At 39.6% G+C, this 72,089-nt stretch overlaps 1 protein-coding gene across 1 annotated transcript; it reads left to right on the top strand.

The window, feature by feature from the left end:
* The first annotated feature begins 17,329 nt into the window (after window positions 1-17,329).
* Window positions 17,330-43,163, top strand: FEM1C (fem-1 homolog C). Its single transcript, XM_081513675.1, has 3 exons — window positions 17,330-17,657; window positions 18,519-19,251; window positions 40,322-43,163. Exons 2-3 carry the CDS (start codon window positions 18,708-18,710, stop codon window positions 41,629-41,631), a joined length of 1,854 nt encoding a protein of 617 aa, XP_081369801.1. The 5' UTR covers window positions 17,330-17,657; window positions 18,519-18,707; the 3' UTR covers window positions 41,632-43,163.
* The last annotated feature ends 28,926 nt before the right edge of the window (window positions 43,164-72,089 follow it).

Here is a 72,089-nt window from a genome sequence, read left to right as displayed (position 1 = left end):
ATAACGTGGGATATTATATTTGATATCTTATAATAACCTATGAGATAGTATATTTAATATCTTAATATATATATCATATAATTATAATTATATAATAAAGACAATCACTATAATTACTAATTATAGTATAATTATGTTATAATATATAGTAGTATATATAGTATATTAGTGTATATAGTATATATACTACATATAATTATGTAAGAATTACATAATTACTATATAACTAATAAAAATTATAATTAAAATATATATTATTTATTATATAATTAATAATTGTTAATAATTGCATATAATTATATACAATTATCTAGTGCTTATATTATGTAATATATTGAGATATTAAATATACTGTCTTATATATTATTACAAGATACTAAATATAATTTCCCATGCTATACAGTAGGTCCTTGTTGCTTATCTATTTTATGTATAGTAGTGTGTATCTATTAACCCCAAACTCTCAATTTGTGCCTCCATTCCCCCTCCTTTGGCAACCATAAGTTTGTTTTCTTTGTCTGTGCATCTGTTTCTATTTTGTAAAAAAGTTTATTTGTATCATTTTTAGATTCTACATACAAGTGATATCACATGATACTTGTCTTTCTCTAATTTATTTCACTTAGTATGATAAAAAGATATGGTATCTTGATGATAAAGATCTCTGATGTGTGTCTTCCTGTCTAGCACTATCTGATGCCAAAGAGGAACATGGGTACCATTCTGGGAGCTTTTAACAAAAAATGTCAAGCTCTTGAATGCATTATGTGCCAAGGATTTAAAGTGGGCCTTGTGTAAGTGCAACGGTAATTTCTACTTTAGGACTTGGACAGACATCTTGATTCTCTGTGTTATGTTTATGTCTCTAAAATTAACAGTAAGGATTTTAAATTTAAATACATATAAAGAACCTTAAAAATTCATGTTCTAGTAATGTTCAAAAACAAGAATATAATTAGAGATATGTAGAAATATTATGTATAAGAATGCTTAGTATAGTATTTTTCATAACAACAAAAATTGGAAATAATGTTAATGCATACCAGTGGAGGCTTGATTAAATTATGGTAATCTTTATCTTAAAATACCATTCAGTGAGTCAAAATTTTTCTTTTCACAAACATTCATTACCATAAATATTCTAGTTACAATTCTAAATGTATAGGCAAAAGTTTGATTAGTATGTTTCTAATTTGTTTAGAAGGCAGTGGCACCCCACTCCAGTACTCTTGCCTGGAAAATCCCATGGACGGAGGAGCCTGGTAGGCTACAGTCCATGGGGTCGCTGAGAGTTAGACACGACTGAGCGACTTCACTTTCACTTTTCCCTTTCATGCACTGGAGAAGGAAATGGCAATACACTCCAGTGTTCTTGCCTGGAGAATCCCAGGGACGGGGGAGCCTGGTGGGCTGCCGTCTATGGGGCCGTACAGAGTCGGACACGACTGAAGCGACTTAGCAGCAATTTGTTTTTAAAAGTTGAATGTGTATATATTATGTATTCTTTGAAAAAAGACAAGAAGTCAGTAAACCAAAATGTTAGCATTAGCCATCTACACAGTTGGATTGTGCTTAATTTTATTTTTTCGATGTGTTTTGTTGTATTTCCCCCTTTTCTATAAGAAGCAGGATTTTTTTTTTTTTTTTTGAAGACGGAAGAGGTTTTATTAGTCTGGGACTCGAATGCAAGAACCCCCACGATCATCTCACCATGACAACTATTACACATACACACATCTTTTCTCATTGACTGAGAATATCAGTCCTCGATTATTAGATAAAAGAAATACATTGTTTTTTGCTTAAGTGTTTAACATTTTGTATATATTTGTTACTGCAGCTTATCCTACCCTACCTTGCACACAATCTGTAAGTTCTCATTCTATTTTTATCAAATGTATATATTACAGGTAAACAGCCTTTAAATGTTAATATGATTCACTTTTTGATCACATAAACACATTTGATAAGATCAAAAATTAACCAACTGTGTATTTATTTTTGCTTTATAGTTAATAATATTTTACACTTTGCAAACAACCTAAAAGTACTAGTAGCACCATTATTAACCCAGGAAAAATGTTCTATTTTAATGGAGAGTTCTTTTAAAGTACCAATTTTTGGTTAAAGTGCCCTAATATTCTTAATCATGTATTTTAAATATGTGAAAATCAAGTTCTTATAATACTTCTCTATAACTCTTACAATAATGGTTCAAAATGATAATACCCTAATTTGGACCTGAACTTTTCTCTATTTCAACACATATATGTATGGATTATTTTATAATAATTAATTCTTAATGAAATCCTTAACAATGAGCTTTCATAACAAGGCTGTGGTGAAGAGCAGACATAAGAGGTGTATCAGTAGTTGAAAAATAGTTTCTGAAATCAGAACAGCGTATAAATGCTGAGTGGTCTTCCACTTTATTTATGGCATATTTGCCTTTCTGAAGGGCACTGCGAGTTTATAAAGTCCTGGAATCATGGTTCCATTATTGAACAGCTGATATATAAAAACATAGCTTCAAAAATGGTGGCTTATAGGAAAAAACATGAAAGAAACACAATAGTAAAATTAGATGTGCAATATTAGAAAAAAAGGAATCATTGGATAATTTTATTATTTGCCAGTGACTTGACTGCACACATTTTGTAAAACAAAACAACAATGATAGAGAAATCAACTATTGTTACGGTTTTACTGTCCAAAAAAACCAGTCTTAACCATCTGTAAGTTAGTATAAAGGAAAAGAGGCTAATTACATGATTGTGATATGGATCAAGAGCAGATGAGGATGCCAATATTTCTGCTCTGTTTTTACTGCTGCCAAAATACCTGCTTCCCACTGTGTGTTTATATGCTCTCAGGATGAATGTTGTCAACTGTCTGTTGCTATTCCTGTGCTGTGTTTACTGCCCTCAGACACAAGGAAACAACATGAAAACTTGAACTCAATCTTAAGAAGTGAAGATTTCTCTTTTGTTAGGTTCTATCTGAGATATTTATGGAAATGTATTTTCCTTTTATCCCCAAATTCTTTTATTGCTGAGTTTTTAAATGTTTTTTCCTGAATTTTGTAAGAAATTAAATTTATAAGACACATGGATTTTTTCTGAAGACTTCAATAACTAACTACTGTGGGCTGAAATTTTGTTGACAGATGAGTGTAACTTTTAATCAATGAAAGATCATCACGGTTTAAAATGAAAGAAGATTTACAATGGCAACCCTTTGTTTGTGGGGGTGGGGGGACAAATGTGGACAAGAAAATTTTTCCTTCAAAATGTGTGGTTTTTATTCACTGTTGACCCTTGACCTTCCAACATGAGATATTTATAATCAAATGTTCTTCTAGGAGATGGTGATTTTTCTCAGGTTGAGAAATAGGACTCAGAGTTCTCAAACTGTTGCAGTATAGAATTATTTCTACCCTCACCTACAGCTTCATTCAAAATCTGTCATTGAACACATACCATGTGCAAGAGCCTGAAGATGTAAAGATAAATAAGACATGGTTGATGCTCCCAAGAAGAGTTAAGATGAGTGAAAGGCACAAACCAGGTAAGAATATAGTCATAGTATAAACTCCATTTACCTGGTATTGTGAAAGATGAAAGAGGAGCACTTGGACTCTGACCTTATATAGAAATTTCATCCAGTGGATGGCATCCTCAGTGGAATGGAGTAATAATGCTAATTATGATTGACGGCAAAGACAACAGTGATAACAGGGCCAGACATTGTGCTCAATACTTTACATATATTAATATATTATCTGTTTAGGCTTTGCCATAGTTCAGTGAAGTAGAGGGTACAGTAATTTCTTTTTACAAATGATGAAACAAGAGGCACAGCTAAGATGCAAACCTGGGTCCATTTTATTCGGAGTCCAAACCCTTAAAAAGTTCGTACTTTGAAATTCCACACACTAAATCTTCTCGCTGAATACCTACTGGTAAGTTACTTCACCTCTTTAAGCTTTGGTTTCCTGCTTTGTAAAATGGTGATGTTATAACACCTGAGAACTCTGTCTGCCTCCTACCTGATAGCTACCTCTCCTTCCTTCTTCCATGCCAATAGAGCTCACCTCCAATCACTAAAGCTGAACACTCCAGAGGCTCATGTTCTCAGCTGCCCTTATAGCAAGGGCCTGGACACATGACCAAGTCCTGGCCCATGGAACCTGAGAGGGAAATCAAGGGGAGGAACAGTTCATCTCTATTAAAAATTAATGCTAGGAATCTACTTTCACTTCCTGTGGTGAAGCCCAATACTACTGTAGCCAACCTGCAATCCTAAAGAGCCGCTGTGGACACACCAAGGAGAGCTCCCAGAAGGCAGTGAGCAGAGGAGTCCGTGCATCATGGAGTGATGTGGACAGTACATTTTCTTCCTTATTTAAACCTCTTTTAATTGGATATTCTGTGACTCAAAGGTATTCCAAATTAATTGAGTTTTAGATGCACTAAAGAGTGTACAAAGCACTTAGTATAATACTTGCATACAGTAAGTGCTCAAGAATAGAGAGTCTTATCATCTGCTTCGTCAAAGTTATCTAAGTATGATTTTTGTTTTATAGCTTTTGGTCATTAGTAAGATAGAGAGTTTTCTTTTCTCTTTTTAAATAACCATTTCTAAATTGACCAAATCTAGACTTATAACTAATATGTAAACCAAATCACTGATACTCTTTGACTTCTCAAGGTATTAAGCATAGTAAAAAGTAACAACTGGGGGCTTCACAGGTGGTGCAGAGGTAAAGAATCCGCCTGCCAATACAGGAGACTCAGGAGATCTGTGTTCGATCCCTGGGTTGGGAAGATCCTCTGGCGTAGGAAATGGCAACCCATTCTAGTGTTCTTGCCTGGAAAATCCCATGGACAGAGGAACCTGTTGGGCTATAGTCCATGGGGTCACAAAGAATCGGACACAACTGAGCACACAGACAGAAATTAACAAATTAGTTGGCCCAGAGCATTGAGCTATCAGATACGCTGCTGGATCAATCATTAAATCCAGATCCATTCCAGAACTTGTATTAAAGGATTATAGGCATCCTCGTGCATGCATGCTAAGTTGCTTCAATCATGTCTGACTCTGTGTGACTCTGTGGACTCTAGCCTGCCAGGCTCCCCTATCCATGGCGATTCTCCAGGCAAGAATACTGGAGTGGGCTGCCATGACCTCCTCCAGGGGATCTTTCTGACACAGGGATCGAACCTGAGTCTCTAATGTCTCCTGCATTGGCAAGTGTGTTCTTTACCACTAGTGCCACCTGGGAAGCCCAGGCATACTCATAAAGAGGTTTTTGTCTTTTTAAATTAAAATAACATACAACGGGCTGTCAGAACACACCGGGAACTCCCCTTTCCACCAGGTGAGCAGCCTGGAAGAGGGCCCTCACCTGAACCTGACCGTGCTGGCACCGAGGTCTCAGACTTCTGGCCTCCAAGATGGTGAGAAATACATTTCTGTTGTTTGTGAACAAAAATAAGGATGCACCTATAGTTAGACAAGATGGGTTTATTACTCGCCGCAGAGAGGGAGAACATACATCATGGGGAATGATGGAGCACCTCAGTGAATGGGTGTTAGGATAGTACTACAGGATTGGGACTTTGGTTAGGTAATTTGGAGACTCTAAGGAGATGGGGGTTTGTTACAGATCAGATGATGTAAGAAAGCAAGAGCAATTCTTTGGGCATCAACAAATCTTATCTATAGAGAGGGGAGATTAGACTGAGGATAGAGTTTTCACTGGAGTTGGCGATGGACAGGGAGGCCTGGCGTGCTGCGATTCATGGGGTCGCAAAGAGTCGGACACAACTGAGCGACTGAACTGAACTGAACTGCTCATGTTCCTGAGCCTTCATTTCTCTAATATCTTAGCTTGGATGCTGAATCACTGAAACATCTTCTCTTGGCCTTACCTCTAGTCTGTCTCCCATACCCATGTGACTTACAGTGCCTGTCAACCCATCTGTCTGTCTGCATCAATCATTTTTGGCCTGCCATGTAAATGGCAACCCACTCCAATATTCTTGCCTGGAAAATTCCATGGACAGGGAAGCCTGGCTGGCTACAGTCCATGGGTGGCAAAGAGTCAGACACAACTGAGCATGTGTTCACATGTTCTGTTATCATCTAAGTCTCTTGTGAAACTTACCACCTACAGAATTCTGATTTCATTCTGTTCCATTACCAAGATAAATCCAATGAATTAGAGTTCCTTGGGAACTCAAAGGAAACAGAAACATGTGATCTGATTGAGTCTGAAAGAAGCAATATGTGGTTGTTAGTTGTTGTCATCAGAGCTAATAAGACAATGAGAAATTGATATGAATAATAATTGACTTCAGTTATAGAAAGGCATATTTAACATTGTACATGGTCAACACATACTTAGAAACTGTATTCGTTTTCTCATGCTCTGTGATCAGTTCAGTTCAGTTCAGTTGCTCATTCATGTCCAACTCTTTGCGACCCTATAGACTGCAGCAGCCAGGCTTCCCTGTCCATCACCAACTCCCAGAGCTTGCTCAAACTCATGTCCATTGAGGCAGTGATGCCACTCAACCATCTCATCCTCTGCTGTCCCCTTCTCCTCCTGCCTTCAATCTTTCCCAGCATCAGGGTCTTTTCAAATGAGTCAGCTCTTCACATCAGGTAGCCAAAGTATTGGAGTTTCAGCTTCAGCATCAGTCCTTCCAATGAATATTCAGGACTAATTTCCTTTAGGATGGACTGGTTGGATCTCCTTGCAGTCCAAGGGACTCTCAAGAGTCTTCTACAACTGCTCTGTGATAAATCACCATAAACTCGGTGTCTTCAAGTAACACCCATTTATTAGCTCACAGTTTTGTCTGTCAAAAGTCTGGAAAGCAGAGCTGGGCCACTCCTGGGAACCACACAGAGGTGAAATAAAAATGTCGACCAGCGGCATGCTCTTCTGGAGACCTGACCAAGGAAGAATCTGCTTCCAAGCTCATTTGTGTCATTAGCAGAAGGCAGTTCCTTCTGGTTATAGGACAGAGGTCGGACAGAGGCCTTCCTTTTCCTGCTGACAATCAGCCAGGGACCACTCTCTGCTTGTACACAGCTCATGTAATTCCTTGATTAGGCCCAGCTGAACAATCTCCGTTTTGACATTTAACATAATCATGGGGATATAATCACATTCTTAGTTTCCACCAGCACTTAAAGGGGCAGATGATTTGATTATACAAGATTGAAAGACAATGGGGTAGAATTCTGACTACTGCAGTCCACTCTCTCCCCCACAACAATCCACATCTGTTTCACATGCAAAATACCTGTACCTGCTCCAAAGCTTCCCAAGGATCCTATCCCTTTCAGTATCAACTCAAAAGTCAAAAAAAAAAATCATCTAAATCAGGTTCTGATGAGGCTCCTAGGGGACAATCCCTCTCTAATTGTGGCCCTGTGGAACTATAGAGACAAGTAGTTTGCCCCCATACTCTCAAGATACAATGGTGGACAATGGGACAGGCACGAGATAACAGTTCAGGCATTTCAGCTCAAATGGGGTGAAAATGGAAAACACAAAGGAGTTATCAGTCCAAAGCAGTTTTGACATCCAGCTTGGCTAACTCATTAGGCTTGAAAGCAGAGAATAATTCTCCTTGACTTTTTGTTTTACTCTCGACTCTCAGTTCTGCCCTCTGAGTAAGGGTTACTAGAGGTCATTCTTAGACTAATGTTACTATAGTAATGATTTGATTTTTGGTGTAGACTGCATTTCAGGTATCTTGAGGAATTCATGGCAGATACATGGGAATGCATGATATTTATATTAGTAAGCATAATTCAAACATTTATAAAGCTAACAAAATGGCACCCCAATTTTTAAGCACAATGATATTACCACCTATGTCAGTCATTCCTCAAGCCATGAGCTCATAAGATGATGACTTCTAGGAGTAAAGAGCATCCATTAGGAATGGTCATCTGATAGATGACTATCTCAGTGAAGAAACAGGAGAAAATCAAAGAACTGAGAAAACAAGTTTACAATAATGCTTTAAATAAAGCCTACTAGCATGTCCTTAAGCCAGCTTTTCTCTAACATAGTCAAATGTCGTCAGGAAGAAAAAACCAACCAAAGGTCATGTTTTTGGGTACTTGTTAACATCACAAAAGAGACCCCTAAGACCTATTCTAGAACCAGTGTCCAGTACATGGATGACTCTTTGAAGTTATTTTGGCAGTGGCCTCTAAAGCATACAACCTTGGAGACCTCTTCTACATGACCCTGTCCTGTATGTGACCCTTAGACAAAGCCACAGAAAGGCTGATACAGACTAAAGAGAGAGAAGATCTTTAGTCTAATGATTTGCACCAGACAGGGGAAAGTTGAGGAAAAAGTTACAATGATAATGTAGACATTTCACACTTCACATATTAAACAGTGGCCCAGGCCCACTGTGAGCACAGAATGTTCTTTGAGATGTTTTTCAAGTTGCAATTGTGGATTTGTGCTAATACAGTCATCATTTCTTGTCCAGTCTCTCCCGTGAACAAGGGCAAGTATTACAGTGGGTTATTGTTAAAATTACTACAGTGATAGGGTCGTGTGAAAATTCAGTTTGTAGTGGGAGAACAAGACACGCTCAGCCAAGCACAGATAGAACAAGAACTCTGGGTTCTGGCCTTGTTCGATAGCCTAAAGGACACCATTTATGGCGTGCCCTCTGTGTGTAAAACGCTGTTATGTGTTTTACAAATGTTATCACGTTTAGTTCTCAAAACAATCCTTAGGCAATAGGAATTTGATTCAGTTTCATATTTGTAGACATTGGAGCTCTGAGAGAGGTTGCCTTTTGCCCAAGGACACACAGTTAGTAGGTGATGGTTGCCGCTGGAGCACTCTGCGTAGTTTCCTCATAGCTTGCCCATTATGTTGAAATTATCTGTTCGAGTGTTGCCCACGCCAGACTATAAGGTCACAAGGAGAGGGATTCTGTCTTATTTGGAACCTAGTGCAGGCAATATATGTGTGTTGAACTGAACTGTCAGCCCCTAAAGCCCGTGTTCTTATCATCTGTCAGGATGATAGGTCTAACTTTCTAACATGATAAAAATGTGGCAGAGACATAACCAGGGCTTGGAGACAAGGAGGGTGCAGAGTTTTGGTGTTAGAAGACCTTCTAGAAATGATCTACATCTGTCTCTTCAGAAGAATTCATTCTTGAAAGTCTTCATTGATGCAAATTCTTGTTCATGAAAAACTATCTCCATGAACAATACATAGAGAACCGTTGTAGAAATTCTCTCTTCCTCTAATTTCCTCCCCTACCCAGAGAACACGGAAAACAACAGAAACTGGACAAGCTATTTTTTGCATTTTTCCAATTTCCTGTTAATGCTGCTCAAGAGAGATTTGGTAAATGGGTAACAAGGCACAGAATAGGTCAAGTACCTCTACCATGTGTCTGCCATCTGGACCCTGGGGCTATAGCCACCCCTAGGCCCTTTTTACCTTGAGGGTGAAGTGACCTGGGCACAAAAATGTTCTGGATATACACTGACCACTGTCTGAAGCCTGATGTCCAGGCCATAAGCTAGTATGGATGCCCCATGGAAGCTTATAAGAGGGGGCATGTTTCAGAGAGTGGAATTTCCTGGGTGTGGTATTTACACAAAGAAGCCAGAAACAGCAAAATGAAAGGGGTCAGTGCAAACCATAATTCATATGAGCCATCCACTTGTGTTCTAGTGAGACACGGTCACATGTCAGGTCTGAAGGCAAATCTATCTGCAAATGGACAGTAAATCCAGTTCTGGGGCCAGGCCTGAAAATGCAGGTGGGAAGCAATTAATGGATACAAACCATGAGCAGGACCCAGGTGGAGGCCTGTTCTCATGGGTGTTTCTGCAGTGGTAGAGGGACAGGCCTGCTAGCTAAAGGCTGTGGGGCAGGCCCAAAGAGGCAGAGTCCTTGAAGGAACCAACTCTGTGTAGAAGCTCAGCCCCAGGACCCAGAGACCTAGGGGGCTGGGCAAGTGGCAACTTGAAAAGGAGACATGCATTACTGAGAAAGTACCTGGGGGAGGCATGTATTGAGCTGGACAAAAAGTTCACTGGACTTTTTCCATAAGATTGATTCTTTTAAAGTCTTTATTGAATATGTTGCAACATTATTTCTATTTTTTTAATTGGTGGATAATTGCTTTACAATGTTGTGTTGGTTTCTGCCATACAACATTAATCAGCCATAGGTCTACGTATGTCCTCTCCCTCTTGAACCTCCCTGCCACCCTCCTTCCTATCCCATCCCTTTAAGTGGTCACAGACCATGGGATGAGCTCCCTGTGTTATACAGCAACTTCCCAATAGCTGGTTGACTCATGGTAATGTATATGCTTCAATGCTACTCTCTCCATTCTTCTCCACGCTCTCCTCCCCTGGTTGTGTCCACAAAGAGGTTGTGTCCTCTTTGTCTGCGTCTCTGTTCTTACCCTGCAAATAGGTTCATCAGTACCATTTTTCTAGATTCTCTGTATATGTGTTAATGTCCAATATTAATGTATAATATGTTTTTCTCTTTCTGACTTACTTAACTCTGTATAACAGGCTCTAGTTTCATCCACCTCACTGGAAGTGACTGCTTCTATTTTTTAGTTTTGGTTTTTTTGGCCCTGAGACATATGGGATCTTATCTCCTTGACCAGGGATGGAACACACACTCCCTGCATTGGAAGACGAAGTCTTAAGCACTGGACCACCAGGGAAGTTCTGGGTGTTTCCATAATATCTTAACAAATGAACACTTTGGCCTGTCTGATATCAGTATGGGTGGTGACAGAGAATCAACACCGGGGTTCTTCACTTAGGGTGGGACTCATCGGGCTAATTCTCCAGTAAGCCATTCTGAGACATTGCTGGGATAATCCATCAGCCATAAAGACGTATGCTTGGGCCTGAGCTAAAGAATGCTATAGTGGTTTTAGGTTTTCTGCCCAGTGAGTCCTACTGAGAAGACACCGATGTGATTAGAGGAAGCATGGCTGGTACCCACACTTTTGATGTCATCTCTTTACAAAGTTGGAAGACAAGGACTTATAAGACCATGGTTCTCAAGCTTTGTGAGCATAAGAATGGTTTCTAAGATTTGCTTACAGTGCAGACTCTTGTGCTTCACTTTAACTCGTAGTGAATCTGAATTTCTGAGAGTGTGGCCCAGGAAGCCTCATTTTAAACAGCTTTCCTTGGTGATTCTTATTCCTGAGGTTTGTGGGCCATATTCTAAGAAACAATAATGTAGAGGCTCATTCTGCTACAGCAAGTGGAGACGGATTTTCCATCTTATGAAGACTGGATGAAATCCGGCCTGATTCTGTTCATCTATGATGGCTTAGATGTGGTTGTAAGGAGTTTGGAGGAGGTGTGGTCATCAGACTGCCATAACTGATAAAGATGAGATAAAATGGATAGATGTTGATGGTAAAATTTCTGGACTCATCAGGCCAACTGAGGACAAGGCCAAGGAATTACTGGTGAGGTGAGCTATTTCTGGTTAAATGGATAGACATCCACACAGGCATGGGCAGCCAGTCAGGGGAATGGACTCAGGAAGGACTCAGACTGAAGCTGCAGCCAACGTCATCAACACATGGGGCTCTTTTCCAGCTGCTCTTGATGTGCTGACAGGAGCGTGCAGCTGACATGGGCCTCGTATCTGGGATGACTCTGGCTTCCTTCATCTGTCCGACACCTGGGAGTCTATTTTTAAGCTATTAAAAAAAACCCCCAAATCCTCAGAACAGATTCCCAGCTCTGAGTTATCAACTGCATCCTCATCTCTTCAAGAAACTTGAGCTTCTATGCCAGAACTGCTAAACAATACTTAGGTGGGATGGGTTGGGATGTGAGTGGGGAGGCTACCAGGGCTGGAAGCTGATTCTTAAGAATCTTTGGCATCTTTCTCATCCATTGCTCCTGGAAAGCTAGAGCCCTGACAACTTCAGGAAGCGAAATGACAAAGAAACAGACAGTTTTACAACAACGCGAGACTTCTAGCTCGTGATAATGCGACCCAGAGAAAACTGTCAGAATATGGTGACCTAGTTGCTGCCTCCTCTTCTTACATTGTTCAAGGAAGTAAAGAGAAGCTTGACTGAAATACCCTGCGGGGGTGAGGGGGTCTGGAAATTTCTCAGCTAAAGAATTCTGCCCTGCACACTTGTACAATTTTAAGATTCATTTGAGCTTACAAGTTTCCTTTTTAAAATGCTAGTACCCCAAGGATGTCTTCTTGCTTGAAGCAGGTTACTTTCATCAGGCCGCACATCTCCTAAAACCTCTATGAGGACAACTGCATTGAGAGAAAGTGAATTCTAGTTGAGCTGCAGAAACAGGAAATTGTGGATTATAATGCATTTCAAGGGGGGCGGGTAGTGGAGGCTTTGTACATTCAGAAGGTTGCCTAGTTTTCCACTCCCCACCTGGGCAGGAAGTGGGAAGAAAGAAAGAAAGAAAGGGCCATCTCTTGTGTTTTTTCAGCTCCTTGTTTCTCAATGGGGTTTCTGGTCTTTCCCATTGCCTTTTATTGGAGAAGGAAATGGCAACCCACTCTGGTATTCTTGCCTGGAGAATCCCAGGGACAGAGGAGCCTGGTGGGCTACCGTCTGTGGGGTCACACAGAATCAGACATGACTGAAGCGACTTAGCATGCATGCATGCATGCATTGGAGAAGGAAATGGCAACCCATTCCAGTATTCTTGCCTGGAGAATCCCAGGGACAGTGAGCCTGGTGGGCTGCTGTCTGTGGGGTCGCACAGAGTTGGACACGACTGATGCGACTTAGCAGCAGCAGCAGCAGCAGCCATTGCCTTTTGACTGGGCTTCCTCCCACTAATCCTTGAAGATCCTGTTTAACCATTACCTCCTTTCAGATTTGCCCAAGGAGAATTAGTGGCTCTTTCCTTTGAGCTCTCACAGTTGTATACTCTCGTCTGTTTATTGCCACATTTCTCCCACCATGAATTCCTTGAAAGCAGGGATCATACTCATTAGCCCTTAACACACTATACAATAAGATTCAGTAACAAGTGACATGATGAATGAACTTACCACAAAATACTCTGGTAAAACAAATTATCAGTGTTAATAAAATAGATTTCTTTTATAAGACAGGCGTTTCTAAATAGTTTTGGGAGCATATACATTACTATACTATTCTTGTGTAACTTTTATATTCACTTAAGTAGGTTCCTTTCATACTTTTCTGAATTCAACTGATGTTCTGCTGCTGCTGCTAAGTCGCTTCAGTCGTGTCCGACTCTGTGCGACTCCATAGACGGCAGCCCACCAGGCTCCGCCGTCCCTGGGATTCTCCAGGCAAGAATACTGGAGTGGGGTGCCATTGCCTTCTCCAACTGATGTTCAGTTAGTTACTAAAAATAAGAAGTATTTTCTCATTCATTCTATCTTTTCCCTAAATTAGACCAAGTTAACAAAGTTTACCAAAACCATGCAAGCTGACTCTTTCACTGAGGCTTCTGGTTTAAGCAGAGAGCAGCAAGAATGAAATATTTGAAAAATCTTCAAAGGAAAACCTTGGAAGGAATACTTCACTAATTATAGGAGATTATATGGACCCCCTCCCACAAAATCACAAGGTGTCCAGGCCAGTTTGGGAAATTTTGATGTACTATTTTATACATACCAAGCTAGCAAGAACTTTAATAATTTAGCACACTCTCCTGCCACTAATATAGCAAGATTGGCCTAACACTTTGGGAAAATGATACAATATGTATCAGAAGCCAGAAAGATGTTCCATAATCCAACTCCTGGAAATTTATCCCGAAGCAATATATGAAAAGAACACAACTTAGACAACTTGAGCATGTTTGTTGTTCTAGTAGTAAGAACACTCCTTCTCTGCTAGTCCAGTTCCTTTCCATCACCCTTTCAGGGTGGGGCGGTGTCCCCTCTGGGCTTACAGTGTCTTGGGGGCTTTGCAAGGAGTTGCCTTCAGAGGCACTTGTAATGTCTTGGGTCTCAGGCAAGACCAGTGAGTCAGAGCTGTGGATGCAGGGACACAAGGCTTCCCCTCAGAGACAAACTGGGTGTTTGACTCTGCTCCTCCACGTGCTTCCTGTTTTGTCTGTCATCTCCTGGGCACTTGCCAGAATGGGTTTATTCAGAGGCTTCATCCGGTCCTTTCCCTCCTTCTACCTCTCTAGTTCTCACCTGTACCACCTGCAGGCTCCTTGACCATGAGTCCATGGTTCTCCTTGTTAAATCCCTAAAAGCATTCTGCAGTTTTCACAAAGAGAGTAATTGCTGGTTAAACCAGAGTCCAAAACCTCAGAGACCAAAAGCAGTCCAAATCAAACCAAGCAAACCAAACAAAAAAGTTTTTCTTCCCAGTCATAGAAGGTGCCCTAGGAGATAGGTGTTTAGGTGCACCACATAAGATCTTTCCACAAAAAAGAAAAAGGAATTTTAGTTATCTCTATTTAAGAAAACAAAAAACTAAAAACAAAGATTGGAAGAACAAATATGGCCAAAATCTTTAGAAAGGGAGACAACCTCCAATAGGAGGTTGATGAATAAATCAGATGTTTTTGTTCACATATATGAAATATTATTTACCCTTGTGCATATTTCTAGGTTAACATTTAAATTTTTTTGTCTTATGTTAAAGCAGTTCCAAAGGATAAAATTTCCTGCATATTGTAAAAATGACATTTTAAAGTACAAAAGAGTGACTTTAAAATGTCATTTTTACAATATGGAGGAAATTGCGGGCTTCCCTGGTGGCTCACTGGTAAAGAATCTGCCCACTAATGCAGGCCTCATGGTTCGATCCCTGTGTCAGGAAGATCCCCTGGATCTCGGCAACCTACTCCTGTATTCTTGCCTGGAAAAACCCATGGACAGAGGACCCTGGCAGGCTACAGTCCACAGGGTTGGAAACAAGTAGACACAACTTAGTGACTAAACAACACAGCAAGTAACTCTTTCAAATGAATCCAGTGAAATCTAGTATCATAGCAATTATGCCTGTTATCAGCCATTTACAAAATATATGACCAAGCTCTTCTTTACCTTCAGTACATCTTATTTTATTTAGTACAATTTATTTTTAAATTGTACAATTTCAGTACAATTTATTTTTCTTTTCACACTTATAACTCCATTCCACATCGCCATCCCTCAAGAGTTTACACTAATTTAATGTATTTTTATGTTTGTATTTTATTGATCATCCTATTATATTTCTCTACATTGAAAACATATTTTAATTTTAAATTTCCATTTTCTTCTAGGTTGAGAATTATTATATTTACTAGTAATGATGAGGTATCCCAATAATACAAATTATAAATGTTTATGATTGCTAAACATGTAACTTTTAACAATTAGTACACACAATTGTTGTTAAATACTGCATCTTACAAGAATGAGATAGAGTTTAGCATCAAATATTTTTCTCAAGTTTTAATTTTTACAAATCCTAAGAAAATGTTTTTACATTAATAAATATATACAGCTGTGAGAAGTGTTGCTATGTTGTCATATCAATGTCATCAATTCTTTGAACTACTTCTAATTTATAAACTCACTTAGTGATCTTAAGGTCATACTTTGCTATAAGCAATTACTTGCGCTGCAAATCAATCACCTGGCTTGCAAAAGAATTTGTTATCCTGTCATTAGAAGTATACTCTTAGTACAGTCCAGTGTTTTAAAATTGATAAAGAACTGACAGAGGTTGACTGAGGTTTTTACATTTTGGAACAATGCACCATTTTAAGATTCTCAGTGAGTGAAGGTTATGTCCTTTCTTTTTGAAATTTGGGAAATACAGGGCTATTGTGAAAGAGCTGGGAAATGAAACAGGGAGACACCTACTGCAATCCTTTACCAGCAGGTCAGTTGTAGGAAATCCTATAGATGCAAGTTGAAGATTTCAGAAACTGGTGGCCTTAAAACTAAGTGTACACCTATCCTTTGAACATCCCCTGGGGGATGCACATGTGAGACTGAAGACCACTGATGTCAGTTTTTACATCATCTTATTGAATTTGATAAGAGATAGGTCAGCTCAGGTTAGGCCTTGACTGGGAAGCTGTACTCGGGTGTTTCTTTACTCTTGGGGAGTATAGAACTGTGGCCTGTACCACTAGGGATAAAACAGCCCATCTCTTGGTTGTTTGAATTTTTATTGATAGCTGCTCTCATCCTTTCTACTCTGTCCTTCTGTATTTTTTTTCTCAGTGGTACTAACTTTTAACTTCAATTGTGGGGTAGTGATGTTGATTTTACATACTGACTGCCTGAGGCAAATACAATGCCCCACTTCAAAATGATTATTAAGATCATAAAAACTATAAATCTTTAGAGTGTATTACAAGGGAAAAAGCAAAATTTGTAGTTGTATGAAAATTATTATTTCAGTTCTATGAAGCTACATAAACTTCTGAATAAGGCAATATGCAAAAAGTTGTGATTTTTTTTTAAATAAAATGTCTTTAATGTTGCATTACTTTTAAAGTGATAATGCTGGTAACATTTATGATACTGAGGGGTCAGATAATCTAATACTCTTTTTCTCAGTGGTACCAAGAAACTGTGAGTATAAATTCCCCAGGAGATTAAAAACTACTGTTTTTTTCAAAACTATTTTCTCATCATGATTCACTATGGATGTTATTCTCCAAACATATTTAAACTCTTCCTCAACGGAGTTTAATACACCCCACATGTTAACCTCATGAATTCCACAAGTTTACTTCCTGCTGTACGAAGTAGTAATTCTTTTCATTCACATTTACTTTTTAGCCTCCTCTCATTTCCTGGTTTTATTGCTTCGAGTCAGAAAGAGAAGAACTCGACCATGTTGACTTACACTGGTCTCAAGTTTTATCATTCTTTGAATCTTTATAGTTTTTAAGAGTTTGTATTTTTAAAAAATAAGTTTGACACCCGCTAAAAGGAATGTTTTTCTCAAGTTTGTATCCTCCGTTGTTCTTGTTTGGCTTTTTCGAACCCTCCCAACAAGCTCGGTATATTCCAGGGCCCATCAAAGGAATAAGCCTTAGAAGAGGCTAGTTTGAGGCAGTTTATGTCTGTGAAACAAGAATATAACGGCTACCACCCCTCCAGGGGCTGCGGTCATGGGACTCCAAGGCTCTCGAAACTAGCACCCAGAAAGGTGGAGCGCGGAGAAGCCCGCGAGATCTCCGCGGCTTGTCCGCCAACCTCCGGCCGCCGCCGCCTCCGTGGCCACGCCCCTCTCGGACCGCCCCGCCCCGCCCCGCCTCTAGGCAGTTGCTCGCGGCGGCCGCCGCCTTTCTCCGGCCCAATGGCTAAGCTGCCGCGTCAGTGATGTGAAGCGGCGCTCTGGCTTGTCCGGCCCGCGGCCCTCAGCTCCATTACACCATCCGCCGCGGCAGCCGGTGCAGCAGCTGCCGCCCGCGCAGACTAGGAGGGCGGGAGGCAGCTCGGCGTGGCGGGGCGGGGCGAGCGGCGCGGCCGGCTTCATTCCTGTGGGGCGCGGGGCATGGCGGAGCTGTGCGGCCGCAGGCGGAGCGGGGCGGCCCTGACGGCGGCGCGGACGACGGTTTCGCTTTGAAGGGACGGCAGGCGGCTGCGGGGAGGACTAGCACCCCGGAAGGTAGTGGCGGCGGCGGCGGCGGCCCGGCGGAGCCCAGGCTGCGGCCTGAGGGGCCTGAGGGGAGGCCTGGGCGGGAAGGGGAAGGAGGGCGCCCCCAGGCGCGGAATGCGGGAGGCGGGCTGGAGGCCATGGGCTGGGCGGCCCGCCGAGAGCGGGTCGCGGCCGGTCTAGGAGCTTGCGGGGGTGGGGGGAGACTGCCCGTATCTGGAAATGGTACAGGTGAAGGTTATGTAGGGCCGATCGTGGTTTGGGGAACTTACGGATCCCTTGGCGGGGAGGATCAAAACGGGGCGGGTGAAGTTAGCTAAAAGGCAGCCGGATTTCCTGAGTCTCGAGTAGTTTTGAAGGGAGGAGAACCTTTCGGGTGAGGGTTTTGGCGTTAGCTGGCCGCAGTTTGTTGGGTCCGACCTGTTTTTGTTCCTCCTCGAAAGCCATCCAGGCGACAACAGGGCCTTCCAGCCTCGCGCCCTTGGCCCGCTCTCCTCTGCAGATGTGAGAGAGGGAAACATTTCTGCACCCGCGCCTCCTGCCTCTGTCGGTTGTACTCTCCCTGGGCGTGTGCAGAGCGAAAACTAGAACAAAGCTTGGCTGCTTAGGAGGCGAGAAAACCGGTTGCCTGTCGTGTTTAGATTTGCCGTATATAGAGAAGAGACTGCCTCCCACCAAAACATTTGGGTCTCTGTGTATATCTTTTTGTATTCTCCTTTCCCATCTTTTTCGGGGCCGGGGGCGGGGAGGGGTGCGGAGTAGTCCCTAAAGTATGGCTCCCTTCCTCAGAAGTAGAAATGAAGAAAACCTAGTGTTTCCGCCTTTACCTGTGGAAAATTCAAAACTGCTACTATTTTCTTTTTCTTTTTCTAGTTTGGTGCTCTGTCTGTCAGATGTTGGAAGGCAGTAGACAGAACGTACTCTCCGTGGTTTTATATCCATTCTGGGGTGCAGTGATTAACCCTGAACTTTGGCTCCTCTAACTCTTGTCTGGGTCGATAGAGTTAAGCTGGAGCTTTGCTTCGAAGGATAAATAAAGCACAGCCTCTCAACTGGACATAAATGGATCTAAAGACAGCGGTATTTAACGCAGCTCGAGATGGCAAACTCCGGCTTCTCACCAAATTGTTGGCAAGCAAATCCAAAGAGGAGGTTTCCTCCTTGATCTCTGAAAAAACAAATGGGGCCACGCCACTCTTGATGGCCGCCAGGTATGGGCACCTTGACATGGTGGAATTCCTCCTAGAGCAGTGCAGTGCCTCCATAGAAGTAGGGGGCTCTGTCAATTTTGATGGGGAAACCATTGAGGGGGCTCCGCCTTTGTGGGCCGCTTCTGCAGCAGGACATCTGAAGGTGGTTCAGTCTTTGTTAAATCACGGAGCGTCTGTCAACAACACGACTTTAACCAATTCGACGCCTCTTCGAGCTGCCTGTTTCGATGGCCATTTGGAAATCGTCAAGTACCTGGTAGAACACAAAGCTGATTTGGAAGTGTCAAACCGACATGGACATACGTGCTTGATGATCTCATGTTACAAAGGACACAAAGAGATTGCTCAGTATTTACTTGAAAAGGGGGCAGATGTCAATAGGAAGAGTGTTAAAGGTGAGTTCATCTTCTTCATTTTAATTTTTTTAAGTGTTTGCCACTTATTTTCAGGAAGTGTGATGCATAATTCTAAGCAGTGATGTTGAGTAAGCCAACATTGACACACCTGTTTTGATTAGGTGTCCCTTCCTAAAAAAGACCTCTATCACTGTTAAGCAGCATTTTCTCATTTTATTTGGAGTGACTTCCAATTCTTGGAAAGTGGGTTCCCTAAAGTTTAGAGCATGTTAGTGGCAGTTGATCTGAGACCTTAGACTTGTGTTTACTGAAGAATATACTTTGATGTGATACATTATTCTAGGTTTTATTTTTTTAGAACACTCTTGGAGTAGAAACTACTATGTTTAGTGAGTCATCGTTTTGTTTATCTTAGGTAGGCATTTCGTTTGTTATTCCATCAGGGAAGACCAGACCATACTGACTTGGAAGGATTAATATCACTGAAAAGGAGAAAATCTGTTTCCTTATTCCCTACTTATTGTGTGGCCAGTAGAAAATCCTTTCATTAAATATAGCAAGAGGGAAGGCAGATTTTTTTTAAACTGCTACAGTGTTGAGAGCAAAACAAGGACTAGGTTAAGCAAATGTGGATTTGTTGACTAGCAACAGTGTAAATATCTTTGTCCAGAAGAGGAGCTCGGGTTTATGGTTGTATATGCTTTTTTTAGGATATTTTTTTAACTGTTAAAAACAGCTGCTATGATAGTATAATATTGATACTTAACATTATTTTTCTTACACAAGTTGTTTATACAAAGGAAAGTAATTCACTGTCTAATATTAAAAAACTATATAATTTAAAGGAGCATACATACATGATAAAAGAGAATCATACAAATTGGTTTATAGTGTTTGCTATGGAAAATAAGTCTTACTACCTTTCATTTCTAGACCTCCAACCATTATTTACAGTGTTTTGTGTGTCCTCAAGATAGTCTATGCAAATACAAGTATATTTGTCTGTATATCTCTCCCTCTTCCTTCTTTGTTACTTGATATATACTGTTCTTTCTTTTCTTTTTTTAATTTATCTTGGATACCATTCAACTCCAACACACATAACTACCTCATTCTGTTTCATGGCTACACAGTATTTCATTGTATGAGTGTGCATAATTTATCTAGTCCCTGTTGATGGGCAGTTAGGTCACATCCAGAATAAACAGTGCTGCTATGAATATTCTTAAATGTGTGTCTTTGCACACTTCTGTGAAAACAGCTCTATTGTAAATACCTAGAAGTGGATTTGCTGAATTAAAGTGAATGCTTGTTTGTCATTGTGTTAGTGACTGCCTCTCAGAGCAGCTGAACTTCAAAATTACGGGGCTCTACAAAGTTACTGGACATATTTACTGAAGTTAGTATAATCTTTTAAAAAAAGATTTGTCGTAAAAATGATACAGCCTCATTGTAATTTTATAATAAAATTTTTTCCCAAGCAAGTATAAAAATCTCACAAAATTTCAGCACTTAGAAATAATCCTCCCAAAGATACTGAATTTTGCATTTAGATATATGTATGCAATTTTATTTTATATACTCTTCTGTACCTATTTTTTAGCCTAATAAATGTTATCCTTAATGTCATTAATTATAGCTCTTTAATTTCAATAGCTGCTTACTCTTCTGCTAATGGAGTTTTACATTGCTTTGCTTCTGGCTTCTCACTATAAGAAATGTTTCTGTAAACATTCTTTCTTGTAAATTCATTGTTCCTGATTATCTTTGAGGTAGGTATTGAGTCAAAGGACAGCATGACTTTTTTTTTCTTAAACAGTCACCATTCTTTTAAAGAATGATTGTTTTGAAAGAACAAATTACTGCTTAATTGGCCATGTTAGTATTGGGAATGCTTTGAAATTATACCTAGAAGAGAAAGGGTTAAAAGATATGACTGCATGTTAGGCTTGTTGAATTTTTAGTTTGTTTCGGTTTTTTATTCATCAACCTAATGATGTACAGATTGTTGGTAAACTCATGTATTTAAATCAATTTGGAGCATGTTTTAAACTCATGTCACTGGAGGGATGAGTACTGGTACTATTTCCCTTCTGTTTTTCGAAATTTTTTATACTTGTAAATGTTTGGGAGAACTGTACTGTAAATAGCCCATATTTTAGTGAGCATTTTTCCTTAGTAAACTGAACAACACTTAACTTGATTACCTTTGGTATTTAAGAAGACTGTTCTTTTAAACACAGTCATCATACAGTTTTGTACTTGAGGATGTATATGCTCCCTCTTTTGGCTAATTCTAGAGTGTTTTTTTTTAATATACTTTTTTTAAAAGTACATGTAATTTTTTAATACCAAAAATTGTTTTATATAGCTTCAATTTTATATGCACATATATACAAACAAACACATATGTATTATATGTATATATAATATATCACTTTGTGTGCAGTATTTGAATTTTTGTATGGTGCCTTTAAATTTGACAGTGAGTCTTAATTAATGAATGTTGGGAGCAGATTAAAATGCATTTGTACCTCCACCACTCTGATCCTGAAGCTTCCATTCTTTGATAATTACTCTCTCATCTACTATTTCAGATTTTTCCTTTTTTTAATTTTATAGGTTTGGGGTAATAGAAAAACAGGAACCAGTTGAAACTGAGGCAGGAACACTGGAGAAGGATCTGGTAGAGGATCAAGAAGGGATTTTTTTCCCCCCACATTTTTTATCCTCATCCAAAAAATGGGAAAAACTGATAAGACTAGGGGTAAAATGAAATAATTCTTAGGACATTTCATTTCATATGTTAGCTGTTGGAAATGGTTCTGAAGAAAGAAAATGCCAGTAGATTATGCTTGGTCTGCTAAAATGTAAATTTCATGTGACTTCTACCTTCCATTACTTTTTAACAGGCAGTTGGCATTTGAATATATTAGTTAACCTCTTTACATTACTTTTTAACAGGCTGTTGGCATTTTGAACATGTTTTAACCTAAGGTGGAATTCATTCATTAATTGAGAGCATTTATTGAGTTCCTTGAGTGTGCCAGGCTGTTAGGAAGGAAATGGCAACACACTCCAGTATTCTTACCTGGAAAATCCCATGGACAGAGGAGCCTGGTGGGCTATAGTCCGTGTGGTCACAAGAGTCGGACATGACTTAGCGACTAAACCACCAGCATACAAAGATGAGTAAGACAAGATTCAGTCCTTGATTCCCTGCTCTTGAGGAGCTCATGGTTTGATCGGAGAGACAGGTTCATAAGCAGATACTTAAACCACAATATGGTAAGTGCAACAGTAGTGTTTTCTTGTCTTAGATATTTGGAAAGACTTTATCCCCAACTAACTCATTACCTGAGGGGACAGTGGGTTCCCATGGCATTCAAAAAGAGGAGAAAAACTGAGATATTTTAAGTGCTTCTCCAGTTTAACACAGCAGTTGATTTTTGAGACAGGAAAGTTGGTTGCTATTTAAACAGAGTTCCTAAATGAGAACTGATTAGACAAGCCCATCTTAGAGCCACCCACATTTATCTCAGTACTTCATAGTTATAGCCATTTTTTACTTTAATTGGTCCTTTTTTATTTGAGTTTTTTTGTTGTTGTTCTGTTTTTATTTGAGGTTTTTTTTTGGTTTGTTTTCAAATGCCAAAAACAAACAAAAGGCTTAGAGTAGGACTTTGCAGATCTATGAAAAACTTAAGTCCTTAATTCAGCTGGAAATTGAGCAGCTGAAAGTGATTGTGTGCTAGAGCCCTATAGAATGGCTCTGAGTTGGAACTGGGGAGACTGGCCCCAGAGGACACTATCCTTAGGCATGGGTCGATCACTTTTAATTATCCAGGGTAATTAAATAAATTGGTAATCAGATAATTCCTATGCATTTTCTGTCGGCAAGGTATTGTGTCAAGACATTGTGGAGGCTTTGAAAAGACAGAGCACATCACATGTGTTTGCTGTTAAAGGAATAGTATAAATTCATTCTATAGGATTTTGGAAGAGTAAACTAACTGGAAAGACTTCATGGAGAAGTTAACTGGGCTTTAAAAGGATTGCTGGAGTTCAGATCTGCAGAAGGGATTTGATACAGTTTTTAAGCCTTAAGGAAAGGCACATTGAGAAATATGCTTGGAGGATACAGAAATTGGAAAGTAGGCATATTTGGACCAGTGGGCACTCAGGGCTAAACTTTATAGGACATTGACTTCCAGATAAAGGACTTTGATTTTATTCTTTATGCAGTGGTAAGCCGGTGAATGTTTTCAGTAAGAAATGACTGAGGGTTTTTTTTTTTTAAGAGAACCCTATCTTACAACATTCTAATTCTAGTACATTGTGAGCTCTTTGAGGTTAGAGACCTGGTGTTTGTATCCATGTGTTAGAAGGAGAAATCCCAACCACAGTGGGCATTTGGTCAATAAGCTTGTTGAATGAATGTGTTGCATTTAAGAGAGGAAGGAGTATAAGCTCTTTGATGGCAAGGACTGTGTTTTCTAGTCATTTTAGTACAGAAATACATACATGAAGACATTGAGACAGTGATTGTGAAAAATAAGTGGTGCAGGTGGAACTCTATAGCAGTTCAGAAAACAGAAATTCATGTAGGCTTGTAAGTATAGATATAGGTTGGTGAAAAAGTAATTTTCGCTTCAGACCATGAATTTTAAATCATTATAACTAGGCTCACGCACATCCTTATTAATCGAAACAGGAACCATTACAGTCAACACATTTTTGCAAACAAGTTTGTTTGTTCCTGTAGCATAAAAATTTGTGCTTCAGGGTTCAATGAACTCTTGGAAAGCATTTTCTGCCTCCTGCTTGTTATGGAAGCATTTTTCCTGCAAAAAGTTGTGGAGATGCTTGAAGACATGGTAGTCAGTTGGTGAGAGGTCAGGTGAATATGGCAGATGAGGCAAAACTTTGTAGCCTAGTTTGTTCAACTTTTGAAGTGTGGTTGCATGACATGCTATTGGGCGTTGTTGTGGAGAATTGGGCCCATTCTGTTGACCGATGCCAGCTGTAGGCATCACAATTTTCTGTGCATCTCCTCGATTTGCTGAGCATACTTCTCAGATGTAATGGTTGCGCCAGGATTCAGAAAGCTGTACAGATCAGATGGGCAGCAAGCCAGCAAACAGTAACCATGACTTTTTTTGGGTGCAAGTTTGGATTTGGGAAGTGCTTTGGAGCTTCTTGGTCTAGCCACGAGTCTGGCCCTCACTAGTTTTTTATAATATCCACTTTTAATTGCATGTCATGGTCCAATAGAGAAATGGTTTATTGTTATTGCATAGATTAAGACAAGACGACATTTGAAAATGCAGCGTTTGTGGTTTTTGGTCAGCTTATAAGATACCTACTTATCGAGATTTTTCACCTTTCCAATTTGCTTCTAATGCCGAATGACCACAGAAGGGCCAATGTCAAGTTCTTCGGAACTTCTCGTGTAGTTGTAAGAAGATCAGCTTTGATGATCCTCTCAGTTGGTCATTGTCAACTTCCAGTGGCCAGCAACTACGCTCCTCATCTTCAAGGCTCTTGTCTCCTTTGCAAAATTTCTTGAACCATCACTGCACTGTATGTTCAATAGCAGTTCCTGCGCCAAATGCATTGTTGATGTTGTGAGTTGTCCACGGCTTTATGACCCATATTGAACTCAAATAAGAAGATCGCTTGAAATTGCTTTTTGTCTAACATCACTTCCCTACTCTAAAATAAACAGCAAGTAATAAGTCATTAGAAAAAAACATAAAGTGAGAAATGCACATTAAAATAATGTATAACATAACCACATTTATTTAAGAATGTATTCCAGTACCAAATGGCAAAGTTCAACTGCAGTTATTTTTGCACCAACCTTAATAGCTTTAAAAGGATTTGAGAGAGAGCTAGTTCAGGCAGTTTATTTTCCTTTTTATTATGGACATTTTCTAACTTGGGTGCAAGTGGAGAAAGTAGAGAGAAGAATACTTTAAACTGCTGTGTACTTACATCTTGCTTCAATATTTATCCACATTTGCCAGTGTATGTTCAAAAATACATTTCCTTCATCCACTTATTTTGTTATCTGCAGTAGTTTAAAGCAAACCCCAGGCATTATTTCTCTCCCACAGTACAGGCAGTTTTAGGTATAGATGTATTTCAATCAAGATAATTTTTTTTTTTAAAGATCCTTTTTGTTGTTGTTACCCACTGTAAACCCAAAAATAATACATAAAAGAAAATCTCCACTGTAAATTAAGAATGGTTGGAAGTAAGGTAATGGACAAAGATAATGACTTGCCATATAAATAGGTTATTTGTATACTTCAGGACTTAAGCTCTGATAGCTCAGTTGGTAAAGAATCTGCCTGCAATGCCGGAGACCCCAGTTTGATTCCTGCGTCGGGAAGATCCACTGGAGAAGGGATAAGCTACCCACTCCAGTATTCTTGGGCTTCCCTCATGGCTCAGCTGGTAAAGAATCCGCCTACAATGCGGGAGACCTGGGTTCGATTCCTGGATTGGGAAGATCCTCTGGAGAAGGGAAAGGCTACCCACTCCACTATTCTGGCCTGGAGAAGTCCGTGGGGTCCCAAAGAGTCGGACATGACTAAGCGACTTTCACTCTACTCCACTCAGGACTTAAGAGTGTTGGAAGCTGAAATCCTCTTTCTCTGAGAACTCTAGCTCAGCTCTTGGTTACCTCAGAATACACCCACTAGCAGAGAAGAGTAAAAGATAGGGATTTAAAATTTTCTACTTGTAACATTTTGTATTTATTTTGATTTAATAATAATATTTAATAGTTGAACTCGTTAATTTTTTTTTTTTTGGCCACACCACATGGCCTGTGAGATCTTAGTTCCCCAACCAAGGATTGGACCCAAGGAGTCTTAACTACCAGACCACCAGGGAAGTCACAGATCAGGTTTTAATCACAGATCAGGTTACTCCTGCAAACTGTTTCTTGTTCATTCCTTTCCTTCCTGAATCCCCTGGCACACTTTACCTGTGTCTTCAGGAAGACTTGACATCCTAGTTGGGGAAGCTAAGCTGTAGATGGTGTGTCAGTTGAGTGCAGTAGGAAACTATCCATTGTGTTCCTCTATCCTTGGAGATTAGGTTGGGAGCTGTGCTCCTTTAATATCCTAAAGGGCTCCTCTCTACCCCTTCCCACGTGCTCCCTTAACACATGTTGCTATTGTTGATTAGTTGCTAAGTCATGTCTGACTCTTTTGTGACCCCATGAACTGTAGCCCACCAGGCTCCTCTGTCCATGGAATTTCCCAGGCAAGAATACTAAAGTGGGATGCCATTTCCTTCTCCAGGAGATTTTCCCAATCCAGGGATCAAATTCATGTCTCCTTACCAATTAGCTATTGGTATAAATAGCTAATACCAGGAATAAATACAGGAATAAAATGCTTGAAATCAGTATTTTTATGCAGTTGAACTGCACACCGCCCTCCCAGTCTTCATAGGTAGACCTCTCTTAAAGACTCAGCTTAGCCCCAGCTGCAGGGTTGAAAAATGGATGCCAAGCACAGTAGGCTAAAGAGGAGGGATGAGAACTGTTTATGTGCATTTCCAGATGAGTCTAGTACAATAGAAGACCTTTTAATTGCTGCTTTCATCAGTCAAAACTTATACTTTACTAAACACACTTTGGTTTTAAAACAGCTTTGGCACATAACTCACATACCATTCACCCATTTGAAGTGTGCATAGTTACTGATTTTCAGTGTGGTCATAGATTTGTGCAACTATCACCACAGTTAGTTTTTCAGCCCCCCTCCCCCCAAGACCCCTTACCCATTAATAATCACTCCCATTCTCCCCTTTACTCCATTTTCACCCCCGGTGCACTTCACTTTTCACTTTCATGCATTGGAGAAGGAAATGGCAACCCACTCCAGTGTTCTTGCCTGGAGAATCCCAGGGACGGGGGAGCCTGTTGGGCTGCCGTCTATGGGGTCACGCAGAGTCGGACACGACTGAAGCGACTTAGCAGCAGCAGCACTAGTCTTAGGCAACCACTAGTATTTCTGTCCTTGTAAATTTGCCTGCTCTGCACATTTCTGATAAGTGGAATCATACTATGTAGTCTTTTGCAACTTTCACTTAGCATAGTGTTTTCAAGACATCCATTTTGTAGCATCAGTGCTTTTTATTGCTGAATAATCCATTCTATGCATACACTGCATTTATCCTTTCATCACTTAATGGGCATTTGGGTTGTTTCTACTTTTTGGCTATTATGAATAATGCTGCTATGAATATTTGTGCACAAATTCTTCCGTGGATATATATTTTTCATTTCCCTCAGGGATATATGTAGGAATAGAATTTTGGGGTCATATGGTAACTATTTTTTTAAGGAACTGCCAAACTGGGTCTTTCAAAGTGGCTGCATTCCTATCAGCATTGAAGAAGGGTTCTAATTTTCCACACCTTTACAAACATGTTATTACTCTTTTTAAAAATACTAAGTTTTTATTTTTGGTTGCACTGGGTCTTTGTTGTTGCTCATGAGCTTGCTTTTGTTTTGGCAAGTATGGTCTACTCTGTAGTTGCTGTGCGAGGCCTTTTCACTGCAGCGGCTTCTCTTACTGCGGAGCTCAGGCTCTAGGGTGCACGGGCTTCAGTAGTTGCAGCTCATGGGATTAGTGGCTCTGCTGCGTGTGGAATCTTCGAAGCAGGGATCGAACCCATGTCCCCTGTGTTGACAGGCAGATTCTTAACCACTGGACAACTAGGGAAGTCCCCCTTCTTTTTTAACCTAGTTTTCTTAGTGGCTGTGAAATGGTGTCTCATTGTGGTTTTGATTTCTTTTACTCCAGTGGTTAATGATGTTGAGCATCTTCTCACGTGCTTATTGGTCATTTGTATATCTTCTTTAGAGAAATGTCTTATCTTTGGCAAGTTTTAAAATTGGATAATGTATCTTTTTATTACTGAGTTGTAAGAGTAATTTATAACTCTTGTTGGAGTTGTAACATCACCGACTCAATGGACGTGAGTTGGCATCATCAATTGGAGTTGGCATCACCAACTCGATGGACATGGGTTTGAGTAAGCTCGGGGAGTTGGTGATGGACAGGGAAGCCTGGTGTGCTGCAGTCCATGGGGTTGCAAAGAGTCGAACACAACTGAGCAACTGAAGAGTAATTTATATATTTTGAATACAAGTCTTTTACCAGATATATGATTTACAAATATTTTCTCCTATCCTGTGGATTTTTCCCTCTTTTGATGGTATTGTCTAGAGCAATTTGGATTTTCTGTTACAAATTAATTTTTTAAAAAATCTGACTTTGGATCACTTCGATTTGACTTAAGAAAATTATTAAAAATAGTCTAAAATAGTCTGCAGGGTTTACTCATGCCTTTTACTACATGGATAAAAACTTTCTGTGGATCGAAATATAATCTAGTTGTAGACCACCATATTTCTGCTATGGCATATAATGTTTAAATTTAGAATAAAGAGGAATGGAGAATTTTCATTTCTGTATGATATAAAACAGATCTGTGACTTAAGTTTCCTTTTAAACTTCTATTCTTAACACTTGATATAATTACTGGACAAGTTAGCTATATGGCAAATATCTATATAGCAAGCAAGAAAATAAGACTCTATTTCCTTTCTGCTTGAAGTAGCGAAGACCAGGAGTATAGTCATCACTTGGACCCATCTTGGCTTACCTGAATCAGAATCTGTATTTTGCTGGGATCCTCTGGTGTTTTTCACTTTAAAGTCTGAGAGGCACGGCATTATTTGACTTATACGAAAAACACACACAGAGTTTGAACTCTGTGAAGACTTTAAGAAAAGCGGCATCTGTTGAATTGATATTGTTAGAAAAAGCAGTAAATTTTAATGGACATTTTGCATTTGTTAAATATTTTACAGCTTTTATGAAGATTTTTTTGTTTCATTAAAAAGATAAATTCTGTTTGCTACTTGGGAGTACTTTAAAAACTGGCAATTCTGATCCTAGTGACTCTTAAGTAGTTTTACCCAAATTGAGATACTGATAATGCTATATTGAAGTTCTTGTATAATTTAAGTGGTTGGTGACAATCACTTATTTATTGTTTAGTCAGTCCCCAAACATCTGGTTTGGAGCAAGGGAACTCTTAGGGCTCAGGCTAATCCTTACTCAGAATACTAGTGTTTTGGGATTATTAATTTTAGAAAAATCTTGACTCCACTGTTAGGTACCTTTCACAATTGAGCATAAATTCCTATCTCTCTTGAGCCTGCTATCAAAAATTACAAGTCTCTTTAAAGGTAGCAGCACTTAGAATTGGCACTTCACACGAGTCTCCTTGAGGAATACCATCATACTTTAATGCGTGAGCAGTTCCCACAATCTCCTTCCCATAGTAGCCATCTCCAAAGTAGCACAGTGAACATGGCTAGGTTTTCTTCCTCCATGTTTTTTAAAGCACTGTTTCTGTGTTATCATATAGGTGAAAACTAGTGTATTTGGATGGTTACTATTTTAACTTTCTTTGGAGATAACTTTAACACTTATGTATCATCAGTTTGATTTTATAGAAATGTCCATATAATAGACACATCTTTTGAGAAATCATAAAAAATTTGCCATTATGAATTCAGTACCAGAAATTTTATTTTTTCTCCAGATAAATTTTTTCTTAATCAGGCACTGAGAATTGTATAATAAGGTACTGGTGACCCTTGGACAACATGGGTTCGAGCTGCAGGGGCCCATTTATATATGAATTGTTTTCAATAATAACTATAATACACACTGTCTGAGGATGAGGAACCATGGATACCAAGGGCTGACTCTAAGTTGTCTACACTTGAATTTTCCACTGCATGGAGTGTTGGTGTCCCTAATCCCTGAGTTATTCAAGGGTCAGCTGCTCTTAATCTTTTTTCTTTGGCTGAAGGTAAATTCATTAAATTTCAATGCTAAATATCCTTTATTTCACTTTTTTAAAAAGGTAGGTATTTTTAATTAATTAACTTTTGGCTGTGCTGGGTCTCATTGCTACCCACAAGCTTTCTCTGGCTGTGGCAGGTGAAGGCTCCTCCCTAGTTGTGCGTGGGCTTGTCTTGTTGCAGAACAGGGACTCTGGGGCTTGCAGCTTCCATAGTTGTGGTGCACGGGCTCAGCAGTTGTGGCTCATGGGATTAGTTGCCCTGCGGCATGTCGTGAGGGATCTTAGTTTCCAGACCAGGGATCCAACCCATGTCCCGTGCATTGATAGGTGGATTCTAAGAGGCACGTAACCCAGGGAGAATGCCTGAGTCGAATCTTCAGTAGTACCTGGCAAATAACATCATGCATTAAAAGTTGAAATCAGTGAAGTTACCTAGCAAGAGTTAGATGTGATCTACTGATCTTTGGCATATATAGTTTAGCACAGACTACTCACAAGGCCACGATAACTTGATTTTTAAATTCAGCTTGTTATATTTTTTCATGGGACCTTGCATTTACAGTATATCTAATTCTTGAATGAAAGAACAAAGGAAAATATATGCAGTAAACATAACAGACTATTATATATATATCATTTTATAAAGTACTTATATGTTGAAAATCAGACTTACCCCACAAACGGGAACATAAATATACATGTCATGAAAGAAAATAAAGTTTGTGAACAGACATGGGATAATGTTCTGTATACCTAGGTATAGAGGTAATATAATTACAGTTAATTCCAGTGCTAGAAGGAATACCGTAGAAGCATTCTTTTGAAGGAATTTATAATTCTTTTGAATTATAAAGATTCAAAAGAATCTTTTGAAAGATTTTATGACTCCTTTGGAAGTGAATTAAAGATGTCTCTTAAGCTGTCACACATTTCTGGTTCTAAGGTAGGGATTAATTTTTATGTCATTTGTTTATTGAAGTACACTTCATGTACAATAAAATCCATCCTTTTTAGTATATAGTTCTCTAAGTTTTGATGAACATAAACAGTAATTTAACCACCACTACAATATAGATGGAATGAAAAATTCCTGTATTGCCCCTTTGCATTCTCTTAGCACCCACCCTCTGGCAATCACTGGTCCCTTATCTGTCCTTACAGTTTTTTAGGCATTAGTTTTAATAGTGAAAATGCTGAAGCAGTGCAAATGTCCATCAAAAAAGTGTTTATGTAAATTGTGACATGCCTACTTCCTTAAATTGTAACCAAAAAGCCTGTAAGAGTGATCAATTAGGTAGTATCTATGTAGTTCATGTAGACAGTGTACATGGAACATGACAGAATGACTCAGATGTAGGTGAAAAGCAGGAAACAGTTGTATATTTTCTGATTACAACTTTATAAAAATATACTATGTAAAGAGACTTGGAGACATGACATAGTTGCTTTAAAATTATGCTTTTGGGACTTCCTGGTAGCATATTGGATAAGAATCTGCTTGTCAGTGCAGGGGACCTGGATTCAATCCCTGGTCCAGGAAGATTTCACATGCAGAGCAGTTAACCCTGTGGACCACAACTTCTGAATCTGCTCCTGAGCCCACATGCTGCAACTGCCCAGCCTGCGTGCTGCAGCTACCGAAGTCCGCATGCCCTGGAGCCTGTACTGCAGTGAGAGAAGGGCTGCAGTGAGAAACGCGCACCCTGCAGCCAAGAGTGGCCCCTGTTTGTGGCAACTGGAGAAAGCGCATGCAAAGCAGTGAAGACTCAGGGAAGCCAGAAATGAAGAAATAAAACTAGGCTTTTGTTTTGTTTTGGATTTTGGTGGGATTTTTTTTTGACCTGTTTTCTAAACTTAAGTAATGGACTAGGCTATAATTTGAAAATTTTTTTAGGGCTTCCAGGGCAGGGGCATGAAAGTATGGTGGTTATATACTTAACTTGTTAGAATAAAGACTGTATGCTCCTGCTAAGATTTTACTTTTTAAAGTTATTTTGTCCTTATTTGAAATCATGTTTTGTGAAATCAAGTGTTAAAAATTTAAGAACCTACCTTAGCTTTGATGTTGTGCTAACTGCTGTCTGGGACATAAAGGAAACATAGGCTCTGTGTGCTTTAGGAATAGGCCATTTAGGTAAGAAAACCTATTTGTGAGGCCAGAACATATTATCTTACTTCCTTTGTGGCTCAGAAAATAAACAGTCTGCTTGCAATATGGAGGACTTGGGTTCGATCCCTGGGTCAGGAAGATCCCCTGGAGAAGGGAATGCCTACCCACTCCAGTATTCTTGCCTGGAGAATTCGATGGACAGAGGAGCCTGGCAGGCTACAAACCCATGTTGTTGCAAAGTTGAACACAACTGAGCAACTAATACAACAACAACATTTTATGTGGGCCTCTCCAGTGGCTCAGTGTTAAAGAATCCACCTGCTAGTGCAGGAGATGTGGGTTTGATCCTTGGGTTGGGAAGATCCTCTGGAGAAGGAAATGTCAACCCACACCAGTATTCTTGGCCTGGGAAATCCCATGGACAGAGGAGCCTGGAGGGCTACAGTCCATGGGGTCACAAAGAGTCGAACATGACCTAGTGCCTAAACAACAACAACATACTATGTAATGTATTACATGAGGTATTATATGAGTACTTATCAGGATGAGTGAAACATTCATTCACCAGACATTCTCAAAATGATAAATTAGTATAGTATAACCAAGAAAGCCTCTTTGAGCAGTTAAAATCTGTTGAACCTTGGCAGAAAAGAAGTTAAAAAAGTAAAGAAGAAGGAGTATATTACAGGAAAATTAAGAGGCATGGAGGTGGAAGTAAGCAGGACAGGTTGTGGGGCTGGAAGGTAACTTAGGATAGAGTGATGGGAAGCCTAAGCAGCTTCTCTGCCATGTGTATAGCAGATATTGATAATGTCTTTTGGGGCAGAGTACGTGTTGGCAAACTGTGCCCCAGAGGTCAAATTCTGCCCACTCCCTGTTTTTGTACTGCCTGAGAACTAAGATACGGTTTTTGTATTTTTTAGTGGTTGAAAAAAATCAAATGAATAATATTTCAGGACACAAAAGCCATATTGTAGCATCTATAAATAAAGTTTTGTTGGATAACAGCCATTCTGTTAATTTAACCAATTGCCTGTGGATACTTTTTGTTATATGGTAGAGTTGAGCGATTACAGCAAAGACCGTATGGCCTGCAAAACCTCGAATACTATCTAGCCCTTTGCAGATACAGTTTGTGGCTCCTGGGCTAGATACACAGAGCAGCATTCATACTGGAGGTGACGAGAAGTGAAGCTGGAGAAGTAGGGTAGGGAAATATTTTCCCTTTTCAAAAATCTATTTCCCATAGTGTTTCTTCTTAGGTGTGTTTCCACTACCAAGATAAAGCTTTACTTCACATAACATGCCTTCTAAAACTGTAGATTTTTGCTTTGTTGCTTTCTCACCGTCTCACAGATAATGATTTGAGAATCAATGCTGTAGAGTTTTGAAATCTTAAAGATTTTCAGCTGTTTCCTTAGAGGAAGCATAAAAGCTTTTGAGTTGGAAAGTAATGTGATTGGTAGAAGTTTTGTTATGAGGTTGGTTTTTATTAGAAATCACTTACTCACAGGAGTATAGTGTGACTAGCATTTAAAATACGACCTTAGATATGAGCAGTACATCGAAATGGCAAATGGGAGGCATGGATTTTGATTTTAATACTAATTCCTCTGGTTTCTATTTGTAGAACAAGTTTATCTTCTCTACTTTGCATAGTTACTAATATAAGATTGCAAGAGGGCAATAGTTAATAAAATTACTGGTACCTTTCTTCTTCACTTATATCTGCTTTTCATTATTCACTTCAAGTTTCTCTAGGCTTACTTTACTTTTTCCTCTATAACTTCTTGAGATGGAAACTTAGCTGTTTTTTTCAAAAAGCCTTTCTTTTCTAATGTACATTTAAGTGTAGTTTTAGCCATATCCCATAAGATTTTTTTATTTAATGTTTTTTATATCATCCAGCTAAAAATATTTTCTACTATCCTTTGGGATTCCACCTTTGACCCATGTGCTATTTAGAAGTATATTTTTAAATTTCAAGTATGTGGAGATTTTTCTAGGGTTTTTTTTGGGTTTTTTAAAAAATTTTTGGCTGTACTGGGTCTTTGTTGCTGCACGCAGGCTTTCTCTAGTTGAGGCAAGCAGGGGTTACTCTAGTGCAGAGGCTACTCTAGTGCATGGGCTTCTCACTGCATCAGCTTCTTTTGTTGCGGCTCCCAGGCTCCAGAGCAAAGGCTCAGTAGCTCTGGTGCACAGGCTTAGTTGCCCTGTGACATGTGGGATCTTCCTGGACCAGGGATTGAACCTATGTCTCCCTGCATTGGCAGATGGATTCTTAACCACTGGACCACCAGGGAAGTCCCATTTGTTTTTAATCTTAACTTGTATTGTGAACTTAGAACGTATTCAGTGGTTTCAGTCCCTTGACATTTATGTGAGTCTAATTTTATCGCCTAGAATGTAGTCAATATTTATATATGCTCCAAGTATCCTTTCCCAAAAAAATGAAACTCTATAGTGTTCATTATGCGAAGTCAAGTGTGCCTTAGGAAGTGTCACTACGAACAAAGCTAGTGGAGGTGATGGAATTCCAGGTGAGCTATTTCAAATCCTAAAAGATAATGCTGTGAAAGTGCTGAACTCAATATGCCAGCAAATTTGGAAAACTCAGCAGTGGCCAGTTTCCAGTGACCTGGAAAAGGTCAGTTTTCATTCCAGAAAAGAAAGGCAAGCCAAAGGATGCTCAAACTACCGCACAATTGCACTCATCTCACACGCTAGTAAACAAATGCTCAAAATTCTCCAAGCCAGGCTTCAGCAATATGTGAATATGAACTTCCAGATGTTCAAGCTGGTTTTAGAAAAGGCAGAGGAACCGGAGATCAAATTGCCAACATCTGCTAAATCATCGAAAAAGCAAGAGAGTTCCAGAAAAACATCTACTTCTGCTTTATTGACTATGCCAAAGCCTTTGACTGTGTGGTTCACAACAAATTGTGGTAAATTTTTAATGAGATGGGAGTACCAGGCCACCTGACCTGCCTCCTCCGAAATCTGTATGTAGGTCAGGAAGCAACAGTTAGAACTGGACATGGAACAACAGACTGGTTCCAAATCAGGAAAAAAGTACATAACAGCTGTATATTGTCACCCTGCTTATTTAACTTATATGCAGAGTACATCATGAGAAATGCTGGACTGGATGAAGCACAAGCTGGCATCAAGATTGCTGGGAGGAATATCAATAACCTCAGATATGCAGATAATACCACCCTTACGGCAGAAAGCGAAGAAGAACTAAAGAGCCTCTTGATGAAAGTGAAAGAGGAGAGTGAAAAAGTTGGCTTAAAGCTCAACATTCAGAAAACTAAGATCATGGCATCCAGTCCCATCACTTCATGGCAAGTAGATGGGGAAACAGTGGAAACAGTGGCTGACTTTATTTTTCTGGGCTCCAAAATCACTGTAGATGGTGACTGCATCCATGAAATAAAAAGACCCTTACTCCTTGGCAGGAAAGTTATGACCAACCTAGACAGCATATGAAAAAGCAGAGACATTACTGTGCCAACAAAGGTCCATCTAGTCAAGGCTATGGTTTTTCCAGTGGTCATATATGGATGTGAGAGTTGGACTGTGAAGAAAGCTGAGCACCAAAGAATTGATGCTTTTGAACTGTGGTGTTGGAGAAGACTCTTGAGAGTCCCTTGGGCAGCAGGGAGATGCAATCAGTCCATCCTAAAGGAAATCAGTCCTGGATGTTCACTGGAAGGCCTGATGTTGAAGCTGAAACTCTAATACTTTGGCCACATGACGCAAAGAACTGACTCATTGGAAAAGACCCTGATGCTGGGAAAGATTGAAGATGGGAGGAGAAGGGGACGACAGAGGATGAGATGGTTGGATGGCATCACCAACTCAGTGGACATGAGTTTGAGTAAACTCCAGGAGTTGGTGATGGACAGGGAGACCTGGTGTGCTGCAGTTCATGGGGTTGCAGAGTCGGACACGACTGAGCGACTGAACGGAACTGATAGTATCCATTTAATTTTCTGTATCCTTACTGGTTTTGGTCTTCTATACTGAGAAAAGTGTGTTGAAATGTATTATGAGTGGATTTATCTGATTTTGTTTGTAGTTCTGTTGATTTTTGTTGTATTTTGCTGTGTTTGTACATGAAAACAAACTTAGAATTATATCTTTATGTTGTTTTGAGTTTTATATTATTATAAAATGTTTCTTTATCTCTAAACATGCATTTTGTTTTGAAGTCTACTTAATCTGATATTTTAATATCAGACAGCTTTCTTATGGTTAGTTTTTGCATAATATATATGTATTTTTTCATCATTTTACATCAGCCTTTTTCTGTGCCTATATTTAAGGTATTTCTCATGTAAGCAGCATGTAGTTGAGTTTTATGTGTTTGTATTTTTAGTCTGATAGTTTTTGCATTTTAATGGCACATTTAGTTTGTTGTATTTAATATAACTACTTACGTATTTGGGTTTTAATCTCCTAGCTACTTACTAATTTTTATTTGTCCTACCTGTTTTGTAATCTTTGTTTCTGTCGTCATTTGGATTAGTTTTCATTTTTTCAGTTTTTTTCTGTATTGTAGGATATGTAGTAATTACCTGCATGTATACCCTCTATTATTTTAGTGGTTCTTCTAGATAGTACTACTTTGACTTATTAAAGGCTAACATAAATTACTAATTTTACCTTTTTCTAAGCAATGCAGAAATCTTAGAATACTTTAATTTGTTACCATCATTACTTGTATGCTATTACTATCAAGCATTTTTCTTCTATACACGTCTCAAACCCTGTTATAATGTTTAAAGTCAATATTTACTTAGATATCTCACAAATAAGTTGGCATTTATTTTCCTTTCCTGCCTTAAGGCTTCTTTTGTTTCTGATTAGAACTTTGCTATCAGTCTAATTGTTGTTCTTTTGCCGTCATTTCTGCCTGTTCTTTTGTTTTAAGATTTTTCTCTCCTTTCTTAGTGTTCATCAGTTTTGTGTGGTGTGCCTCGGTGTAAGTTTCTTTTTTATCTAGCTTTCTTGGTTGTAAAACTTTTTAAATTTGTGGCTTAATCATTGATGAGCTTCAGAAAATTCTCAGACTTTATCTCTGTAAATATTGCCTTGCCTTGGGCCCTTTTTCTTCCTCTAGAATTCTGGTTTTAAGTATATTAATCCTGACATCGTTTCCTCTGTCTGTTCTTGTCTCCTGCCTTTTCATCCTTTTCCTTTCATGCGTCTTTCTGTGTATTTTCATCTGACTTATTTTCTAGTTCACTGATTCTCTATTCAGCTCTGTGTAGTCTGCTTTTAAAGCCACCCACTGAGTTTTTCAGTTCTAGAATGTTAATTTGGTTCTTTTTTTTAGTTTCCACTTTTCTAATTCTCAAAACTTTAAATCCCTCTGAATATTCTAAGCATAAATATTACTTCAAAGTCTTGTGCTTGCTAATTGTATTATTTAGGTCCTCTGTTGGGCTTTTCTCTTAGCTCTTATTTCTCTTGGTTTTTGTGTTGTGGCTCCTGGTTTTCTCTTCTGTCCATTATGTTTGATTAGATACCAAACATTATATATGAAGAATATGTATATAAATAATTTGAACCCTAGTGTGATAATTGCTTCATCTAAATAGTATTTGTATTTGCTTCTGGCTTTTGATTACATATGCCAGCAGTCCTGGATTACTTTAATTCCATATCAAGATGATTTTAATTTCCATTTCAGTTCCTGTGAGGACTGGTTTATTTGCGCTTCATCTTAACTCCTAGAAAGCAGCCCCACAGAGCTGTAACCTGAAGTGTAGAGGGGTTTCTTAATGGGCTCTGGACTTTAGTTTTCTCCTCTAACCCTACAAGATCAAAAGCTCTGCTCAGTTTTTCAGCTGCCTCTTCCACAATCAGAAGAGGTCGTTGGGGGAAGTTTCCCCAAATTCTGGACTTAACTAATTTTTTTTTATTCTCCTGGATGTTGTCTCCATGTGAGCTCTTACCTGCCGTCATGTGGGTTTTTTAAAATACACTTCTCAGCTTTTCTAGTTCTTAGTGGGAGGGGATCCTATTACCTCTGCTGTTGCTAGATGTGAGTCTCTTAGTCCTTTAAAAAAAACAAACACAAAAACATTTTTTTCAGCATATGATGTATGTATATTCTGCATTATTCTAATACAGCAATTCAGTTAATTAAAAGACTGGCTTTTGCTGCATTTTTATTCTTGATTTTATTACTATGAATGGAGAAGAGTGCCATCTAAGCCTTCTTCTTTATTACACTGTCTATTTCTTAGAGAAGAAGGAAGTATTATGGATCCTTAATTCAAGAGAGTTTTAAAAAATATACTTAGTTGTAGTCATGTTTAATTGAAACTATTTTGAGCAAATAAACAGAAGTAGTCAGAAGTTCTGGGCTCTCCTGAGTGTTGGTTACTATACACATTGCTGAAACCTTCTATCAGACACTTGGAAATGCTGAGTCAGAATAAATATGCAAACGTTGTCAATGTAATCCCTGTAGATACAGAAGACAGATAAGCAGGATACATTTGTGAAGAGATTCAAGTCCTATTATAACTTGTGCTTTTTTGAATTTTAGTTGTAGATTTGTTATGCGAAGGATTCAGGTTTAAACCACTTTCTAGAACATATCCTGCACCTGAGGTTCCCATGGCTACCCCCACGTTTGGAGTTAACATACGTTCGTACTCATGGCCAGGATTTATTAGAGTGATGTAATAAGGACATAAATCTGGATCATAAGAGGAAAGGTACAGGTGGGGTCTAGGGGACTCTTGTGCAGGCTTCTTTATGCTCTGTCCTTGTGAGAGGTCACTAAGAGCACAGTCTTCTCCTAGCAACGTAAATATATGCATGTAATGTTCTTGCCCAGGGAATCCATTTGATTGATTAGAGACTCAATGCCCAAGTTTTTACTGGGTGCTGGTTACATAGGCATCCTCTGCTGAGCACATATTCAAAATTCCAGACTCCCAGAAGGAAAGCGGGTAGTCTGCATGAATTCACCCTTATCATTTAGGGAAACTTATATCTTGGAACTGTTTACCAAACAGCATTCCAGACGCCAGCCAAGGACCATCCTTGCAAGCAGGTCTTTCTAAGAATAGCTGTCTCAGCCAGCCAGGTTAGCTCATTTCCACACACATGCCTAAAATGACTCACTGTTGAAATTTTCTGTAAACACTATGTAAATACCAAAGGTCTGCATGATAATTTCTGTTTTGATCATAAGTAGAATGCTTATCATTAAACTTAGGTAGCTAAAATAACTTGAGTGGTTATTATGTTGTAGTATGTTCCATCCATACAGGGCTTTTTATTAATGTGCCAGTGCCTGTTGTCAGTTTTAATCCATGTGTGGGAAGAAGCGGACAGTATTAGAACATTTAGTACATCTAAAAAGAATGTTTAAGAAAATTAAATTACAGTGGGAAGTAATCCATTAAGAAAGAAAGGACACTTCAGATGTCTCCTTTTAAAGTTCATATTCAACCACCCACATGTTTTTTAGCTTTCAGTGGATTTGTTTTTCTTATGGGAGTTTTTTGAAGAAAGTACTTTGTTACCAGTATTTTTGACTAAAGCTGAAGTTCACTTGGCAATCGGAAGTACTGAAAAAATAACTTCTCACTCTTAGAATCAAATAGAAGAATCTTAGATACTATACACTAGATTTCTTGTTTATAAATGTGGAATCTGACTCAGAAAGTTACGTGACTGTCAGCAAAACTGAACAGCTGGTTAATTTCATTTCATCTGTTTTTAGTTGTAGAATATACACTTGAAAACATTATCAAAAAATACCAAAGAGGCCATGGACTAATTTTGAATTTCATTTAGTGACTTTGAATATCTTTTCATACCTAATTTGGTCATTTCATTTATTCAAAGAACTTAACCAATATTATTTTTCCCTTGCTGTGTGTCAGACATTAATTTTAGGTGCTGGGGATCATTTGTTCTTATTTGGAATCAAATTAAAGTATGTCTCATTGAGGATGGCTTGGAGCTGCCTACTTTTCTTTAGATTTTAAAGTACGCTTATGTATTGCATTGTATCCTGGTTCCTCAAAATATGTTATTTCTTTTTTCCTTCTCCTTAAGGTAATACTGCATTGCATGATTGTGCGGAGTCTGGAAGTTTGGACATTATGAAGATGCTTCTTATGTATTGTGCCAAGATGGAAAAGGATGGTTATGGAATGACTCCCCTTCTCTCTGCAAGTGTGACTGGTCACACAAATATTGTGGATTTTCTGACTCACCATGCACAGACCAGCAAGACAGAACGGATCAATGCGCTAGAGCTCCTGGGAGCTACATTTGTAGACAAAAAAAGAGACCTCCTTGGGGCTTTGAAATACTGGAAAAAGGCTATGAACATGAGGTACAGTGATAGGACTAATATCATTAGCAAACCAGTACCGCAGACACTAATAATGGCTTATGATTATGCCAAGGAGGTAAATAGTGCAGAAGAGCTAGAAGGTCTTATTGCTGATCCTGATGAGATGAGAATGCAGGCACTATTAATTAGAGAACGTATTCTCGGTCCTTCTCATCCTGACACCTCTTACTATATTAGATATAGAGGTGCTGTCTATGCAGACTCTGGAAATTTCAAACGATGCATCAACCTGTGGAAGTATGCTTTGGATATGCAGCAGAACAATTTGGACCCTCTCAGCCCAATGACTGCCAGCAGCCTATTATCTTTTGCAGAACTGTTCTCTTTCATGCTGCAGGATAGGGCTAAAGGGCTGCTGGGCACCACTGTTACCTTTGATGATCTTATGGGCATACTGTGCAAAAGTGTCCTTGAAATAGAGCGAGCTATCAAACAAACTCAGTGTCCAGCTGACCCCTTACAGTTAAATAAGGCTCTTTCCATCATTTTGCACTTGATTTGCTTATTAGAAAAAGTTCCTTGTACTCTAGAACAGGACCATTTCAAAAAGCAGACTATATACAGGTTTCTTAAGCTGCATCCAAGGGGAAAGAATAACTTCAGCCCTCTTCATCTGGCTGTGGACAAGAATACTACCTGTGTAGGGCGGTACCCTGTTTGTAAATTTCCATCTCTGCAAGTTACTGCAATACTGATAGAATGTGGTGCTGATGTGAACGTCAGAGACTCTGATGACAACAGTCCCCTCCATATTGCTGCTCTGAACAACCATCCAGACATCATGAATCTTCTTATTAAATCAGGTGCACATTTTGATGCCACAAACTTGCACAAACAAACTGCTAGTGACTTGCTGGATGAGAAGGAAATAGCTAAGAATTTGATCCAGCCTATAAACCATACCACGTTGCAGTGTCTTGCTGCCCGTGTCATAGTGAATCATAGAATATACTATAAAGGGCACATCCCAGAAAAGCTAGAGACCTTCGTTTCACTTCACAGATGATATTTTGACTGTTAAAGCACGAATTGGTAACAGTTGTTTCATAAATGAGCACTGTTGTGATGACACCAGCATTCATTTAGCTTGATTCCATCGTGCTCTCATTGGCTAAAGCATTGTAAGCATCAAATTTACAGGATTGGTTTCCCAGTATTTAATATAAATATACCATATAATATATTGTTTGTGGATTCCTGAGAAATGAAATGTCATATTCAATTCTAAAATTGTCTGCCAAAGGCTTATCCATTCTGGTTTTGTTTGCGTTGGGTGTTTGGGACAGAGTTAACCATTTTTCAGTGGTGTCTTCATACTTTTCTGATTTGTGAATTTTATACAATTGAAGGTCTTTTTTTCTGCTTCTTCCCTCTTTTCTCCAAACTTCTCTCCTGTTTCCACTTTATTTTTAACTTAACCATTTCTACTTAGCAGCTATTTTTCTCCCCTCATGGACCCATGTTAAGTTGTACAAACTTTATGGACTTGTTACCATTTGCAGTTTACCATAAGTGCTTTATCTTCTCTATGCACGGGCTTCAACTTGACTGTTGTATGTCAGCATATTTCTATGCAGCAGTTGGTCAGCTTCAACTCTGAAACACTGTTAAGTATGTTACAAAGTTCATTTTATGAAAGTACTCTTGTAGCATGATAATTTGTAGAGCTACAGGTTAGCTACCAGAGCCTGAGCTTTTTTGTTGTTTTTTTCTTTACATCTGAGATTTTTTTTCTAATCCACTGAAATTATTGTGTGCTAAATTTGGGAAGCAAATCTATTCTAACTCATTAACCCAGTTGAGATTGAGATCTGTCATCTTAATACATCATGCAGTAAAAGGAAGACTCATTATAAAGTAGCCCACCTTTCATGCTGCGCCAGCATTGTCCTGCTTGTGCCGATGATGTGATTAAATGTACAGAATTTGCTTAAATTTAACCTCAAAGTTTATCACACAGCTTAATGAGTCACACTGAATTATTCAATAATTGAACTGCAAATCACTTTTAGTTACTAAAAGAGCTGAAGCATGTCAGTGGCATGATGCTTGCCAAGCCAGACCTAGGCATCTAGGATAATTAAGGTATTTTAGTATGCCATTTACTGCCATAGTATCAAAGGTCAGTAACAGTGTTCTTTCTTTCTTCAAGCTTAAGTATACCTTTGAAGATAACTTGCATGGATTACTTTGGTCTCAATTATTTGTCACCATAATTAAACACAAAAGGTTGCAGTGCTTCCTGTTCCTTGACTGAAAATTAACTTGTTTCTCTTCCTTTCTTCCCTTGTTTCCTCCCTTCTTTCTTTCTTTCTTTTTTTTTTTTTTTTTGATTTTTTTTTTAACAGCTTTGCTAATGCCACAGAAAGGGCTCTTTTAACTTAAGAAAAAATAAGTGAAAAGTACTAAAAAATTTCAGGTAATTATCATTCAGCACTTTATTGTTACTCAGAATAAAATTTATGATGGCATATTTGCCTTGCCAATGTCTTAATGAAATTGTTCTGAATAAAAAGCTCCTTATTGGTTTGAGAAAAACTCAGTTTACCTGTGAGTTTAATGAGCTGGATCACTTGGATTTTTGTGTTGACATTTTATTCTGAGGGTGGATGTAGTGGTATTAAGAGTTGTCATTGCAAACAGTCACATTAGGTTTATTTCATCTTTACTCAGTAAAAAACTTGTAATGAATCGTAAATAAATAAAAAAGCTGTAGACTCACTTTCTGGTTAAAAAATTGAAGTTTAATTTTTTAAAAGATACCCTTACTCATTTTACTAGGTTGTACATTTAATTTCACCATTGAAAAAAGTGGTTTGGATATAAATGGTTACTCTCCGTACTTTTGATGAAGAGATTTGCATATCTTGTTTACTGTGGGCAAATTTGATGAAATATTTGAACTGCCACCATATATTATGACTAATTTGTGATTTAGAGAAATATTCTAGAAATATCAGACATCAATTTTTGAAGTCATTCGCCTCTAACCCTGAGGTATAAAAATTATATATGCATAAACTACTTTTTTTAAAAAAATGAAAACTTTGTAACTACAGTAAATTTACATTAGTTAAATTCAATAATTTATGGATGAAAGGTGAGCAATTGTATTTTAAGTGACTTAATAGTCCTTTTTTGGGGATGGGGTAGGAGGACTACATGCTCTTATAGTAAGGCACATCTCACACTACTTTATAGGTGAATTTGAATTGTGCAATTGAGTATAAAACAAGGATTTCTTTACATAGCATTTTCCCACCGCTGACTATAGATAACTTAGAATTAATCCTCAGTCTTGATAACTGAAATGCAATATTTCAATTAGGATACAGTTCTGTTTGCCATCTCCCTAAATGCTCTTAGGAGCTCTTGAAAAATCAGTTAGTTTAAAAGCTCAAAATTATCCATTTTATTTTAAAGGAAGTTGTTTCATAAATGTGACCTCAGACCTGTTTAAGGCCTTTGTTAGAAAGTATTCTCAAAATTATGAGGCTGGATTTTTTAAAAAATTTGTGTTATTTTTTTAAACCAACAGATGAGTAATTTAATACTTAATGAGCTAATTGTACTCTCTACACTGTAGCATGGTAATGTTGACTGGAGCTAATGTATAAATTAATTCTATTTCCATAAAAGTTCTCAGTTAAGGCCTGATGAATTTTAGATGTTCCATTCTTGATCGTTTCTGTAAAAGAAAAGAAATGGTGATTTTACTCAGATTAGATACCAGTATACTTTATAAACAAGTGGATTATAGATTTAAAAATAGTCCCTTTCTTTCCATTAATTGGACAGGGACATAAGCCTACATCAGCAAAAAGTAATTTGGTGCCCAGAGTGATTTTGCAGTTAAGTGGTTGCTCATTTGTAAAGTGACTACCTGAAGGTATAATGTTTTCAAGACCCCTATCAACTGTGACTTGGGAAAACTGTTTAGATTATATTTGAAAAAGTAGCTTTTTCAAATCATATAGCCCATCAGAAACCTTAGGTTGAATTTTATAGGTATAATAATCCTTGTAATTTTCCCAGAATTGTGGGGGCCAGATGAAATAATAACCATAGTCTTGTGCATTGTAACAGCAGTTTTACTGCTTGGACCTTTAACCATTTTAGAGTTAGATACTAAGGAAAGTAAAATTAATTGGTTGTCATAGTTCCTGCCCCCCCCATATCACTAAACAACTAGTTTCCCTACCCTTTTGTCAATTCCCATTGTGTGTTTTTCCAAAAAGTACTGTATCCTGGTGCCAGCCAATAAATTGTCACACAATGGAAAATGATACAACATTCATTGTAAGGTTTAATAAAATTAAATTTGTACCAAATACTAGTGTATTATTATTAACTCAATACTTGACTGATATTATCTTAATGCATATGATAGTGAACTCCTGTCTCAAAAACACCCACTGGTAATGTATAGTTAGAACTCATGAGATAGCATTTATTATTATACTTCTGTTTGAAAAACAGTGATGATTTATGTAGTTCATTCTAATTTTTTTTGCAGTTGTGACCACAGAAACTAAAGATACAGTAAGATTTTTGTTGTCAGATGAATGGGGGGAGATGGACTGCTTTTACCTTTTGTTTTTTAACTAAACTCAGTTTTTTAACTGAGTTTAAGATTAAGTATCAGAAGTATGTCATAAATATATTACTATAAAGTTAAGTTTTATAAACTTATTTGCATCACTTCTATAAAAATCACAAGTAGTCTTTTCCTTATGTGTAAGTTCCCTCATATAAGAAGTTTTCATAGATCCAAATGCATACTCTCTAAACTCCAGGCATCAATTATAATCTTCAGTTGTATGGGCTTTCCTATTCTGAAATTTTGAATTTGTTATATTTTGAATATGTTATTGAAAATTTGAATTTATTATCCATAACAGATATGGATATGTCTTTGTCGTCATTGTGACAGGACCCTTTTCAGTGTTAGTATTCTTTACCCTTGGTCCTATGGTCGTTCTCAACTACAACCAGAGATACTTAAAAGGAAATCTTACCAAACTAAGGATAAGCATATTTTTAAGGATTTGAACCAAAAAAGTTATTATATCCTTTTTTCCCTCCATCTCTGCACTTTGTCAGAAAACTCTTTGTGGAGTAATATTGGGATTGTGGGAGAACTGGGAAGTTACTGGTTTCTGTGTGCCATGTTATCTTACATTATAAGGCTCTTTTAAATGATATTTTTTCCTAAAATTAACTCAGTTTTTAAATAATTATCTCAATTTAGTTTCTTTTCTTAATATGTCTGATTTAAAAAATAAAAATACGGTTCCATGCCTTTAAAAATTGAAAATTTACACTTTAAAAAGAAATACACTTCAGACATTGTTCACATTAAAGGATTTAATTTAGTCCCACTAAAACAATTTGGGTGCTTATCAGTCATATTTTGGTGTAAGTCAAGGAGTGGAGTAGTTTAAAGTACTTGACATCGCCAAAAATATGAATAAAAGATGATTTTCCTGGTGGCTCAAATGGTTAAGAATCTGCCTGCAATGCAGGAGACCTGGGTTCAATCCCTGGGTCAGGAAGATTCCCCTGGAGAATGGAATGACTACTCATTCCAGTCTTCTTGCCTGGAGAATCCTATGGACGGAGGAGCCTGGTGGGCTACAGTCCACAGGGTTGCAGAGTCAGACATGACTGAGGGACTTAAAAACAAAGCCCCACTAAAACAATTTGTATTTTGTTGTAAGTCAAGGAATGGAATGGTTTGAGATATTTGACGTTGCCAAAAACATGAATAAAAGGTGTTATGGTCTGTCACTGAAAAATTACTTAACAAAGCTTCCCGGTAATGTCTTTTCAAAAGTGAGGTCTACTTGATTTATTTTAGACATATTTGAGCCTTATTATTAATTTACTTTTTTCCTTTTCCAGATTTTGTTAATAGCAGTCTCCCTTTTTGTTTACATGATAGCCATATTAATTGATCTAGGATTGATACTTCTAAAATACTTTCATCCATATAAATGAATGGGTTTATAGATTATAAAGCTTTACAAGGATACTTGTGATAATACTTGGTTCTAAAAGTTAGAAGGTACCTGTTTTATGTATTTCTTTTAAAAAACAAAATATTTAACATACTCATTACAAGGACTCAGCTGAAGACAACTGCAAAAACTAAAATGACACACAGCTTAACAGAAATCAAAGAAAGGACAGTCCATCTAAGGAATAACCAAGGCAACATAGTCAAAGAGGCTGGACAGCTGGAACCCAGGTTCTTAGGTGGAGGGAGACCTGCTCTATGGCAATTTCTTGGCAGGTACTTAAAGGTTGTGGCTGTTTCTGGAGTTCAGCAGCATGTGTGTTCTGAGGCCTGTCGATGTTGGGTTCTACCAGGCTCTACGTGGAGAGCAGGTGGCCCTGACGTCACGCAGGTGGACCCACTTGCCCTCCGAGCGCTCCAGCCCGACGCGAGCCTGGCATCCACGCGGTGCCGGGGCAGGGCTGAGGAGCTTCACTGCGCACGCGCTGCGGTGGAAGCCGCCCGGGAACCCCAGGGACAGACTTGAGGTCTTCACGGACCGTTCCCGCCGCACTGTGGATGGTTCCCCCCCGCCCGCCACACCCCCCCCACCAATTTGGAAAGCTCTGATGCAGGGTAGGCAAAAATTTCCTTGTCTCCAGACTTCCTGGGGGTCACCAGCTCCTGCTGGAGCGTCTTGTCCACGGGCCGTCGGCGCTGGGGGACGTCCCATTCCTATAAAGGAGTGGCTGCGGGGTCTTGGATCCAATCGGTCACCTTGATTCTTCAATAGCAGAAGTAATGCCAGTGCAGCATTCAGTCAATAATTGAATTCCTGCAGTAACAGACATTGTCAAACGATTGTTCTACTCACTGGAAAAATTTCAAAGATGATCAAAAAGAAACCAATTATCCCATACCTCCCAGTTATACACGGTTAATGCTTAAGTGTTTTTTATTTTTCTGTTTTCAATATTAAGTTCTTTCAAGACAAATTCTTAAAGTAGTGGATGGTGTAGCTAAAACTCGGAAAATTCTGAAAATAGAGTTAGGTTACAGTGAATTTAGATGAGTGTGACCTGTTTATAATCGAGTGTTAAGGGAAAAGTAGGCATATTCTTCATGCCCTCTCAGGGTAATCTTCACAAAAAAATCAATTAGCAAAATGAGTCCACGTTCTTTGTCAGTCGGTAACAATTCATTCCTGTTTATCTCTGAAACAGCTGACGTTAGGACAACTTCTAGTCACCTAAATATAACATTAAAGAAAATATGGAAACTAGTTACATAAAGAGCTTATAAAATACATTTAATTCTTTCTGATTTTTCTATAATCTTTAAAAATAAGATATTTCTAGTATTTAGTTCTTTTCCTACACTGACTGACTTTGAACAAGGTGTATTTGAACTACAAAAATTTTATTTTACAGATAAATTACACAAATTAGTAAGAGTTGTAGAATATTTTCATTTCTGTGAATACACCAAAACTTTTAGAAGTTTTGGAGTAATTTTAGATTTACAGAAACGTTGCAAAGGTAGTACAGAGAGTTCCTATATACCCTTCATCTAGCTTTGCATACTGTTAACACGTTACATACATGGTACCTATTTATTAAAATTTTGTTTGTGAAAACCAACCAAGAAATTAACATTGGTATAATGGTATACTAAATTAATGTTATACCAAACTACAGACTTTACTTGGAATTCACAGTTTTCCACTAATGTCCTTTTTCTGTTCCTGGATGAAATTTAAGCCACCACAATTGGATTTAGTCATTGTGTTTCCTTAGCCTGTTAATAGTTTAGACCTTGATGTTTTTGAGGTGTGCTGGTCAGATATTTTGTAGAATGTCCCTCGGATTGGATCTATCTGATGTTTTCTCATGATATTAGTGGGATTGTGATTTTTGGGGGAGGAATACGACCAGAGATGAGGTGCCCTTATCCTTATATCACATCAGGAGTATGGGGTACCAACAGAACAACACTGGTGATACTAACCTTGATCACTTGGTTAAGATAGTATCTGGTGGATTCCTTTCTTTATTTGAGAGTTATATTTTTCTATTCCATAGGCTATTCTTTGGAAGTGAGTTTGCTAAATCCAACCCTTGTTCGAGGGGGAGAGGAATTAAGCTCCTTTTTCTTGACGGAGGTGTCTATTATATTATTTCTAATTCTGATGGAAAGGAAGTTTGTCTCTTTTCCCTCATTCAGTCATTTTTCAGTTATAGGCTCATGGGTATATATTTTATTTTGTGTGTGTTATAATTAAATGCTGTGATTGTTTTGTTGCTCAGATTGTTTCAGCTTTGGCCATTGGGAGCCATGCCATTTTGACATGACCCTTTTTCCTCCTTAGCCTTCCTTCCTTTCTGTAAGCATACTCCAGACTCATGTTGTGTTTTTTTCTGCCCCAGCTCTAGAATCATCCATTTCTCTAGAGTCCTGTTGTCTTAATTGGAGAATGGTATTTACAATCCAAGATTTGATTGTTGGATGTACTTGTTGAATGTACTTGTTGAATGTATATTAACACATGTAAACACACATGTCTTTAATTATTTCTGTATCTGTATGTATTTAAAATAAACCTGAGTTCAGGCTGACATCTCCTACACCCGGTCTGACAGCACGGGATTTGTTACAGCTTCCTCCCTTTGCTTCTTTGAACTTCTTTCTCTGTCAGTGACAAACCTAAGTCCCATTATCTACAGTTTGTTTACTTATTTTTTCAGCTCCAGTACGCACACGAAGTACTTTTAAAATGGCTAACCCAGTATCCTTGTGAGAAATTTACCCGTTAGAGTACAGTGTTCATGTACATTTTGTTTTCTATTTTTGTTGTTAGCTTTATAGTATTTAGTCAAAACACCGTATCCCAAGCTACCTTGAGGCGGCACCTTTTATCCGCACAACTTTTTTAATGACTGTTTTGTAACAGACATTAAAGAGACTAACTTTAATGTTCTAACTACAAGTTATAGCTCTCTAAAACAAGGAAATGTGTAAAAGACATAATGTATAAAATGTTAAAGTAAAAATATATACATTTAACCTCTAACTAAAATTGTCCCCTTTATCCTGTCTCAGCTGATTGTTCAACCAAGCTCACTCCAGTATCTTTTCACTGCTTTTGCTGATTAGCTAATTTTTTTAAATATTAAATTTAGAAATTGTGGTTACTGAAATAGAATCAAAATGTCAGTTGGTGCAATTCATCGTTTGATATTTTGAGTAGGCCTTAAAAAATGAGGTGATGTTTGAGGATTGTTAGAAGTAGATGGGAGCAAGTTTAGAGAAAAGTCGTGTATCTTTTTAAGAAAGATTAAAGGAAATTATTCTCTGTGTTTAAATGCTGAAACACTTTAATTATCTATGCTAAAAGCCAAAATAAGGGAGTTGCTGGTAACTACCATAACAATTTATAGGATCTGTAGTGAAGGCACTGGCTTTTCTTTAGACCCCATCTACTTCATCTGCATGCAGCAACATAGGATCAAGTTTAAACTTCTCTAGCCTACCAATGTACTGAAAGTTTAGGGAAAACAGTCCTTATGACCGAAGGGAAATAAATTTGGGAGGAATTTATCATGTAAATTCACACATTCAGTAAATGTGTTGACCATCCAGTGAGTGAGGTATAAAGACTAATGATACAAGTCTGCCATTGAAAAGGGAGCAATATTTTTAAGGAAGCAAATGAAGCTCTTTCAATTGTATTCTGAAGGGCAGAGGGTTTTTCTGACTTTAGGTGAAAAAAGAATTGAGAAAGATCTTGAATTAAAATTGCTTATACGTTACGTTGTACACTTAAAAAAACGTCGCTCATATTTTTAAGACTGGCTATTTCATCTTTTTATCAAAATGAGGCTTAGACGAAAAGTGCATTAGTCCACTGACTGAATTTTCCTCATCTTTTTGACATCACTGTTGTGTTAAAATTTGTACTTTGTATTTTATTTTGAAGTTCGTCTTTTTCCTTACATAATGTTGTAGGAGCTGTCCTTTGAGTGAGTGAGAGAATGTGTGTGTGTGTGTTTCCAAGTAACGTCTTTTGTATTCTGAACTCGTTAAATCTGGCCCGTGCTGTGCATTCAGAATTTGTGCTCACCAGGATTGAAAATCAGTCAGAGCCTACCAGGTTCATTAACAAGATCTGTTCTCTGAAGTCTAGAATTTCAAAGAAATTTTATTTTATTAAGACATAGAATTGGCAGACGAAAAAAGTTGAGTGAGGGGTCAAAAATAAATCTCACAATCGTAACCTTTTGCTAATCTTTTAAGCCATCTAAAACTATGTTTTAATCTTAAAACTGATCCAGAAAATTTAACTCCTTAACTACCACTAGAATGGGAGAAATTTGGTTTGAAAACCATTTTTTTCCTTTTTTCTATTTTGTAACCTTTGTTTATTGTCTGGTCTTAGTGTTATCGCAGGTGAAAATGATTTCAGGATATTAATCAAATGAGAATGTACTTCTGCCTTGGTAAACTAAAGTTGCTGAGGAAGGTATTAAAGAGAATGGAACCCAAGTGTGAATATTCTGATCAGCAATAGTACACGTGGGTTTTATTTCATTTTTAATTTAATCTGAAGCTGTCTTGTAACAATTGCAGTTTAACTTATTTGCACTTACTTTCTAATTCCTTTGGACTTAATTTCTAGCATCTTATTTTACCATGCTTTTATTTAGCTTTTATTTCTCATTTCCTACTTCAGGGAGACTGTTTTCTATTATTTCTTTTTCCCTCCATCTGTTTGGAAGTTTTGCATTCCATTAGAAAAAACACATTTTTAATGGCTACCTTTTTGTTTTTAACATGTGCACTGGGTTATTGTGGTCTCTAAAGATATGTCTGCCCAGTGCCCGAGAATGTGACCTTATTTGGCTTAAGGGTTGCAGATACAACTAAGGATCTTGAGATGAGATTATCCTGGATTAGACTGGGGTCTAAATCCAGGGAAGAGTGGAGAAGGCAGTGTCAGAGGGGCACAGGATGGAAGGCTGTGAGCCTGGGGCAGAGAATGGAGTGGTGCGACCCAGGTTAAGGAACGCCAAGGGTTGTTGGCAGCCCTCGAAAGCAGGGACCAGGTTCTCAGAGACCCCAGGAGGAGCTAGCCCTCTCGACACTTTGATTTATAACTTTGACTTCCACATCTGTGAGAGAATGTATTACTGTTGTTTTAATTAAATTCATGGTAAGTTGTTATGGCAGTCCTAGAAAACTAGTACAGCACGAGCCCTAGCTTCACAGAGCTGTACATACTGTGAGGACCTTGGAATGTTTGAATTCCTGTCACCTTTCTCATCTGGTTGTTGTTGTTTAGTTTCTCAGTCGTGTCCGACTCCCTGTGACCCCATGGACTGTAGCCCACCAGGCTCCTCCGTCCGTGGGATTCTCCAGGCAAGAATACTGGAGTGGGGTGCCATTTCCTTCTCCAGGGGATCTTACTGACCTGGGATCGAACCCACGTCTCCTGCATTGCAGGCAGATTCTTTAGTGCTAAACCACCTGAAAAGTCACTCTTGTCTTCTTTTTGTTTGTTCAGTCGCTAAGTTGTGTCTGACTCTTTGTGAACCCATGCACTGCATCACATCAGCCCGCCCTGTCCTTCACCATCTCCTGAAGTTTGCTCAAACTCCTGTCCATTGAGTTGGTGATGCCATCCAGCCATCTCATACCTTCTAGGTTGTCACAAATCTAAGATAATGGTCCACCTTGGTTTAACCTCCCTCCCATCCAAATGAATGATTGTGTTGTTTTAGTCTGTACTTATGTATACTTACTTACCAGTTTTATTAATAGTTCTTTTTGGGAAAATTTGTCTTCTTTGTAAAGCACTTCAGATATTTTAAAAATGTATATTAAAATACCTTTACTATTCTTCTTTTGTTAGTGGGGGTGGGTATTGTGTGTTAACTTATGTCTCACTCGGACAGCTTGTCCCTCAGCATTTTGAAGATACTATTATATTATCTTTTGGCTTCCAATGTTGCTGTGAAGTTCTGTCATTCTCTGCTCCATTGTGGTAATTATTTTTTAAAATCTCATTTACATTGAGATTTTCTCTGTCTTCAGCATTTTGCTGTTTCCTTCTTAAGTGACTAGGCTGGGATTTATTTACTTAGCTTGCTTGTGACTCAGCATGAGTCTTCAGTCTGTGGGCTAGTGTCTTACTTCAGTTATGGAAAATTATCTATGAGTGGGCTTCCCTGGTGGCTCAGCTGGTAAAGAATCCACTTGCAATGCCGGAGACCTGGGTTCATTCCTGGGTCAGGAAGATCCCCGGGAGAAGGGAATGGCAACCCACTCCGGTATTCTTTCTTGGAGAATCCCATGGACAGAGGAGTCTGGCGGGCTACAGTCCATGGGGTCGCAAAGGGTCTGACACAACTAAATGACTAACACACACATATATCTATGTGTATTGACTCTGCCTCAGTCTCTTGATTCTTTCCTTCTGGATCTCCTGTCAGACATATTTTTACACTTATCTGATCGCCTGTCTTTTACTTTCTCTCAAATCATCAGTCTCTCTGTGCTAGCCTCTAGTTTTCTTAAACCTTTCTTCCATTCACGAATCCTGTAATTTCTATCTAATCTGCTAACACAACAATGAAGTTTTAAAATTTCAGTGCCTGTATTTTTATTTTTAGAAGTTCTGTTTTGTTCATGATTTCCTATTCCTTTTTCAGTTTCTACCTACTCATCATCTTGCACGTTTTTACTTTGTCACCCCCTGTAGTTATACCGTCTCGAGTTCCTGGCATGCCAGCTCCCGTTTTCTCCCCTGCTCTCCTCAGGATGGCTCCCCTCCTCCTGGAGGTTGTCATGGGGTTTTTGTGGCTGTGTTCAGCATGCAGTGTTTCTTCAAGTGGAAGACCTGTGTCTCCAGGGTTTTGCAGATAGCCCCATAGAGCAAACAGGGCTCCAGGGGTTCCAGAACGAGTTTTTATATCAAATCTTCAACTTGGGCATCCTATAGGAAGAGCCCCTTTACTCAAGGGGAGTGTCTCCTGGGTTCCTTGCATTCTGTGTGGAATTCAGTTCCAGCTTCCTGTCTAATTGGGACTCAAGGAGATGCCTCTGTGGGTGTGAAGCCCTCACCCCCTAGTTGTTAGACATCCCTACCCCCATCAGTGTTGGCATCAGCTCATGCACTTACGCTGTGAATTCCCCTCTTCACTTGTGAAATTTAAGCGCTCTCCTTTCTTCTCAGCTCAACTCTGTATTAAAAGAAATGGGGGAGGTTTATCTGTCGGCCGCTTCCACACGTTTGGAGTGAGCAGCCTGCACTGAGCTCATCAGCCTATCTCGTTTCATGGTCTCTGGTGCTGTGCTGGGTCACCAGTGCCAGAGTCAACTAAGGGGTTTTCAGTTTTAGAAATTAAAGTCGAATCAAGGTTATTTTCATGTTGATATTCTCCTTGGAAGTCAGTTGCACTTTGTTAATGGACCAGGAAAGCATAGAATTAGAATCGTGACCTGGGGTATGCCCACGGAGTTCTGTTCTGAATGTGAATGGTGTTTTTCCTCTGCCGCAATAGAAACCAAAGTTACTTAGAGCAACCTGTGCTGAGGCCAAGACTTGGGGCTGAAAACCTTTGAGCCACAGAGCAGTCTTCATTTCATAGTCACAGACTGTAGGCTTAGCTCAAGTAAACCCTGCTGCAATTTCCAGGGCAAAAAGGAAGATGAGAGTTTGTATAATGTGTTTTCTCTGATTTACCAGAAAAATTCACTCATGGGTTATTTAAGGGTACAAAATACATCTTCTCTTTTTCTTTTTCTTTACATGTATCCGAAGCACTTAGTGTTTCATGATTGTATGCCTCTAGCAATGAACTAGTATCTCAAGATACCAAAGGAAGACATGTGTATTTAATGTATCCTTTCATCATAAACATTCCATTAAATGTGTGTTATATATTCACCCATAAGACAGTCCATTTAATATGCACATATAAAAAATAAATATGTATATACACACATACATACATAAATTTGTATAGAGAGAGAGAGAAGAGAGAAAGATCCTTCCCAAAACATGATTAAATATTTGACTGAGAAGTAATGCACTTTGTTGGACTGTACCAACAGCATCACAGATAGTATATTTGTTAGAGTGCTTGTGTTCAAGTCAAGGAATGACTTATTTAGTTATAATGGCAACACTGTGTTTAGCCCTAGAAAATGAGAGCCATTCAAAGGTCAGGTGTCAAAGACCAAATTGGGTCCATCAGATGGGAACATACTTAAAATAATTGTGACCACATTTGTTTTGCTTGTTTCCTAGTTACACACAAGCACAGGACAGCACTGCAGCCTCAGGGAAGAGGTGGTAAATTACCCTGATTATCAAACAGCTGAGAAAATAGTTTGGCTCTGGTAGTGAGTGAGAACCTTACGTTTAGAAAATAAATCAAAGCTCATTGGAGATTTTTTACTGTGGTGAATTCATCCAGCATACCTTCTTTGTAACATACCATTACAGTGTTAAAGGATTAAGTGTTAATTATGGAGGTTCAGTTTTCTTAGGTAGCTACTGAATACTGCCTTTTCAAGAAATGTAAAATTCCATGTGATTTTATTTATTCATTCAGTTAGATTCAATAAGTCAGGTCGATGGCAGTGATGAGCAGAACACAAAATTTAAAGCAAATAATTTATTGGAGTGTAAAGATTAATATATTACTTGACGCATGGGTCTGTGTTACTAGCTCTGTGACCTGGAGCTTCAGTTCCATAGTTCATGAGAGTTAATAATGTCAGCCTCACAAGGTTTTTCTGAGGAGTAAATAAAGCATTTCAAGTACTAAGTAGAATATCTGGCACATAATAACTTTTTTTTAATAAATGCAAGTAGCTGTTAATATTTTTTTGGTGGAATAGTAGATAACGAATGCTGGATTTATTTGTATTTTAATCCTCAAACAAACTTAATAGGTACACTGAGGTTATTTTATACTTGATCAAAAATGTGAATTTTTTATTTTCTGAAACCCAGAATATAAAACTGAAGAGTGCAGGGGGTTTTCGAGACTAGTAAGTTGTACTTTCTTGAGAGATGAACTTGGAAGATATAGTAGGAGGAGAGAGCTTAGAATTAGAGAAGCTTCATTCTTAATTTTGAATCATGAAGAACCAGGCTGTGGCTCTTTGATATTACATCAAAATTATGTAATATCTTTAAGATCAAGCCCTGCAGTAGCAGGTCCTGGAATGAGAAATGTGCCTAACTTTTCAAAGCTTTCTTTGAAGGATCCCAATTGTATTGTCTTTCAGACAGGGAGACCTGATTTCTAATTTTGTGTAGAAGAGGAAATTGGCCATATTTTCAGTATTATGAGCAGATTCCTAATGTCCAAAGGGAATTATGTTCTGTCTTTTATTGCCTGTGGGAAGGGTGTTGCTAAGAAACAGAATTCCTGATACATTCTGAGGAAGGCAGTTTGTCATTTTAGTGATGCACTGAGAATAAAACACACTGAAGGCAGTGTACTTTCAAAATCTAAAGCTGTTACTATCCAAAGAAGACTGTATCTCTAGACAATTAGATGTCACTCATCTGATTAGGTAAGACTCAGAAAACAAACCTTAAAAGCTTATACACTGACACTCTAAAATCATGTGTGGCCTGCCAAATCATTCTTTTATGAGTGTTTGAAGGACGAAAGAAAATGACCTACAGTTTGAAGGCTGAAGGAAGCAAACAAGCACCGAGGACTTCCGTACAAGCACCGGGCTGGGTTGGTCACAGTCATACCTTGCTGATGCTCCATAACCACCTGTCAAGTTGGGGCCATAGTTTCCACTTTACATATAGGGGGATAAGTTCATCTGAAATGACAAGTCACAAGGCCATTGAGTGTCATTACTTATAACTTCGGACTTAAGTTTTCTCACTCCAAGTGCAGAGTTCTTGCCACTACACTTACCATCTATCGTCTTCCATTTTTAGAGACTAAAGTAGGGTCAGGGTAAGCCTATAACTGCAGGGGAGATCAGACAGACTCTGTGATGTCAGGACATAGGCCTAAATCTTCTGGATGGCCTCAATTTCTGGTTCCCTTGGCTGCTAAAGAACAGATGCTTCCTCATATTTCATCCTCTGAATTACTGTACCCTCAAGTGAATATGAATTCTTGGCAAAGATCTTTAAGGTACAGAAATCAGGGAAGCACTGACAGCCTACCAGTGGCCGTGTGATCTGGTGCAGTGTAGGAGGCTCTCTGAAATGACTGGGACCTCTCAGGGCCCACTCAGTTCTGTTTCTCACATACCACCACATTTTCAGACACCTGTTCTCGCCTTTTTGGTACTCAGGCAAGCTTTCCCTGTTACGACAACTGGGGTCATAAATAGCTCATGGAAATAAACACAGTAGGAGAATTCATTCATCCAGCAGGTATTGATGGAGAGCATGCCATGTGAAAGGCAGTGTCATAGGAACTGGGAATCAGCAGGAAAGACAAAGTTCCTGTTCTCAGGGGGCTTCTCTTCCAATAGAACAGAGACATATATATAATTTCAGATATTCTTATGTGCTCTGCAGGAAAAAAATAACAGCATCGTGGAGGGTTGGAGAGTGGGTAGGGATGGGAATGTGGAGGTGGTTTGGAAGATTGTTCATTGCAGGTTGGTCCACTGTTTGTGTTGAGACCTGAAAGGTAGGAGGGAGGGAGTCGTACCACCCTCAGGAGGCAGAGTGCTCGCGACAGAGATATGAACAGGGTAAGGTCCTGAGATGGGTGCTCCAGCCTGGTTATTTAAGGGATGGCAAGGACACAGCACGCGAGCGGGAGGGGCTGGCAGGTGTGTGGTGTCAGCCTGCATGGCTGTGTGGAGGAATCTGGGTCTTCTTTGGGGTGTGATGGATGGGAAGTCACTAGAGGGTTCTGACCTGTCATTGAATGATAAGTCTGGCCGCTGTTGGGAGAATCAGTTGTTTGAGTGGAAGCTGGGAAACCTGTAGAAGGCTCTTACTATAGTCTGGATGAAAGATGGTGGTGCCAGTAATGGGCCTGGAAATGGAAGGATGCACGCTAATGCTTAGAGGTAGTTCTTCAAGGACTGCTGATGGACTGAGTGATGAGTATGAGGGCAAGGAGTCAGGGACTCTATAAACAAATGCTTGGCAACTTGTCACTTTCTTAACAGTTGTAAAACAGAACACCCAGTCTTTTCTGCCACTCTCTGAAACCCAGCAGCAGTGACTGGCTATACACTCTACTTCTGAGTGATGATGAGATTTTTTTAATTGAAGCTTTAAGTGCCTTCTCCTTTCATTCCTGCCCTCATGCAGTCTGTATGCCCAGATCAGGCCCAGAACGTACCTTCTACATGCACTTCTGGAAACCTTCATTTCTTTGTCCTTGCTGTCGGGATTTAACTGGTTGTAAGGTGGGAATTTCCTATGGTACTGACTGGTAAGTTTGGGGGTACTGACTGGTAAGTTTGGGGTAGTCTTGAAGCCCAGTCTCTTCTGCAAGTGGGTCCTAAGATCCAGACCCAGGAAGCAAGTGGTATAAATTCTGTCTTGAGGTCACCCTGATTCAAGGCAAGCACACGTGCTGTGAAGAAATCACAGCAGTTCTAGGGAGTGAAAGGGCAGGGAGTAAAGGAGATAAGGTAGTTAGGGAAGCCCCCTCTTAGGACATGAGGTTTAAGCTGACACATGAATATGGGGAAGGAGGAAGCTATTGTGAAGATTTGTGGACAGAATTTTTGGGGCAGAGGACACAGCAAAAGTAAAGTCCTTGTTGGGACATCAGCTCAGATGTTCCAGAAGTAGTGTGGGAGAGTGGTAGGACATAAAGTCAGAAAGAGGAGCAAAGGAGCATGTAGTGTCTTTGAGGCCCTGATTCAGTTCACTTCAGTTCAGTCACTCAGTCATGTCTGACTCTTTGTGACCCCATGGACTGCAGCATGCCAGGCCTCCCTGTCCATCACCAAATCCCGGAGTTTACTCAAACTCATGTCCATCGCGTCAGTAATGCCATCAACCATCTCATCCTCTGTCGTCCCCTTCTCCTCCTGCCTTCAATCTTTCCCAGCTTCAGGGTCTTTTCCAATGAGTTGTTTCTTCGCATCAGGTGGCCAAAGTATTGGAGTTTCAGCTTCAGCATCAGTCCTTCCAATGAATATTCAGGACTGATTTCCTTTAGGATTGACTGGTTGGATCTCCTTGCAGTCCAAGGGACTCTCAAGAGTCTTCTCCAACACCACAGTTCAAAAGCATCAATTCTTCGCGCTCAGCTTCCTTTATAGTCCAACTCTCACATCCATACGTGACCACTGGAAAAACCATAGCTTTGACTAGACGGACCTTTGTTGGCCAAGTAATGTTTCTGCTTTTTAATATGCTGTCTAGGTTGGTCATAACTTTTCTTCCAAGGAGCAAAAGTCTTTTAATTTCATGGCTGCAATCACCATCTGCAGTGATTTTGGAGCCCCCCAAAATGAAGTCTCTCACTGTTTCCCTTGTTTCTCCATCTATTTGCCATGAATTAGGCCCTGATTTGAAGTTTGGATTTTATTCTGAGCATTATGAAAACCACAGGAGGGTATCGAGTACAGAAGTGATGCAGTCAGATTCGTGTTTTGAAAATGCCACTGACAGCTCTAGGGAGAAGAGATGGAGAGGAGCTAGGATGGAGGGAGACAAGGTGGTGGAAGTGATAAATGGACAGATTTGGGATATGTTTTGGATATGACTGATACATCTTGTTAAAGTTTTGAATATTAGATATGAAGGAGTAAGAGGGAATCAAGGATGCTTCCTAAGTATTGAGCCTGAGCAACTAGGTATATGGTGGTACCATTACTTAAGATGGGTGAGTGGAGGGAGGAGAGGGTGGGAGTGGAGGGCAGAGTTCTGTCTGGGATATGTTACACTTGGGATCTTATTGGACATCCAAGAAGAAATGTGAAGTGTAGTCCAGTCTGTAACTCTGGGGAGAGATTGGGGCTGGAATATAGCCGTCAGTGTCGAGATGATGATATTTCAAGTCATGGATCTGGCTGATCTCAATTATGGGGAGATTTACATAGGCAAGATTCTTGAGAACTCAACATTAGAATGTTGCCCGCATTTAGATTGGAAAATGAAGGCTGAAAAGGAGACTGAGAAAACAGTTTTCAGGATCCCAGATAAACAGAATCAATAGGATATGAATGTATAGAGAAAGAGATTTATTTGTTTATTTCAAAATGTAAACTTTTTATTGTGTATTGGGGTATAGCCGATTCACCAGGCTTCCTTGGTGGCTCAGACAGTAAAGAATCTGCCTGCAGTGCAGGAGACCTGGGTTTGATTCCTGGGTTGGGAAGATCCCATGAAGAAGGGAATGTCTACCCACTCCAGTATTCTTGCCTAGAGAATTCCATGGACAGAGGAGACTGGTGGACTGCAGTCCATGGGATTGTAAAGAGTTGGACACGACTGGGCGACTAACATTTTCATAGCTAATTAACCATGTTGCGGTCTTCAGGTGAACAGTGAAGGGACTCAGCCATATAGATACCTGTATCCATTCTCTCCCCAATCCCGCTCCCATCCAGGCTGGCACATAACAATGAGTAGAGTTCCTTGTGATATATGATAGGTCCTTATTGGTGATCCATTTTGAATATAACAGTGTGTAACTGTGTACATGACCCTCCCAAACTCCCTAAGTATCCCATCGCCACCCCCCACCCCCCACCCCCCACCCTGCCAGCAACCATTCATTTTCTAAGCCTGTGAGTCTCTAGAGAAAGAGATTTGTTATAAGGAATTGGCTCACACAGTTGTAAAGGTTGGCAAGTCCAAGTGTGCAGGAGGGGCCAGCTGGTCAAGACCGGGGTGAGCTATTGGTGCAGATCAAGTCCCAAGGCAGTCTGCTGGAGAATTCTCTCTCACTTGAGGGAGGGTCATGAGGCCCACCCACATTAGGGAGAGCAATTCGCTTTACTGATTAAAATGTTAAACTAGTCTAATGTTAAACCTATTGATATAAATGTTAATTCTACCCCAAAACATGTAGAAATACACAGACCAAATATCCAGGCATCTTGTGGCCTAGTCAAGCTGATGCATGAAATTAACCATCACAGTGGTACAGTCAGGTAAGAAAGTGGGTTTCCTGACTCTTGATACTTAACACTTTCTCATGCATATGTATATGAGCTGAACGGAAGTGGCAGAGAAAAATGGCACATTTGAGTCTACATTTCAGCAAGAAGCATAAGACCCTGGAAGAGACTGTAAAGGCCAACTTTTCGTCCAATTTTTTGATCTCTGCTAAAACATTTGCAGTGCTAAGGTGCTCACTACTTTCTAAGATAAAAAAATTCTGTTAATTCGACTCTCTGTTTCTTAAGAAAAAAAAAGTTATCCTCATGTTGAGCACAAGTCTTCCTTGTGAAGCCTGCATAGCTGTCAGCTTCCAGGCAGGTGGTACGGATGCGAAACTGCCACATCACCCGTGCCAAGGCTTGCGTCAGTTCTGGAGCTTTGAGGAGTTTGGAGAGCTTTATCAGTCCTGGAACGCAAGGCTCTTTCTCCCCGGGACACCGCCATGCCACCCAGGTAGCTGGGTCAGGATGGATGAAAGTATTGTTTATCTGAAACCACTTACCAGACACTCAGGCCTTAGTGCTAAATCTGCCAGCTGCTTCAAACGGTGAGCATGTTCCCAAATGCCTCTCTGACTCCACCAGCTGACATCTGTCAAAGCTGAAGGCTGTCAACCCTGACAGCATAAGTCTGAGCCAACTATGGACATGCTGCTTTTTTTTTTTTTAATTTCTCAGCCTATGTTTAGGTCAGTAGAAGTGAATAGATTGGAAGAAAGAGATACGAGGTTTAGCTCCAAATCTCTGTGCAAACATTAGCTCCATTCTCCCTGGAGATGCTGTAGTTGGGAGGACCACACATGGCTTCTGGTTTTGTTCCTTGGTGATACATTCCCTTTTTATAGGCAGTAGACTCAGCTTTGCCCTAATACCAGCTCCATTTTTATAAAAACGTGAGCAAGTTGCAACCTAGACATCGATGAAACAAGATGGTTTCTTTGTGAGTGAAGTCCTGAAATGTAAACACATTCCAGAGGCTGCCAGATTTCCAGTGCTGGTGGAGACACAGGCCTCAGAACTGTGCAGATGCCACTCTACTAAGAATCGTTGGTTGGAAAATTGACCACAAGCCTAGGAGAGAATTGTCATATAAGCCAAAGGAAGAGGATTAGGACAGGATTAGGTCCCACGCTTTCAAGTCTTGCCTTCTACTTGAAAAAATGAAAGCTCTTAGAAAAAAGTGGTGCGGGAGGGGACTGGCTCTGGTATTCAGAACCCGGCTGGGCAGTCTTTTCAGCCTGCTGTTTGCAAACACTCGGGTGTGATGCTCAGGCAGAATGTCTGTGTCCTCTACCCCCACATTCATCCCTTGAAACCTTATCCCCAGTGTGATGGTATCAGGAGGTGAGACCTTTGGGAGGCAGTTAGGTGGTAAGGCAGAGCCCTCATGAATGGGATCGGCCTCCCCAGAAAAGAGAGCTCAGAGAGCTCCCCAACCCCCTCCACCCTGGGAGGACACAGTGAGAAGACTGCCTTCAGTCTTTGTACCAGGAAACAGGCCCTCACTAAACACTGAATCTACCAGAACCTTGATCTCAGATGTCCAGCCTCCAGAACTGTGAAAAATAATTTCTGTTGTTGATAAGCACTCAGTCTCTGGTATTTTATTATGACAACCTAAACAGACCGGTACATATAACATGTTTTGTCTCTTGATTTTTTGGAAAATGCAGTGGCCATAACTTTTTTGACATGTTGTCAAAAAAGGGCAACACGTCAAAAGAGGGCTTGGTACACAAATAATCAATGATGATATGTTTGATTATTGAGTTCTACTAGGAAATTGAGGACACTACTGAACTGAAGTCCGGCAAACAGGAACCACTCTGGGTGTGAGTCTTTATTTTCTTCACTACAAGGCAGTGTTCACACTTCAAATCCTCCCCAACCCCACCTCCCCTCACGGGATAATAAACTTTGTCCATCCAGTAATTACAGGGGCACATCAGGATTCACACCTGTTTCCTCAAAAACAAACAGTTTCTCTTAACATAAATACTTTAAGACCACTTATGCCTTTTGTAGAGTTTGTAATGACACCATTGGCTATTCAGTTTTGTTGATTCAGTTGTGAACTTGAGGATGATATCCCAAATATCTTTTTAGGTGCATATATTCGGAGAGAGTCAGACTGACTAACATTTTCAAATACAATCCTGAACTTAATGAACTATAAATATTTAATGAAGGGATAAAAATAATAAATGCATTATAAACAGATTCCTGTGTATTGATATCTCTTGGTAGTAAATTGCTCTCTGTTTAAAAAGGATGATATATACATAGTATATAGTGTTGGCCTTCTGTATTCACAGGTTCACATTCACAGAGCCAACCAATTGTGAATAGAAAGTATTCAGAATAATAATTCCAGAACGGACCAAAAAGCAGCACTTGAGCTTGCTGTGCCCTGGTAACTACTTCCATGGCATTTACATTGTGTTGCATATTATAAATAATCTGGGGATGATTCAGAGTGTACACAGGGGATGTGCATAGGTTATAGGCAAATGCTGTGTATGCCATGTAATACAGTATAAGGGACTTGAGTATCTGTGGATTTTGCTATCCAGGGAGGGGTCCTGAACCCAGTTCCCTGAAGATATTGAGGGACAGCTGTATATATTTTTGAAATTAAAAAAAAATGACTGTCATTATAACTCCACTGTCCAAGTGTGACAGTTACTGAAACTTTGTTGTGTTTACTGTAGTACCTGATTAGTGGAATTATTAATACCACATCAAACAACTTTCATTATAAGTCAAACTTTCCTTGTATAATTGTGCTGTTTCCAGCTCTTAGCTCACAGTAATGATCTATTAATAATCAGAAAGAAGCGAATGTGATTTCATTGGTTTACTTTGTTGAAAGAGTATCCTCTGTGTTCAGGGGCAGGTAGCTTTATTGGCATGGCCCTTCAAGTCTGAGAGGTATGTGCATTGTTGAGAAAAAGCAGCTCCCAACCACACCGTATTGAACTGCAGGGTTTCAAGATATGTCTATAAGTATAAAAAATGACTGAAGTGATTATTCAGATTTTAAGGGTTTTTTGGGGGGGGGTAGGGGTGGGGGTTGTTAATTTGTTTCTTACCTTTTGCCTTAATGATCAGGCGGAACTGTTTTGAGATCTGAATTATCTGAGTAAAAGCTCTTCAGTTTTCTGTTAATGCTAAGTGGCGCTCGCTAACAAGTTGAAATGTTCCCGTGGGGTCAACCCTCTAGGCACCCTTTGGATATGCTACTTTTCTTTTTAGAAATGTGGTTATGCTACAGATCCTGAGGCCAATGTTTCTTTGTCCTCTGGAACAGTCCAAACAGGTGTATAGATAAAGGGGAAGAGCTCTGGGCCTCCTGATTCTCATGGAAGGTGCCATAAACTGGTTTCCTGAGCACCCACTCCAACACCCTTTTCTCTTGACTTCCTGATCAAAGAGGCTGCAGAGAGGAGCGTTTCTTCCCCACCCTGCTGGCCCTGAGGGCTCTCTGCCTGTGACGCTGCTTCAGCTCAGTCCAGGGATCCGTGTGAGACAGGAGTGCGTGCAAGCTGGCAAGCAGCGGCTAGGCCTAGGCCTGGGAGTGGGATGGAGCGAGGTTCTTTTGACAGACGTGGTGCTAGTGGCGTCTGCTCTTTGGGGGCAGCCGAGGCAGCATTTCTAGTGTTCAGTCCCTGCTGATGTGGGTTCAGTGAATGGACAGTAGAGAGCCCTGTGTTCTGCCAACACATCACATGGTGCGGGGTGGCTTTCTTCTAGTGTTTAGTTCTCTGGTACTCCCAGAGTCCATAAACTTGTAGGAGCTTTTCAGTAATCCCTTTTGTTTACCCTAAATAGAAAAGACTCTCTTGACCTTAAATAAGAATCGAGTTGTAGAATGACATCGCTGGGCTTGAACCGTAGTAGTTCTCCGCTGTTTGAATTTCTTGGATAGAAAAAATTTTCCAAAAAATATTTTGGAATTCCATTAGTGTGGCCAACTTTTCTTTTTCCAAGAAGCGATATTGACGGTACAAAGTGAATAATTTACTATCACCCATAATTTACCTGAAGAAATACTTTTGAAGACTAAAAAAGTAAGGAAGGACATAGATGCAGAAAAAAGGACAGCTTTTAAGATGAAAAAAACTAGCATTATGAAAAGCCTCACAGAAGCATCTTTATATTTTCTTTTATTGCCCTTGGTGAAAGGCATTCTTAGGAAGTCACTGGGCAGGAGACCAGTGGTCTAGAAGGAGTCAGCACACGTCAACCCCACCACTGTTTTTGTTTTTAGTATTTATTTATTTCTTTGGCTGCACTAGGTCTTAGTTGCAGCATGTGTGATCTTCTGTCTTGTTGTGGCATGCAGGATCTTTACTTGCAGCATGCAAACTCTTAGTTGCAGCATGTGGGTTTTACTTAGTTCCCTGGCCAGGGATCAAACCCAGGACCCCCTGCATTGGGAGCTCCTAGAGTCTTAGCCCCTGAATCACAAGAGAGGTCCCACCACTGATTTTTTTTTTTTTTTTTTTGGTGCATGAAGTTTTCTTGGAACTCAACCAGGCTCATTCACAAATGTTGCTTCCCTAGGGCTGTTTTCATGGGCAGAGGCAGACGTGAATAGTCATGGCCGTGACTGTAAGGCCCACAAAGTCTGAAATACAACTATCCGGTCTTTTAACAAAAATTTGCCAACTCTGGGTGACTTGTAAGACTCCTTCTATCTGGAAGAGTCTAAGAACCTTGAGTACTCTCTTTCAGAGCAAATCCTTTGTACTCCCCAGAATCGCTGGGGAATTCACTCCTTCAGCAAACTTTGATTGAATATCTGTATGTGCCAGGCTGTCTTCTAGATGCTGGGACACAAGAATGAATTACAAAGACCAGTTCTCTAACCTCATGGAAATCATGTTCTAAGAAGAGATAGATACTAAACAATTACATGAAAAAATGAACAAGACTATTTCATTTAGTAACAAATGTTTCCATGAAAATAAAACAGATTCAGTGATGATGAAAACTGACCCAAGAGGAGGATGCCTGTGTATTCAGTTTGGGTGGGAAATGAGGGGGGAATTATCAACTCTCATGTCTCCTTATGCTGAGTGGGTTAGACCATAAAGGTCCTAGTTGTAAATCATGTAGAAACACTTCTGCCTGGGCCAGTACATACTTGTGAGTGGGGCAGAAAAAGGAGATGCAGAAACATGTAATCCAGAGAATGTAGACACAAGTTACCAATAATATAAGTTCCTCAACCTAGGGGAAATAGATCAGATGACAGAGTGTTACAAAACTAGATCCTAGCTCTAGGTTTTAGATTTTTTTCCTGTATCAGGACACAAAAACAAGTTTAAAATTAAAATGTTTTACTCTGCACAGAATATTGTGATAAAGTTTTTGAGTTGAGAGGGACACATAATTTCTGGTACTTTTCTATACTTTCTGTATTTTTGTAAAGCCATTGTGCTGAAGGTGGGGACATTCTATGACCAGGTTGAGAGTCTCCTAAACAGAAAATAAAAGGTAATACTAAATTGGCAGACAGGAGTATTATAGAAACCTTGTTCTCGAGAGAACTGTGGTTGCACACTATAAGCGATTTCATTTATTTTGCTGGTATTTCTCATTATTTAAATAATAAGGCGTGCTCTTCTACCTAATTCAATGACACAAAATAAACCAGCCTAATTAGACTTATCTCTTCCAGCCTGAATTTCTGGTCGGTCAACTTTGGAAAGCAAAAAACAAAACCAAAATAATCTGAGTCTGCTTTTCTGAACTTTAACACTGGTATAATACGTTTTCAGGAAGGGGAACACATCTTGTTTATAGTTTCCTTTGATCAAATTCTTCAGATCATAACCGATGCTAAAATACAGTCTTGACGGCACCCTACCACAGGGCTTGGAAGTGATGGTATAGAGTGGACTTGAAGCATCTGATCTCTTGCTTGTTTTGAAACAGAGAGCCCCATATTGTAAAAATGGCAGAGTTCTTACGGTCCCTGGTTGAGCATAGCTAATTCCCAATCCGTGGGAGCATGTTTGTATTACAGTGATCCTAATTTACCCATAAATAAATTATTCTCCTCTGAAGCCCATAATAAATATAGTTTTAATTGCATGCCAACTGTTAGACCCTAAAATTAGATCACTTCGGTCCTTCTTTGCCAATGGGAGGAGGTGTTCCGGAATATTTGAGTGGAGATGTTCTGTAGTTCCAGAGGCACTTTGGGAGAGAGGAGAGGCAGAGATATTTTGGGTGAAAGTCTGAACAGATTTCGGTTGTAGAAGCCTGATTTCTGGGTCAGACAGAAGCCATGTTCAAATGTTTTTCACCCATCTGAAGCATGGTATTCCAGCCATGCCTTTGATCATCTTGCTTCTTTTAAATCCCCAGGGTCCATTTTCATAGAGGAAGCCAAAGAGGGTGAGTCAGAAACTGCCCTCCTGCCCAGTCCAGCTTTCAGTCTGCCTTCATTAGCAGAAACAGTACCCATTAGGAAAGATGTTTGTGCCCTGGTGATGAAGAGCCTTCAAATAGAGTCCCTCTCTAAGGGGAAATGTAGGACAAGCTTACAAATTAACTTGGGCACAAGGGAATATAGGCCATGTGTGAAATTAGGTTGGCCCCGATAGAAGTGAGGTTAAGGCGCTTGGGGAGAGTTTCTGAGCTACCCCACCCCCATCCGTCCCCCTTTCCCAGCCCGCTCCAAGCAGAGCAGCTTGCAGGAGCTGAGTGACTTCAGGCGAGTACTTAACCTCCTGACACCTGTTTCTTCAGTTGAAAAACAGAATAACAGCCCCTTGCACTGCAAGGAGATCAACCAGTCCATCCTAAAGGAAATCAGTCCTGAATATTCATTGGAAGGACTGATGCTGAAGCTGAAACTCCCAATACTTTGGCCACCTGATGCAAAGAGCTGACTCATTGGAAAAGACCCTGATGCTGGGAAAGATTGAAGGCAAAAGGAGAAGGGGACATCAGAGGATGAGATGGTTAGATAGCATCACCTGCTCAATGGACATGAGTTTGAGTAAACTCTGGGACTTGGTGATGGACAGGGAAGCCTAGTGTGCTGCAGTCCATGGGGTCGCAAAGAGTCGGACACGACTGAGTGGCTGAACTGAACTGAACTGACCTGAACAGTGCCTGTCTCCCTGAGTGGTTGTAAGGATTAAATCAGATGCTGTTTGTAAAGTCACCCTGCTCCCACGAGGGTCATTAGAAGTTACTGCTTGCTTCTCCCCTTTCTTCTGTAGTGAGTTACCTCCCAGCCCTGCTTTTCCTTTGCTTCATACCTTCCTCTATACCCACATTTTCTGTCTGTGGAATGATGAAGACAGATGCGCTAGGTAAGTTTCTTTTGAGAGAAGGGCATTGTGTACTGATACTGGACTCAAAGCCCAGTAGTTCTTGTGTAATGCACTAGTTGATAGAAACCCCAGTTGGAGCCAATCCAGGATCCTGGGGGTGCCTCGGGATCATTGCAGTGATGGCAATCAGGGCATTCTTGTCTGCTGCCACTGTGGCGTTCTGGAAGCTTCCTTAACTCCTGGGCTGATTTTGGAGTGAAGCACCAGGTGTCCTCTTATTCCTCAGTTCACATTTGTAACAGACAAGAACAAATCTTTTAAAACAATTTTGAAGCCATGTTCTTTCAAACAGTATCATCTTTCTTGCCTTTTTACTAATTAAAATTCTGTTTACTTAGGTATATTCAGAATTTTGATAACATACCTGCAACTTTTTTTTTTTTTTTACAAGTGTAGGGTAAGTATTCCGTTGCTGCTGCTGCTACTGCTAAGTCGCTTCAGTCATGTCCGACTCTGTGCGACCCCATAGACGGCAGCCCACCAGGCTCCCTCGTCCCTGGGATTCTCCAGGCAAGAAGTATTCCGTTAATAGATCAATAATTTTAATTCCTTGTTTCTTTCCTCTTCAGGAAGAGTGTAGATCTTGATTTCTTTTTCATAATAGTCTTGGTTCACCTTTGCCATGCCTTCAAATTTCCTTTCTTTTTGGCAGATCTGCCCTTCCACATTTCTGAGCACATTTAAGAAATTTCCGAGTAATTGGCTAAAGCATTTGAGTACTTCTTTTTTCTTGTGCCTCTTGGCTTAGAATTTCCTTTGTCCGTGTTTAATTATTTCTCCAAATATTAGAAAATAATGTTGCTGATTGTTTTTGCTTCCTCTACATAAGGAATAAACAGGAAGCAAGAGAAACAAAGGAAATAAATTCTGGAAGCAAATTCCAGGTCTCAATTAATCATACATCAGTCAAGTAACTCAGGATTTCCCAATGATTTTGTCTGCAGGGAAGAGCCAATTTTGACTCCATGTTGGATCTGTTTCTTTAATCTTTGCTTCCCATTGCTTTTCACGAAAAGGATACTGTTTATACATAATGGCATGCCTCAGGGAACCCTGCCCCTCTGCTTGAATGTTAAACCAAAGTGCCTTTGCTCAGAACTTTGGGCTTCCAGGGTGGCCTAGTGGTAAAGAACCTGCCTGCCTGTCAACCCATGACAGACACGGGTTTGATCCCTAGGTTAGAGGGCTGGCCATTCCAGGAGGTATTTGTAAGATTAATGGCTTTTTTAACTTTAATTCCTCACCTCCACCCTTCTCTGTTTTTTTAAGAGAACCTGGCATCCAGACCCCATAAGATGATTATTTTGAGACATGAGTCTGCCATCTTTTCAGTCTGCCAGCTTTCAAAATAAAGTCATATTCCTTGCCTCAACAGCTCATGTTGGATATATTGGCTTATCATGCAGAATGAGCTTGGACTTGGTAGCAATTTCTTTTAAAATATCCCGTTTTCTTGACTTCGCTTCTTGGAGGATGTATTCTCTGACAGGGGGCATCATTGTTAACGTCCAGCCCTGCAGCTGACTTTCCTTGTGTAGTTTTGAGTACATAATACATATACATATTCTGTTCTTTTATGAATCTCTGGGGTGATATTATGAACAAGGGCATCTCAGCTTTTGTTTCCTTTGCTTTCACATCACTTTCCCTCTACTCTCAGTTCCCCCCCCACCAGTCCCTGCTACCACTTTCACTTATTTACTCATATACCCTTCCAGGATACTTTAAACATATGCAGGTATGAATGTACTTGTAATTCTTCCTTATTTTCACATAGTTGTCACCATACTTGTCACAGTGTTCGGCAGCCTGCCTTTTCCAGGTAACAATATGTGTAACAAATCAGTACACGTAGGTTTCTGTGTTTCTAAAGATGGCTTCTTTCCCTCCTTGTTACCTGCATACATGTGAAGCTTTCATTAAATAATTCATTTTGCACATTCAATGCCTAGGTCTCTCTGTTTTATAAATAGGGGACTAGACAGAGAAACTTAAGGCACCTGACAGTTTACTGAGAATTCTCTGATGCTCTAAGCTCCTTCTCTGCTTGTTACTGTGTGTAAATTAGCGTGCCCAGTGATGCACAGTGAGGCCTAACAAGCTGAAATGCCAGAGTTTGGAGCGGAGACTGGTTTATTGCAGGGCCGTGCAAGGAGATGGTGGCTCGTGACTCCAAAATCTCAACCTCCCAGAAGGGTTTCAGCAAAGAATTTTCAAAGGTAAGGTGAGGGAGGAACATGGTTAGTTGCTGCAAACTTCGTGGTGTAGGAATCCTTTGTTCTTGCAGTTGTCCATGTAGGTCAGGTCATGATGTTCCCGTAAAACTCCAATAAAACAAATGTTATTCCCTGTTCTGCAACTTTTTACCTCTATGTGAATGGATTCTTTTTTTTTTTTAATTTTAATTGGAGGCTAATTACTTTACAATATTGCAGTGTTTTTGCCATACATTCACATGAATCAGCCATGGGTGTACATGTGTTCCCCATCCTGAATCCCCCTCCCACCTCCCTCCCCATCCCATCCCTCTGGGTCATCCCAGTGCACCGGCCCTGAGCACCTTGCCTCATGCATCCAACCTGGACTGGCGATCTATTTCACATATGATAATATACATGTTTCAATGCTATTCTCTCAAATCATCCCACCCTCACCTTCTCCCACAGAGTCCAAAAATCTGTTCTTTACATCTGTGTCTCTTTTGCTGTCTCACATATAGGGTCATCATTACCATCTTTATAAATTCCATATATATGCATTAATATACTGTATTGGTATTTTTCTTTCTGACTTACTTCACTCTGTATAATAGGCTCCAGTTTCATCCACCTCATTAGAACTAATTCAAATGCATTCTTTATAATAGCTGAGTAATATTCCATTGTGTATACGTACCACAGCTTCCTTATCCATTTGTCTGCTGATGGACATCTAGGTTGCTTCCATGTCCTGGCTATTATAAACAGTGCTGTGATGAACATTGGGGTACACATAACTCTCTCAATTCTGGTTTCCTCGGTGTGTATGCTCAGCAGTGGGATTGCTGGGTCATACGGCAGTTCTATTTCCAGTTTTGTAAGGAATCTCCACACTGTTCTCCATAGTGGCTGTACTAGCCTGCATTCCCACCAACAGTGTAAGAGGTTTCCCTTCCCTTTTCTCTGCACCCTCTCCAGCGTTTATCATTTGTAGACTCTTTGATAGCAGCCATGTAAATGGACTCTTAAAGGTCAGAGCCTTGAGAATAGCCTTACCTGTATAATTCAGGCTGTAGGAAACATTCTTTTTACAAAAGGTGCAGAGCCAGCATGACTAAGCTCAGACAACAGAGTGCAAAGGTTGAAGTAAAAGGCACAGATCTAATATGGCACCAGACTTGTTCTTCCCTATTGCATGCTGTTCCCCTCCCTGCCTTGGGTGTTGGGTACATGTCCAGGACAATGTATTTGTCAGGACAGAGCCGTGGTGGATGTTTCTGTTGTAGGTTCCATTCTAGCCCAGTCTTATCCTAGAACTGTGTTTCTCCTTGTTGCCATATTCAAAGGATTCTTGTGCCCATCTGAGGGATTTTTAAACTGATAGTCTATGATACCTTTCTTCATTCCCTTGTTTATTTACATTAGTTCCAAGGGAGTGGAGACTTTAGGGGTGGGGGTTGGGGTTACGTGGAAAGAAGTAGAAAGATAGGTTGATGTGATGTCAGCAGTGATTAAATAAACACTCTTTGGCCTCTGATCTTGGGGTGTACTAAAAATTTTTAGTATTGACTAGAGATTTGTTTTCTTTTGGGTGGGATTGGTGATAGGCATGGAGAAGGAAATGGCCACCCACTCTAGTACTCTTGCCTGGAAAATCCCATGGACGGAGGAGCCTGGTAGGCTACAGTCCATGGGGTCGCTGAGAGTCAGACACGACTGAGCGACTTCACTTTCACTTTTCCCTTTCATGCACTGGAGAAGGAAATGGCAACCCACTCCAGTG

Source organism: Giraffa tippelskirchi, chromosome 7 (assembly GCF_054371585.1).
Source record: "Giraffa tippelskirchi isolate mGirTip1 chromosome 7, T2T-mGirTip1v1.2.pri, whole genome shotgun sequence".
NCBI classification, from domain to species: domain Eukaryota; kingdom Metazoa; phylum Chordata; class Mammalia; order Artiodactyla; family Giraffidae; genus Giraffa; species Giraffa tippelskirchi.
The sequence above is the reverse complement of the archived record's forward strand: the minus strand, read 5'-3'. Positions and strand labels throughout refer to the sequence as shown.

Excerpts from the sequence above, each read along its gene's own strand:
- FEM1C (XM_081513675.1), top strand. The coding sequence starts at position 18,708 with ATGGATCTAAAGACAGCGGTATTTAACGCAGCTCGAGATGGCAAACTC. Across the intron at positions 19,252-40,321 it reads CAATAGGAAGAGTGTTAAAG|GTAATACTGCATTGCATGAT; the intron begins GTGAGTTCATCT and ends CTTCTCCTTAAG.